This window comes from Rhinolophus sinicus, chromosome 15, assembly GCF_057876585.1.
Source record: "Rhinolophus sinicus isolate RSI-liver-muscle chromosome 15, RSI-T2T, whole genome shotgun sequence".
Classification (NCBI taxonomy): domain Eukaryota; kingdom Metazoa; phylum Chordata; class Mammalia; order Chiroptera; family Rhinolophidae; genus Rhinolophus; species Rhinolophus sinicus.
In genome coordinates, this window is record NC_142515.1 from 11,202,825 (window position 1) to 11,273,827 (window position 71,003).

General features: G+C 48.1%; 1 protein-coding gene and 1 long non-coding RNA gene across 10 annotated transcripts; one reads left to right on the plus strand and one right to left on the minus strand.

The window, feature by feature from the left end:
• Positions 1–9,593: 9,593 nt before the first annotated feature.
• On the minus strand, positions 9,594–16,438 carry EMX2 (empty spiracles homeobox 2). Of its 2 annotated transcripts, XM_019725254.3 has the most exons (3): positions 15,377–16,438; positions 13,265–13,449; positions 9,594–11,085 (listed from the first exon to the last, which is right to left on the minus strand). In XM_019725254.3, exons 1-3 carry the CDS (start codon positions 15,783–15,785, stop codon positions 10,918–10,920), a joined length of 762 nt encoding a protein of 253 aa, XP_019580813.1. In that variant the 5' UTR covers positions 15,786–16,438; the 3' UTR covers positions 9,594–10,917. The 2 variants fall into 2 exon arrangements, with proteins under 2 accessions (XP_019580813.1, XP_019580814.1); XM_019725255.3 differs by lacking the exon at positions 13,265–13,449.
• Positions 16,438–50,048, plus strand: LOC109444111 (uncharacterized). 8 transcript variants are annotated; one of them, XR_016018870.1, is made up of 4 exons: positions 16,438–16,894; positions 36,430–46,287; positions 47,789–47,946; positions 48,949–50,048. It is a non-coding gene; the product is annotated as an uncharacterized LOC109444111 (long non-coding RNA). The 8 variants fall into 8 exon arrangements; XR_016018869.1 differs by having other exon boundaries at positions 16,438–16,881; XR_016018874.1 differs by having other exon boundaries at positions 16,438–16,881; positions 44,452–46,287; positions 48,949–50,043.
• The last annotated feature ends 20,955 nt before the right edge of the window (positions 50,049–71,003 follow it).

Below are 71,003 nucleotides of genomic sequence, written 5' to 3' on the forward strand. Positions count from 1 at the left end.
CGACATTCAAGAAAGACTGTGGGACCCACTGTTACCAGTGTCGTTTGCATCCTCCTAGAGTTTCTAACAAATATACACACCTTTTATGTATTTCTGTTACACTCATGATATTCCTCGCACACACTCTTTGCTTTTATCAATGAACATTTACATATCCTAGAGATCCTCCCATTTTAGAACAGAAATTATGCATCATTCTTTTTAACTGCTGTGTAACATCCTACTTTAGGGTATTTATTTATTTTACCAGTCTCCTACTGATGGACATTTAGATTGCTTCAAATATTTCCCTACAGCAAACAATTCTTAATGTTTAACCTCATGCATATGTCACTTCACATGAATGAGTAAATCTGTGGATAAATTCCCACAAGTGAGAGAAAGAAGGGAAGGAAAGAAGGAAGGGAGGGAAGGAGGGAAGGAAGGAGGGGGGGAGGGAGAGAGAGAGAGAGAGAGAGAGAGAGAGAGAGAGAGAGAGAGAGAAGGTGTTTGGAGCAGAAGTAATGGCTACTCCCCCGCTGCCTACAGGTTGGCCCACAATCTAGTGCAGGGATAGAGGAAGGGAGGGGAAGAAAGGGGAGAGGAGGGGAGCATGCTTCAGAGATGAGCATCAGGCGGGATACAGACTCCTAGAAGCTCCTGGCCCTCCCTGTGCCCTTTTCCAGGGCCAGGAATCAAGTGACCCATCTAGACTGTTCTTCCTGGGGTCTACACTGCACTTGCCCAGACAAAACCTGTTCGGAGAGCTGATGCACCTTGAGGACCTGTGTCATCAGTCCACATGTGCACGTTGCACATGTGCACACTGGTCCAACCATCTCTCTTTTTCTACCCTCCTGAGGGTTGTAGTATTTTCTAAATACAATCTCCTTTTCAGCTGGAAAAACTGAAGATTTGTGTGGGTGGCAGGGGACATGGGCAGAGAAGAGGAGCCTTGAGAGTGCTCTGGCTTTCCATAATCTTCAGTCGTGACCCCCACACGCAGCAGGATCCCTGTAGCTGAATAAGTCCCTCTGTGCTGGCCCTAGACGACAAGTAGGGAAAGTGACATCTGAATCAACATGGCATCATTTACTTAACGAAGCAGCAGCCTTCCACTTGAAGTGATCTACAGTATTAGACACCACTTCTGTTTTTCATGGAAGACATAATTGCAGTCATTTAAAGTGAGGGACAGGGCAACAGGGAAGAAGAGGGTGGGGTGAGCCCTTCAGGAGGCAGCCAGCTTGGGCAAACGGGGCGCTGTGAGACTGGGGGAGCCAGGACAAAGAAGCTAGCTGTGCAACTCCCTAGCGCTTACACAGCCCCCACCAACACAGCTCAGCCATGCCTCCCGGCTGTGGTCACACTTATGGTCACCCAGGCACTTACAGGCTGTCACCCACAAACACAAACACATGTTCACAGCCATTCTCTGGCAAACATGGGTACATACACACAGACTCCCGACAACTCAGCCTCACTCACAAGCGCACGTGTATCTGGAGTTACCACCCTTTCACACAACATTCAGGATCTTTGTGGTGGCAGATAGTGGTGGCTGTTGCATCTAAAACCTCCAGGCTGGAAGGGGACAGGGAGCAGTCCCCAGCTAGGTGCATGCCAGTGAAGGGGGACTGGGCAGAACAATAATAAAGTCACCTTCAGTGATATCACACCCAACACACAGAATCCCCACCAGAGCACAGGAATGCAGAACAGAGGTTGTGCACTGCCTAAGAGGTCTGGGGGGGAGGGGTCCCTGAAATTCAGTGCACATTTTACTCTCCTGGTAACCAGCCACCAGGAAGAAAAGATGCCTTTTCCTAAGCTTTGCAGGCACAGTATGGGCCACAGAGTCCCGACACCAGGGCCATGTGCACACTTACACATCCACGTGTGTGATGCACATGCTAGAAGTTACATTCTGTGCAGGCACATTCAGGTGTCACCACTTGTGCACTTGCAACCCCAGCATGCAAAGTACATGGCCACACTCAGGCACAAAACTCTTCCTTAGCATGTCCACTCCCAGGGACGCAGGCACAGATTCTTCAGCTTGTCCTTGGTCTGGGCTGACGGTGACACCCTGAACCCCCAGGAAACCAGCCTCAAGACTAGGATCCAGGGGGCAGCCGATGGCTCAGTTGGTTAGAAGGCAAGCTCTGAACAACAAGGTTGCCAGTTGACTCCCACATGGACCAGTGCACTGTGCCCTCTATAACTAGATTGGAAACAACAGCTTGAGCTTGGAGCTGAGCCGCCAGTGGGCGACCTGTTGGCTCAGTGGCGGGAACGCGGTGCTCATAACACCATAACACCAAGGTCGCTGGTTCGAGTTCCACATGGGCCAGTGAGCTGCACACACCCCCACAACGAGATTGAAAAAACAACGATTTGACATCCTGTAAAAACACACTGTTGCCCAACATTCTCCAATAATAAAAAAAAAAAAAAGAAGAAGAAATAGGATCCAGTGATCAGGCATGTCCCCCTCATGTTTCCCCCACCCACCCTAAAAGTGACACCTATCCTCTCTTGCCCGCACAGTCCCAGCTGCCGGGAAAGGCGGAAAAGGCCAGGCACTGTGGGGGCCACTAGTAGCCATGAAAGGAGCTTAACCACCTCTTTGGTCTACAGTGGGTATGTGGGTGACTGGCGGGTGGGGAGGGGCGAGGGGGCGGGAAGCTCTGACTCCAGGAAGTCCTGGGTCTTACCTCTCCGGACCTTGCAGCCTCTTGGAGCCAAATAGAGGAGAGGCCGTGTTCAGAGCCATGGTTTCTAAATAAACCAGACCCTCTGACAAGGCTGCAGGGTCCAACCACCCAGCCCCCAGGGGCAATTTTACTTGCCCAGAGAGCACAGGGAAACGACCACCAGGCAGGCCTTAGGACACCCAACTTTAATGACCTCACTGTCTGATGACTCCTGAAACTTTTTTACCTTCCATGAGCCTGCCCACAAGAAAGAGGCTCAACAGCATAAAGAGTCCTGGATTGGGGCCAAGGAGCACCCACCTCTGCTCAAGCAAAGTGCCCTAAAAAGGGGGGCTTGAAGGCAAAGAGCCAGCTCACACCCTCAGTCCAGCCTCCTAGGACAGAGCAGGGTCCAGTCCCAGGGGCACCCACTGCCCAGAGGTGGGGGGATGGGCAGTCCCTTCTATCCCCACCCCCAGCTCTGCCAGCTCCTCTGGTTTAAGGCAGAGGGGGGAGGGGCATCCACATTCTCTGGGGAGCAGAGCGAAGCCCCACTAAGTGACCCCGTTTCTGAGTGAAATTGAGCTGCCATTTTCATCTTCTACCCAAATGTCAGCAGCGTTAGATCAGATTAGAAGCTAATCTCTTGCCAAAATTCATTTCCGAACAAGAGAGGTGGCTGCGGGTGGAACGGAGCGTAGGTTTGTTGTTTGTTTCAGTATCCCCCCTCCCACCCTGACAAACACACACGCACGGTTTCTCTCCCCATTACTGGGGTGAAAGTGGGGGTAAAAATCAGAATAGACCGCACTGAGGCCGGGAGAAGGCCTATGGGAGGGCCGGCACCGCCCGCTGAGGGCAGGCGGCAGGTGCCCTGCCCGGAGCTCCGCAGTAGTAGCACTGAGCTGGTGCGGTTGTTCTCTAAATGTTCTAACGGCTCCCAGGCCCTGGGATACACCCAGAGAGTCCTTCTGGTCCCAGAGAGGAAGGGAACCCTTGGCCAGAGCTGGCAGGACCCGAGGTACAAGCGCTGGGAGGGAGGGCCTCAGGTACACACTGCACCCTCCCTTTAGAGACTGAGGTCCCCTCCCAAACCCCGCCTACACCCCCTATACCTCCCCCCCAGCCTCCGACCTCGCGGGCCAGGGTGGTAAAAAGGGAAAAGAAAGGCAATTGCGACCTAAAGAGAGAGGAAGAAACGGGAAAAATAAACGCCCAAATGAACTGGTCAGTACCTTGCAGGAGGCCGCATTTGACAAGTGACCAGAACACAGCCGCTGGCCTGAATGCATAATTACCCCCAAGTGAAAATTCCCCATCTAATTTGATATTTGGTTCTTTGCAGAAGCTATAGCCTTCGTAAATAATATACAAAGTAAGAAACCTAATCCCGCCTGCTAGAATGTTTAATTCATCATTATGCGAGCTAATTGGAAGGTGATTATATGGTAATTGCTCATTAGTGGTGTATATTTATCGCTGTACCTTATGTCAAGGCCATGGGAATTGTGTAGAGTCTGTTCTCTCATTTCAAGGATCAGTTTCAGAAGCAGGAGCGAAGCAGGCAAGATCAAGTTTTCCTGACGTCAGGGTCCAGCAGAGGGCCATGGAGACCTATGCTATATATAGGGCCCGCGCAGGCTGGGGACAGGGGCAGCCTGGGGCCCCGTTGAGCAGAGAGTCTGGAGATACCTGGCAGCCAGGCCACTGCCAGGCAAAGCCGGTCCTCCCGGGTACAGAGAGAGTCGTGGGGCTGGGGGCCTCCTGGACCATTTTCCAAATGACCTCATCCCCATCCCAGGCACCTCCCAGGCCCTTCAGGTGCGTCTTTGCCTCTGGGCTATTCTGGGAGAGGAAACCTTACCCCTGGGCTTTCTCTCAAGCTCCTCCAACGGTTTGCAGAGGGTTAATAGGTGTGCGGTAGAGAGGGGGACCGGGAGGCTTGATTTGGACAGTGGGTGGGAGACTGGGAGCAGGAAAGTGAGGTTTGACTGGGACGAGGAGGTCGAATTTAGAGTGATGGAGGGCTGGGCTCCTTCCTCCATCCCATCCCTAAAAAGAGCAACTCCCACCTCCCTGCAGGATCAAAAAATTCTCTCAATTCCCGCCCCCCCCCAGCGAGGCAGCGTGCTGGCCCCACGAGCGTGCCTCATTGATGCCTAGAGAGGGGACACCCAGAGTCTCTGTAGGGTAGGCAGCGAGACCAGGGAGAATGAACACGAAGCACGAAGAAAGGCAGGACGTGAGCCCAACCCCGCGCCAAGGCCAGCGCCTGGGCCCGAAACTTGGGAGGGGAAGGCAGGCAGGTCCGAAATCCCGAAGGTGTGGAGAAAAGAGGTGGCTCAGTACACAGATGGAGGCGAGGCAGGGACGACGCCTTGAGTCTCCGCAGCTCGGAAGATCCTGCCCGGACACTTGGAGACCAGCCTCCTGCCGAGCATCCTCACACGTGGGCGCGATATTTCGAGCGCTCTGTCGCCCCCTCGGAGGAGTGAGACGTGCCTTTGCCCTCCCCAGACCCCAGCTCAAGGCGCCTGGCACCCCTACTTGCAGCCCTGGGGCCCTCCCAAGTCCCGCCACCCCAAGTCGGGAAACAGGCAGTAATGAACAAAAGGCCAATTAGACGCTGGGGCGCGGCTGATGAATGGACCTTTCGTTTGCAAGCGTGGCACCGCCTCGGGTTTTCAGGAGTACAGGATCGCGCCGGGAGAAGTCGCCTCCCTGAGCGAGGTCACGGCTGAGGTCAGCGGGTTCTCAAAACTCCCACTTCCCTCTTGCTACGAGGCTGGTTTGGGGAGGTAAACTGGTGGTCGAGCTGTGGGACAGGGAGCAGAGCTGCGGACCAAGCGCGCGTGCGGACCCGCAACTCTGCTTCCGGGACCCGCGGCCCAACGCTGTGGGCCGGTTTCCTCTCCTGCCCAGCCCGCGGCTGCTCTGAGGCGGCACCAAGTAAATCCGACGCTGATTGCTGGAATAATAAAGACCAGCCTAGAAAAATGCAGTTACAAAAAAAATGGCTGTTGTTTGCCAAACTCTGGAGTGAGTGGTGCGCTGCGGGAACAATACTCGAACCCAGGCCTCCTCACTAGACACACACACACACACACACACACACACACACGCCTAGATCCGAAACACACAAATGGTGCGCGGGTGCCGGGCAGGGGCGCCGTCCCACGGGGACCCCCACCCAAACACGGAGAAATGTTCCCGGAGTCACACACTGGCTGAAGCTATTCCCATCGTCTGAGATCTACTACAGCCGGACTCACAGATACGCACTGCGCGACCGGACACCAGCACCCAAATTCTATACACAAGTGCACTTCTACACCTTTGTAGGCACTCTAGTTACAGCCACACAACTGCACACTTTTGTCTTCACTCAGTACAATCTAGATGCACAAGGAAAACTGGACACCTTGACACATTCTCACAATCCACATAAGTAGCACTGGCCTCTCCAGCCTCTACCTCTTGCATTTAGCACAATTAGCACCTATACTTCCTGATTTACGTCCTGGCCCAGACACACAATTACATCTCCACACAAACAACTGTTTCACAGGCCTAACTCATACACTCAACCTATGCAGGCACCCAAGCAGTCTCACCCTAACTCACATCCACACCCTTATTCCGACTTGCAACTGCGCCCAAGAGGGCAGCCCAGCCCAGATGCCCCCACCGTGGGGCAGGGCCCTGGGCAAGGCCTCCGAGACGCCGAGTCCCTCCCCAATCGGCCCGCGCGTTGGAGACTTTGTTTCCTGAGACTCGAGGCGGGGATGGGGAGGAGCCGATGTTCTCAAGGCCGCGCGCAGGCCCGAGCCCCCTTTCTGTCTGGCCCGCTTGGCGCGTCTCTCTGCCTGCCACAATCCGCCCCTAGCACAAAAGTGGCCTGGCAGGTTCCGGGACGCCGCCAACGCTCCCGCTCCGGCTCGGCTTGGCTGCCAGGAGCAGAGTCGGAGGGAGCTGGGGGCACCCGACACCCAGAACGAGAGGGAGAAAGGGGAAACTGACCGGGGGTCCAAGGTTTCGCCTACCGGAGTAGTTTCTGGTGCCTTGAGTCCCCGCCCCCGCCTCCCGGGGCCCTGGCGGCGCGGAGGAACAGGATCCCAAATGCGAAACGCACGCTGAACCCACGTGTACGTCGCAGGAAGGAGAACGTAGCCAGGGCACACAGGCATTAGACACTCGGTTTGACCCTCTCAGGGAAATGCAAACTGAGAACCCACGCCTCTCGTCTCTCCACATCCATTTGGCACAGGGCAACGCACAGGGAAGGCCCACAAGTAATCAACAAGGGAGCTGGAGGTGGCTGAAAAGTGTAACCTACATCTCCATTGGGGTAACCGGTAGGACACAAAGTAACATGCGTGCGGTTCGCCATGTTCACACAGGAGCGCAGATGCCCACAGAGCCCTGCCAGGGGCATCCAGGCCTGGCACCCATGTACCATGAGAGAGGACCCAGGCCTGGGGCACACAGCTTTTACACACCCCTTACCCAAAAGGCTCCGGCCCTGCACGCTCGTACTGTGAAGGGGACGCAGTCGCAAGGCACAGGCACCCCGCACCTTGCCCTATGCCCCGCGCCCAGATAGTCATCATGGGATGGCATCTCGCAAATATTTATATTCCTCAGTGCCGCGGCAACCCGCGTCCACATTAGACACTCTAATCCTGCCACTTTAAATAGATGAATTAATAAAGCAAACGAGCGGCTAATAAGCTGACTGTCCTGCCTTTTTGAGGCGGGGGAAGGACTCGAAAGTGCGCCAAATTTGTTTGCAGTGGATCAAGGCGAGCCGCCTCTGCTTCACTTTCTTTATCTTAATTCCGACTTGAAAAGATATAATTATCTAGTTTGAACAGAGCCGCTATCAAATCCTTCTTTGGGCCGGGAAGGGGGGCGTTGGAGTGGATTGCGGCCCTCTGAGCCGCTTGGTGCAGCCGGAGATAGCGCGTAATGAAGATGTGGAGGCCTGAGATACAAAGGGCATTAACCTCATTAGCATGAAACCTTTTCTTCCTACCATTGTGGGACCCTTTCAGCCGCCTAATCCCCCCTATTTTCAAAGCTTGGTTTGTAATAAAGCTTTTAGGTTTTTTTTTTCAAAGCTAATAGTATTCTCTGATGATTTTATTGCTGTTACACTACATAGGACGGTAACAAAAAAAATCTTTGTCATCGTCCCCCTTTTCTCGTACTTAAGAAAAAAAGGTATATGGTTCCTGCAGAAATAAGCCTTTCATCAAGATGGGAAATTTTCTTCTGGAAAGGTCAGTCTGAATTTTAACAGGTCTGTGCTCCGTGTTTGAGGCATTCGGGGTTTGGGGACGTGGGTAGAAGGAAAGGTAACTTGTTTGGAGAAAGGAATGCGGTCCTGTGGTAGTGCCGGCAAAGCACTGGACAGCCACTGGTCACGGAGGTCTTACTGTCAAAGCAGCTGGAAACCCCACTGGAGTTTCCAGAATACCCAGGGAAGCACCTGTCTCTTCGCGAGACAAGCCTGGGTCCCCCGAGGCGGCCCCCTCTCACCCCAGCATCCTCCTGCACCGGAGTCTCCCCACAACATACACACCTTCCCAGAGGACTCTGCGTGGAAATGCACCTCGAATAGCCAAGGTTCTCAGGAGAAACAGAGACAGAGATAAAAGGAGAGACAGGCAGAGATAAAGAAAAAAAAGAGGGAGCGAGTCCAAGAATGAATTGCACTTTAGAAGAGAGGAAGGGAGGAAAAAAAGAAAAATTTCCATAGTGCCCTATAGTCCCCACACGTGCACAGAATGTCTAATCTTAACTTTTCAAGGCAGGATGTTAACAAAGCTTGTATTTTTGCCCTGCATTGTAACTTGGCCTTATCACGGTGTAAAGGGTGGGGAGATTGTCCTAAATTATGTCCAGGCAGCCCCCCTGGATCCGTGGATTAAGAGATTAAAGGAGACCACTGGGCAAGGCCTTCTCTTTCCCCTTCATATTCCTGGTATGATAATTGCTTAAACTGATTTGCACTTTCACAAAAGCTCGCAGGACGCTTTGTAGCTCGAACAGAACAGACGAGGTTTCTCTATCAATGGAAATAAAACTGATTAATGCAGCCTATCAGGATAAGAAGCAAATGAAGCATGCAAAAACAACCTCGTACCCCCAGAAGGGGGAAGGCGAGGGGGGAGCTAAGTTTCCTCCAACACTAGTTACAACTTTTTCTTTAATGTTAAAATTAAGAATCAGAGGTTTCTCAGAATGCTTGCCTTATAAGGCTGCTGAGGTGCTTGGGTTTGCTTCATCACCTTTGGCAGATTGGGGACAGAGGGAGAGGAAGGAAAGAAGGAAAGAAAGAAGGAAGGAAGGAAGGAAGGAAGGAAGGAAGGAAGGAAGGGAGGAAGGAAGGAAGGAAGGAAGGAAGGAAGGAAGGAAAAAAGAAAGGAAGGAAAGAAGGAAGGAAGAGGAAAGAGAGATACAGAGACACTTGTACTTTGAGGTTTAAAGTTAGACACACAGTTTAAAAGTCCCAGGATTCTGATTCTGCTAGATGTTTTCCCCAATCCTGGAGGAATATTCTTCAATGCATAACTATATGTCTAGATTTTTTTTAAATAACTAGAGGTTAAGAGAAGTAGTCATTTTTAACCTACAGTTCAAACTAAACTCCCTCAGTAGGCCTAGCAATGGGCAAAGGTCTAGTTGGAAAAACTTTTCTTCCATCCCTTTTCTGAAGGACTTAAGTTTTCCTAATCCTCTCCCTTTTCCTCCCTCATCTCTCTTTAAAATGCCCAAGATTCCATCAGTCTGGCCCTTTTGTGGGTGGGGAGGCTGGATTTCTTGAGCCTAGTTGGGGAAAGACCACACTCAAATTATGGAGATACATTTTTTTTTTTTTAGAAAAAATTCACTTCAATTTCCCAAGACGACTACTCTGAGGGCATATTGATAAATCTTTATTGACAAAATATTGACATTGACATACTTCTTGGAAGTATATAGTGTGTTAGAATTCTAACAAATTAACACAAAACACAAAAATATTTACATTCTGGTATAGAAGACATTAAGGAAGCATTTGTCACTCTCTTTAGTAAGTCTATGATCTTGGAATAGAAACTCAGTGCTTGAAAACTTGCCGCTGTGTCCTTGGCCACACTTATCATCCCCGCTAACTACAGTCCTTCGGATTTTGCAATAGATAGATTTAAAGTTTGGAATGGCCTTTACGGTGAATGGTTGAACTTGCCAATATCTCCAACCACTAAAAGGAGTTTACTTCGTGGTTTTAAGCCTTGGGATGTTAGGAAAGGGAATGTCCAAGAAATAGAATTAATTTAGGTAGGTTTTGTTTTGTTTTTTCCAGCACAAGTCCTGACTCCTCTTGTGGACACCCTCCCCCACCCCCGTCACCCCCAGCCCCTCATCCAGCTCCCTATTTCTCTGTAAGAGGACCACTATTGCTGAGCCTACTTAATTTAGCTTTCACAATCACTTTGACATCAGAAGGTATCAAAAAGTGTTTACAAACTGCACATTTCTCGAAAAAAAGATCAAAATAAAAAGCACACAGAACCTGTCTTTTAAAAGAAAAGAAAATTACAATTCATTTTCTGTCTTTAGACACCATTCGCCCAACAACTGCTACATGCAATTCAAGTTTTTGAACAGGTGTGGGATGGGGCTGGATACGGAATTTCGATCGTTATTATTATTAATTAGTTTTAAAGATGGGGGGGACACTGCGAAGTGCAAAATAAAAAAGTCCTGTGCCTGGTTGGGTTTTTTCCTTTTTTTCATTATCTTTAAAAAAAAAAAAATCGGACTGTGATAAACGGAATACCTGCCAATCATCTTGTGTCGCTGGTTTGGTGTTTGACTGACAGCTCCCCTTGTCAGAGCGCTTCGGCTTTGCCACAATTGGATCTCTCTCTCTCTCTCTCTCTCTCTCTCTCTCTCTCTCTCTCTCTCTCTCTCTCTCTCTCTCATACAACTGCCTCTTTAGACAAGGGTTGCATGTTGATCAAGGAGCCTCGGTCCTCTGCCATCTCGGCGCAGGCTGGGATCAGGACCCTGCGCCCTCGCTGCCCAAGGTCTGCGGATGTGCCGCTGCTCTCTCTGACTCCCTCTCCCCTTCTCGGTGAATGTGTGTGTGCGGTTTGTTTTTGTTTTGTAGTTTTTTTCTTCTTCTTCCCCTTCTCTCTCTGTCTCTGTTTTGCTCCGTGTTGTCCGTTTCTGTGGGATTCGGTTTGTGTTTTTAATCGTCTGAGGTCACATCTATTTCCTCGGGACTCGCCTGCTTAGTGGCGATTCTCCACCGGTTAATATGGTGCGTCCCTTTTTTCTTTTGTTGCGAATCTGAGCCTTCTTCCTCCAGCTTCTGTCTTTTGAACTTTGTCCTTCGGTTCTGAAACCATACTTTTACCTGTGGGCCAGAGGCAGAGGGCGCATTAGTTCCTCCACAGCGCCCTCCTACCTCTTCTGCCTTACGGGGCTCAAACCCGGTCTGAGACCGCGCAAGTCCAGCACCCCAGCCCCGTCTCCTAAGGACCAGCCTCACCATGGCCTCCCTCAGCGAGCAGAGCTCCTAGACCAGGGCGGATGGGAAGCCTGGCTCCCTACCCTGGGCCCTCCTGTGGCCCTCTCCCCAGGCCAGGGAGCCCAGAGCGCACAGCACCCCTTCTCACCTTGCCCTGCACCGGATACCCACATTCTGCTGAGAGCAAAAGCATTGCAAACCATAGGAAACCCCAATAAAAACAATAAGTAAGGAAAAATAGAGATATGTGCCTAACTCCCTCTACCTAGCCAGTGCAGGAAAGACCTCACTCCAGCTGCTGCAGTTTCCTGCAGGGCCCAATGTGCTTTCTATTTTCTGCCGGTTTCCCAAGCGTTGCCTAAATATAGTGCCTCCTCAGCAAGGCCTGGGCCCTGGTTAGGCAGTCAGGCTCTGCCTGAGTTTCCTCCTCCTTGCCCAGAACTCTTGCAGGTGAGCAGCAGTGGGTGGTAGGAAGGTGTGGAAAGAAGGCAGGAGGGGCAGTGGGCCTGCGGACCAACCCAGCTATCCCTTTACAGTTAGTAACAGAGGCTCAAAAGTGAAAGCTTCCGAAAGACCTCGGGCTACAGGGGAAGAAAGAGGAACTGAGAAAGGAGAGAAGAGAGGGAGAGCCGGCCCCCTTTTGCCTCTCCGGATGAGCCCCAGGACAGGACAGGGCCAACCCCCAACCCTGGTCGCATCACTTCCTACCAGGGCGGCCTGGCCCTCCCAGAGCGGCTGCTGGAAGTCTAGGGAGCAATGAGACAGGAGTGGGCTGCAATCGCCCTGGAGAAGCTGGGTGGTGAGGCCCCATTCAGCAACCAGCCCAGACAGTAACACTGCCCAAGCTTTCCACTAGTGAGGTACAGGTGAGGGAAATGGTGGTGACTGCAACTACCGTGTCCCCCATCGCCCCCTCCGCTTGTCCTATCCTGACAGCAGCACCCCAGGCCTCTGAGGTCTGCTCCTCTCCCTCCTTTGAGACGTCGGGCCCAGGTCCCAGCCTGCTCTCCCCAAATGCCCCAGTCCCCCAAAGCGCCCCATGAAAAAGCCGAGCGGCAACAAGGCTGAGTTTAATTTCCTTTGAGTTTGCTAATTGAGGGGGAGGACGGTTCATTTCTCCCCGGCGCTCGCCCAAGGCGCGCGTCCGTGCGCTCGGAGCTTGACACGCACACAAAGACTGCAGGCAGCGTGGGCAGCGAGGCGGACAAAGACCACCGCCGCCTTGACTCTCCAGGAGAAATCAGCCCGGCCGCTCCTTGTGCAGGCCCCGCATCAACCCGCGAGGCCCTCCTAGGTTTTGTCCGGGGGGGGGGACGTTTTAAAACAAAAGCCTCGACCTCTTTGCGCCTCCCAGAAAAAGTGTTACAACTTAATCTGCCCGAAAACGTTACTGTTTGCAAAGAACTCTGACCCCGCCCTGCAGCTCCGCGTACAGTAGCGCCTACTGTAGCCTTCAGCCCCCTCTGCGCCCTGGGGCAGGCCAGAACCGGGCCCGCCACGGGACCCTGTTGCGCTGGGAGGGTCTGTCCCCAGAGGCAGCCTTTCTCTGCAGCCTTCCAGCTCTGTTGCTCTGACTTAGGGACGCACCCAGGATGCCTGGCCTCCACAGTCTGACTCTCCCGATCCCTTCAAGGGGAGTAACTGGAGCTGTCGGTGTGGGCCTGGGCCCGCAGTAGCACAGAATTCTCCCTTTACCCATTTCCAGCCTTCTCTAGCCTCGACTTCCACACCCCGCTGTTTTCTCTCTCTTCCTGGACCCCAGCGGGGTCCTCAGACTCTCACCAAAAGTGCAGAGGTGTCTTAGCTAGGAGCTGCAAGCAAGGCATGCCCAGAAGACAGAAGTGGCCCATGCCATCCCCCCCAGAGCCTGGGGCGGGGAGGCTCTTACAGTCCCTTCTTGAAGATCAAGGAAGCCTGGCACCTGGAAACATACATCCTGAGTGGGGGGCGTGGAACCAGCTCTCAGGCTTTTTGCCGGAGTCCCTCTCCTGAGCTCCGCACTTGTGTGCCAGCTGTCAGGGTCCAGAGATTTGGGGTGGGGTCGCTGCGCCTGGGCCCGGCTCACCTGAGTTTCCGTGAGGCTGAGGCTATGCGCCAGTTGCTTCCTCTCGGCGCCCACCACGTAGTGGTTCTTCTCGAAGGCGTGTTCCAGCCTCAGAAGCTGGGAAGGGGAAAAGGCGGTTCTGATCCGCTTCGGCTTTCGGGCCAGCGCGTTGTGCAAAAGGAAGCTCTCGGGGCTTGTGTCATTCCCTGTGGGGGACACAGCAGAAGTCCGTTTGAAGGGGCCACCCTGACCAAGGCCGCACGCTTCTCCCGAGCCGGGGCACCGCGCTCGGGGCCTTCGTGTACCACGACCATGCGGCTCTGCCCATTGGGGCCCAGGCCCTCTGGAGTCGCGCGAAGAGGACACTAGTCCAGCTGCCCGGCCCGGGCAGTCCGGGCTGTACTGTGACATCCACCCCGCAGCTGCCCAGGTGGGGCCAGTCTCCAGGCTCCGGACCTCCGCCGGCTTCGCAGCCGCCCTGGCGCGGCGGGCCTCACTACCTCCGCTCCCGGAGCCTGGAGCACAGGAAGGGGCAGCAGGGACCCGCCCAGGGATTGTCGCCCACGACCCAAAGAAACGGCTTTCTTTTCTTTCTAACCTGTCGAGGAACTTTGACAAGGGGTGGAGAGGTGGCGGGACGCTATCCAGAGTTTTCTCAAGGACTTATTTTTAAATTATGTATTTAAGTCTTTCCCCTCCGGGAAAGTGTAGAGGCCGGATGTGTAGTTGCTGCCCGGCTGGGACCGAAATCTCGCGGGCGGGTGCTCCTGGCTTCTGCCGCAGCTGCCTCGTGAGGACCCCGATCCCCCGCTGCCCGGCTCCGGAGAACTAGGAGACGCGAGTGAGGGGATCGAAACCCGGGGTTTCGCGAGCTGCCGGCACCCGAGGGGACTGTCCGCGGCCGCGGTAGAGCCCTGCTACTCCGGGCCTGCTACTCTTGGTGTGGAGACCAAGAGCGTGGCTGGCAGAGAATGAGGAAAGGGAGCCCTAAACTTTGCGAGCAAAGATAGAGAGTTTCGGGTTCACTCAATAGGGTGGGAAATTGATTCACTAAAAGCCCAAACAAAGAAAAACTAACCACGGTACAGGCGGGAATGGAGTCAAATCTGGTCCGGGAATAAGGGTGAACATTTGTTTTGTTTGTTAAATTAGGGGGTGGCACCTACTTGATTCTAGGTTCAGGCGGGAACGCAAAGGGTTAATGAATGGACAAGCCGCTGAGTATTGATCGGCGGCCGCGAGAGGTAGGTCTTTTCCCGGTTCCGATCACTAAACTAATTACTCTCCTTTTTTCCTGGAGTTTTAACTTTCCTCCCACCCCCACCCAGAGGAAAAACAAACAAACGTAAAATAATAGCAGGAGAGGGAAACATCCAAACAGATCTTCCCCTCCAGCCCGTCTCCTGATTCGGTTCATTTCTTTTAAGAGGGAAAAAAAAAAAGCAAAAAACAAAAACCAGATCGAACCTGCCTTCCCGCCGCGGCCGCTCGGCGCCCGAGTTGAGTCGGTCCCGGCGAGAGTGTCGAGCTCCGGAGGTTTCAACCCGCGCGGTTCCCGCCCCTCCCCGGGCCTCCAAAAAAACAGGAAGAAAAAAAAAAACAAAAAAACAAAAATCCCTGACTTTGCTCCGGGAGCGCCGCTCGAAGAATGTCGGAGACCGAAAAGTCACGGGTGTAGGTTGAAGGGGCGCGGAGTGGGTGGCGAACAGTGTCGAACGCAATCGAAGGCGAACCTGGCGGCCGGGCCTCGTCCGCGCCCCTCGGAGCCAGGGCGGCGAGGGCATCGCCGAGGAGGCGCAGAGCCTGGAACCCCGCGGCTCCGGGACTCCGTGGCGGCTGGCAACCAGGGCAGGCTGTCCCAGCCTACCTCCCTCCGAAAGCACTCGAGGACAACTTCTCTGTCTCGCCCTTTTTAAAGGGTCAAGCGGCCGGAGGCCAGCCGCCCAAACCGGCCGCAGCTTTGGAGACTGGGGACCAACACCGTGCCCGGCTCCTCGCCTCCGGGCTTGCGAACAGGGCGCGCGGGCGGGCCAGCGGGAGGAACCTCCGCCCAGGCCTTGTCAAGTGCCCACCCGAACAGGCCCAGGGCAGTGCGGGATGCAGCGCGCTGCAGCCCCGCGACGTGGCACATACCTTGGAAGCGGTGGCCCAGATATCGGTAGCGGTGGATGAGCCAGGGGTAGAAGGTGGACGGGTCCCGCTGCTGCGAGGCGAAGAGGGGGTGTGGCGAGTGCGAGGAGGGCAGGGGGTGGGCGGCCAGGGCGTGCGGCGGCGGTACCGGGTGCACCGGCACGGCGGGGTTGGGCGGGTGCGAGACCGCCTCGGCGAACACCAAGTCCGGGTTGGAATAGACGCCTCGGCCGGCGGCGGCGGCGGCGGCGGCCGAGTGGAAGCCGTTGAGGAACGGGTTTATGGGGCTGGAGTTGGCGTAGCTGAGCGCCGCGGGACGGATGGGGTCCTCCGAGCGCGAGGCGGGCAGGGGACTGTCCTTGGCCACCAGCGACTCGATGGTGAAGCAGCGCTTGGGCGCCGGCTGGAACATGCTGCGCCGAGGAGCGGGCGCCCGCGGCTCCCGGCTCCTGGCGACCGCGGCGCGTTGCCTCCGCTGACCGCTGCCCGCGGCGAGGACCGACGAGAATTGGGGACTTGTTTGTTTGGGGTGGGGGTGGGGGTGGGGGGAGGAAAGGAAGAAAGAAAGGAAAGGAAAAAGGAAAGGAGGGGGGAAGGGGAGGGAGAGGCAACGCCGAGGATCCCGAGAATCTTGCACCAAACGCGCCCAACCTGGAGAGAGGGGGGAAAAATCCTTCCAGAAGAATTTGCAGGCGTGGATTGGGGTAATTTTTTTTTTTTTTTTTTTTTTTTTTTTTTTTTTGCGAGGTGGCGTGGGGGGATCGGAGTTAGAGACAGGGAGGAGGGGGGAGTTTCTTGGGGGAGGCAAAAAAAAGTTTTCTCTCCTCAGCAAAAGGCGGGCAGGGCGCCCTAAGTCCAAGGACAATCCATGGAAGTGTTCGCTTCTTCACAAGTTGTGCAAACGATTTGTTAGTTCATGAGCCTAATTAGTGCGGGGATCACATAAACAGCTTCCTCCGAAGCCTGGTAAATGGCTTGATGATTGGTCGCTATTACTCGCCCTGAGGTGGAAGGGGGGAGACTCTTTAAAGTGCGTCAGAGGGAGGCGAGCGCCTGGGAACCCGGAGGCCTGGATCCCGGCCGAGAGTGGAACGGAGTCGGCGCCGCGGCCTCGGCCGAGCCTCCTGCGCCCGCCCGACCCACCGGCTTCACCGCGCCCTCGCCCCGCGCTCCCAGCTCACTCGCTCCCGCCGCGCCTGCTGCGGCTTCGCCTCCTCCTCTTTCGCCTCCTCCTCTTCCTTGGCTTCGTCTCTTCCTCCTTCTCCTCCTCCTCTTCCTCCTCCTCTTTCCCCACCTCCTGCGGCTCAGCCACCGCCTCCTCCACCACTACCACTCCCTCTGGGGCACCCCGGTCCCTGCAGAGTCCCGGGCCGGCGCCGCCTCCGCTGCGGCCCCCTGGATCCCGAGCCTATTGAGTCCGAGCTGGTAGGACAGACAGACGGACAGACAGTCGTGCAGATTCCTCGCACCGAGCGCTCCGCCGCTGCTGCCCCCGGAGCACCGCGAGGGTAAGCGGCACAGGTTGGTTCCGCACGAGGGCTAACGGAGCCCTTGGCTTATACGAATCCCCACCCACGGCGAAACTCCGGGCAGTTTCCTAGGTGAGGAGGGAGCCTGGCCGTGAGGGTCCTCCAACCACGCGTAGTCTCTAGGTCCCAGGGTCGCAGCCTCTGCGATCCGTGACCCGCCTTGTTCATTTGTAAGTTGAGAAGGGAGTCGACGACCCAGCCGGGGCGGTGGGCTTCCGACTCGCGCCAGGCTCTCTCTTTATCTCTCTGGGAGAGTGCTCACTCACCTCCTGTCCAAAAACAGTTCCTTCTGTAATATCTGGGACCAGGAGTCCAAGGTCAGGGGAGAGGCTGATGCGGTGCTACTATTATCGTTCCGTTGTTGTTATTATGTTGTTACTGTTGTTGTCATTGTTATTAATTATTATTATTGTTGTTGTTATTATTTCTCTTATTATTCTGCCATCTGTCGTCCCACGGACGGGTTGCTGTGCAAACCCGGGGCTCGCAACTAGGGATTGCAGATCGCATCTCCGGTTCCAGGCCGTGTCCGCATTTTCGAGCTCGCCTTCAGTTTTGGGATGATTTTAGGACCGGGTTCCCTCGTCCCCATTGGCTCTCGCAGCGGCATAATTATGATCACATCCCCCAGGCTGCTGGCGCTGCTCTCTGTTTATTGGTGGTTAAAGATCTATTATCTATTCATCGGCCGCCTCTTTTTTCTTCGTTTTTCCTTTTTGCCAATTACATTCTTCTAAAGTGAAGTATCAGCAGGTATTTTGCACGTTTACAATTAATGATAAAAAGAAATCTGGCGTCCTTTACATCTATTACTTGGAAGCCCGTGTCATTTCTCTTAAGGACGAAGAAATGCCTGTGTTTGGTGACTAGGTCACTGTGAGACCTGGAAAAAAATCAGTTGGGGTGGGGGGAAGAAGAGCAAAGACTTGAAAGCAAGGCTGACTTGCCACCAGATTCATCAGTGGAGTGTCCTGGGTCTTAGGAGAGACTCTCCGATTCCCCAGCTCCCTCCCTCCCTGCCCTGGGGTCTCCCCTGACCCTCTTTGGTTTTACCTGCTGTGTATTTGTGTTCATGCCAATTACTTGACTTCTTTATTCCAGGCATGGTTTGTGTGTGTTTTTTTTGGGGGGGGGGGAGTCTAAAATCCCCTTTCAGAAAACTCTCTAGGCAAGAAAGGAGTTAGTAGTGTGCTTTCTGGCGTTGTCTAGGCACCTGACCTTAATAAGGGGCAAACAGACCATGTGTGCTGCTGGCCATCCCCCACCCCAGCCGCCAACCTTTCCAGGTCAGACACACACATTCACACACGAGGCATATGTGGGCCTCAGCTTTGACCTCACGCAGAGAAACCAGCCCCTGCCTCAGGCTGCAGACCTCTGGGGAGGGGTCCTGACCAGGTTTTCATCCTTAGTGGATTCTCCTGGCCTTGTTTTGCAGCTCACCCCCCATCCATCCTTTTCCCCAGGCCCAAGGATACAGGGTAGGGTGTTCATCCAGCCTCTTGGGGTGGGGGTACATTTGAAGATGCACTTCTCTGGGGCCGGGATCACCAACCTCCAAAAATATTGTTTCCTGCTCAGAAATCCTTCCCTCCATTAGACTGTGGGGACATATGCCCTACCAGGTCCAGGCCGACTGGGATCCTAAAGCCACCAGCAAAGGTGGAAGTCATTTGGCTGTTCCAACCAGTGAGCCTGCGGTGGAGGTAGGGGTCAGCTCTCAATTTCCAAAGCCAGAAAGAAACACCCAATTTAGACAGGCCGTAGAGATCCAGGATCCTGGAGCGAGAGGGAGAAGGTCCCCTTGTCAGAGGAAGGTCTCTAGGTCTTGAAGGTCAGGCTCACCCTAAGGCCAGGCCCACAAAACTGGACCTTAGGCTCCAGGGGGAAACCTGGGGGTCACTAAAAGCCCCACCCTGGCTGCAGGGCAGGCAGTGACCATTTATTGCAGTTAGTGTTAGCGATCTTGGCTGAGGGTATGAGAGTAGATGACCTTGAGTGCAAAGGGGATCCAGTCAGTGTCTCTATGGTGTGTGATATATAAGGGTGTTTCCCCTCTTTTAAAACTCTCAGGCTGAGCGCTAAGGTATTGTCAGCACCCCTTTACACTCTTTCTCCTCTTTGGCTAGAATGTGTCTGGAGAGTGTCCCAAGGAATTGAGCGACCAGTTGGAGCCCAGACCCCTCAGCCTCCCTCCAGGGGCAGGGACCTCTGGCTAGGGCAGAGGGCCCAGGCCGCTCCCAGCTGGGTTTCTTAGTGCAACATCCTCTGCAGGCCACCTGCCTCATGAAAACTGCCCTGAGAGGGTCAGGTTTGTCCCAGGGGCTCTAGACTGGCAGGTGGGCAAGAGTGAAGGAGCTGGTGGGCTCCTGTGCGTGCCCTCCTGGTGGGAGCAGGACAGCCAGTTCCTCTGCCTCCTGCAACGCTGGCCTCAAGCTTCACTTGGGTCCCCAAGAAGGAGAAATGAGTTTCCAGTGAGTCAGCGGCCCCTCGGAAGCCCCAGAAGCCCTGTAATCTATGCTAATTCATGCACCCAGACCTGAGGAGCTCGGGAAGGTTCGTGCCACCAGGCTACTATAAGCTGGGAGAATTAACTAGGAGTGTAACTCATTAACCAGACTGACGGGTGGAGGCGTGCCAGGGCGCTAGGCGCTCTGGTCTGGACTCAGACCCTGAGCCACCTCTAGCTCCCGGTCCCTGGACTGGGCAGCTTCATTCACTTCTCTAGTGGCTTCAGCCTTGCAGAATCTGGTCCCTCTTTGTTCCTTAGCTGCACTAGAAGGGTGGGTGTTTGTAGAGGCGGCGCATTCAGTGAGAGTGGGGGATTTCTGAGGCTCCATCTTAGAGCCAGGGGTCCCTTTCCATACGCCCCATGCTGCTGCAGGTCCGGCTGTGCAGATTCCAGAATCTACACTCTGCAGGCAGCCAGACTAGCAGACACATGATGAAGGTTCTAATCTCGGATCTGACACTGGCTGAGTGATCTGAGGCAACACGGCAACCTCCATTTTGTTATCAGTAAAAATATGGCCCATGCCGCCTGCGAGGCAGTGGAAGGTAGGTGTAGGGCCGCTTTGGGGGAGTGATAGGACGCCTTTACTTTCTGATTGTAGTAGTAATTACATGTCTGTACGTGTTTTTCAAAACTCATAGATCTGTACAGTACAAAGGGTGAATTTTACTGTAAGTTATACCTTATTAACCTGTCCCCCGCCCCCCTACACACACACCAAAAAAAAAAAAAAAAAAATCAAGCCTGGGTGACCTTAGGCAAGTTACTTAACCTCTCTGTGCCTGTTATCTCTTCTATGAAATGGAATAAAGAATAGTATCTTAGCCATTGGGGCTGTCCAATGAGATAAGGCAAGCAAAATGGTTAGGCAGTGTCTAAGTACACATAATGAGCCGCAATAAAAGTTAGCTCATGTTGTTAATGTTGCTGGTATTATTATTACCTACCCACCTCCGGGGCTTGTTGCTGGGCTTCAAGACTGAACAATAAAGTTGTACAAACATAGGCTATTGCTGGTCTCAAACTCCTGCCATGAGCTTCTTCAGGCTCCCCAAAAGGCCAGGATTTCTCTAGGGAAGTGTTGGGGTGAGAGAGGCCTGGGTTTCTGGTTAGTGGGAGGTATCAAAGGGCAGAGATTTCTGGGGATCCCCCAAAACCTTCTGTTCTGTTCCCGCCCCCCCCCCCCAAACCCCTGGTCTTTGGAGGAACAAACAGCAGTGTTACTCCCTCACCCCCCTCCTGGCTCCTGCTCAGCCTGTGTGATAACGGATGGGTGTGTGCCCAGGTGCTTGCAGCCTGAGGTCACTACCTGGGTGACCTTCACCTTCTTGAGCCTTGATTTTTTTCATCTGTGAAAAGGAAATATCAATCAATATTTTAACAGTTGTTGAGAGGAGTAAGGAAGGCAGCTAATGCTTGGCATAGTTACCATTCCTCAGGTATTGTCATTAGGCCATCGCCTGGTGCGGTCCAGCCTATCCAGCGCACTCCACCACATCCAGCCTCTCCCCCACCACAGTTAAGACCCTCCGGGTGAGCCTGCCAGGCAACGGGAAGCGCCGACATCAGTGCAGGGTGAGCCCTTTCTCCTGCCCAAGGCATGTGAAAGCTGTCCCAGGATGGGGAGGCCTCGGGGCGGTTAAGAATTCCTTTAACCCACTGTGATTCCCAGTCACCCGTCCACTCCGAAAACGTAGGGCGGCGGTGGGAAAACGAAACGAAGAATTAATACCTTAAAAAAACATTTAAAACATTATTATGGAAAATCCCTTTTTGGCCTCTTCCCTAGAGGCCTCTCGCTGAGCTGGCGCTGGGGCCAGGGGCCCGGATCCGCGTGCGCGCAGCGGCGCCTAGTGGCGAGGGTGGAGCTCCGGCGGGATACCGCCGCCAACTCCTGAGACGGGTGCGCCCGAGGAGTGCTGGGGTTGTGTGCCCCACTGCCAAGGTCTTGGCGCGACCTCAGTCTGAGCCAGGATAGGAAGTCTAAGGAGGCTTACTGACCACAGACGAGAAAGGACGACTTGGAAATGCGTCCTTCATCCGTCCATCAGCTTCAGCTCTCTGCTGCAGAGTTCACCGTACACGCTAGAATTCCAGCTCCACTAGGAGTCGGGCTTCCTTCCGAAGGGTGCGAGGAAGTGGGGACGGGTTCTACTCTAAAAAGGACGAGGTGGCCGTGATTAACTGTGTCAGGGCGCTGGCCAGCTACCGCGCAAATGAGGCCACAACTCCATGCCTGAGGTCCCAGATCCCGCGGCCTGAACACGGGGGCTCAGAAAATGGCATGATGGCATCCCCTGGCCCCACCTGGAATAGAGTTGGAAGAGCTGGGGTCGTGGGGCGGGCTCTGCCAGCTTCGCGCCCCCTCGTGGCTGGCCGAGGACACCCCGACACAAGGGTCCTGGTGGTTATTAGGGGAAGTGGTGATTGATCACCAGCCCGATTGGGCAGCCGCGACGCCACCCGGGTGACCCGCCCCTTCCTCGTGGAGCGCGCAGATCCAGTCGGTCCCCGGGCAGCATGGCTCCTTCGGTGAGGTGAGGCCGTGGAATTCACGCGGGGTTCGCTGGAAACCAGTGCGACATCCACTGCATAACTTTTTAATGCTCAGTCCTTCTGACGTTAGCAGGCGCCTCTGAGCGTCTGGGTCTCCCGAGATCTCTCCGTTTTGAGATCCAGCGTTTGAGCCAGCAGCTCCACACTGACGCGTGGAGGCAGACGCAGGACTCGACCATTGAACTTTACCTCCTTCATCACGTTGAAATTCGTCAATCCCTCAACACTTGCTGTCCCGATTCACTACCGAAAGATAGGAAACAGAATCAAAGGAGGTCCAGGTCTCTTTCTTTCCTCCGCTGAAAGTCTAAGGCCAAGCAAGGATAGATGAGGCCAGGGACGCAGAAATTAGGGAACATGGGTGCTCTTGCTCAGGCGACTGCCCCAAAGGGGTGGAGACAGCTCTGCTGTCTCCCCTGTACTCTCCTCCCTCCCGTGGGTGGGTGGGGTTGTCACATTCTCTTCCAACAGCCCCCAAACCTGCGGTTCCATTGGGCCACAAGGGCACCCACTGTTGCCAGACACTCCTGGTGGCCGGGCAAAGGGGCCTCCAGCGGGCCACAGGACCAGCACGGGATGCACCTTGCGCTCCTCTGCTGCCTTTTCCTGTACCTTTTCATTTTAAACTGCTCTTGCTACCAGTCGCAGGCTTTGTAACTTGGGGTCCAGTCCTTTAAGGAGCTTCTTGGGGTTGTAAATTGTAATCCACCTTGGAATCTAGAGGTGGCTTCTGAAACGCTGGCGACCCACCAGCCCCTCTGTCAGGAAATTGTCACTTCTTTTAGTACCTCCCCATTTTCTGGACTCTGGGGGCTGGGCTGGGACTCAGAAAGGGGACCGTGGCCAAGTGAGGAAAGAAGGAAACTGGAGGCTTTTTCTCCTGAACCCCCGCATCTCTGCATTAAACGTGGGGAGGATGTGGGGAAGACTAAGAAGAACAATTAATCTCTTCTATATCGAGTTTTAGCATTTAGAAGCATGTTTGCTCATACCCATGATCACAGTGAACCTCATAATCTTGGTATGGAAGGGGTCACAATACCCATTTTCCAGATGAGAAAACTGAGGCTCAGAGAGGTTACACAAAGCACTCTCACCTCCTGGACCTTTGTGCAGTGAGTGGTCACTGCACTAGGAGCCCAGGGACAGCCCTGCCACGCCTCTGCCCTCATCCTACCCCAGTGTTGCCAGACTCCAGCATTAAAGGCAATAAGAAAAAACTGCAAAGAGCTCGGGCAGGAGGACGGGCGCGCCCAAACCGTCCCACGTGGCGAGGCTCGTGCAGGTGGCCCTACTGCATAACTCCAGCTCTTGCTTGGAGCCCACTTGCTCACCATTGTCCTCTAGGCCACTTTTTCCGGCCTCAAGCCTCACCCCACGCCCTTTCTTCTTCTTCTGTCGCCTCTTGCGGACTCAAGCCCTGGCAGTAGGACTGGAGGACTGGAGGAGGACTCTCTGAGGCCAGTGAACTCGAGAGTAGACCGGGGGCAGCGCTGGGTGGCCCGGCGCCCGCAGGCAGAGGCCGAGACTCCGTGCGCTCCGCACCTTCGCATTGCTCTTCTGGGCGACTCAAACCGGCCCTGAAACCTCCGGTGGTGCTCAGAGAGCAGTGCTTACACGGGCAGACAGAAAAACCCGAGCACTGCCTGAGTTCCCCTCGCAGACAGCACGGCGACCCGAAAGCCCGTCGTCCAGCGACTTCTGCCTCCCTAGCTCTGCCCAGCCTGCGCGGCGCTAGGGGGACAGAAAAGTAGACAGGGACTGAGAGTGTCCGAAGAGGTCCGCAGACCGCCCCCGCCCCCCGTCCCGCAGAGACCCTCGCTCTGAGCAGCCGCACGCCGGCAGCGGCCCTGGAGGCCTTTAATTACAGGGAACCGCAAGGCGGCCACGCTGCCCCCCCAGGGCAAGCAGGAACGAGTCCTATAGTTCCGGGCCTGCAGCTGTGCCCTCTCCCCTGCCACACTCACATTCCGGGCCCTAGCGCCTCGAGGCTGGACACCCCAGGCCCCGCTTCTTTACTTGCATCTGGTCACGGCGATACACCGTGCGCCCCGCTTCCCGTACGGCCCCGCGGAACTCTCAGCTTTGTGGCCAGCGCCTGGTGGGTGGAGGAGAGGCCAAGAGTGGGGTCCAAGGGGACCTCCAGGAGCCTGCGGGTGATCGAAGCCTGGTTGGGCCTCCCAAGCCTCTGCGCTGGGTCCGGCCTCTCTCCCCCCGGGCCCTGGCAGGGACCCGGAGAGGCCCTACCTCAGACGCCCTCCGCTTAGCCGGCCGCCAGCGGCTCGCTGGAGCTGTGCAACAAAGGGTGGCACCGCGGCGGCGCGGGCAGGGACCTCATTGGTTCAATATTAGCTTTTCATTCCAGTCTATTGTGCCCATCTGAGATAATATTGACTCTGAGGTGAGAGCCCACAGACGACAGGGCTTGCTTAACACTCCGTGGCAGGGCGCTCGAAGGAAAGAGAACCAGAAATGGATAGTTGAAGAGACTGCAAATAAAAGCAGCTCACGCCCCGGCGCGCCTTAGGGCCGCGGACAGCCGGGCCCGTCAGCCAGGCGCTCCCCGCAGCGTGCGCCAGGCCTCTCGCGCGGGAACTAGGACTCGGAGTGGGTCTGGGGCCCGGGGGCCGCTCTGAGGAGGGGCACTGCGCGTTCCCACAGAAAACAGCCCTCATTTATCACGTATTCCCGTCTTCCAATAACTGATTTGAGGTTCCCCTTCTAGGTAACTCTGGAGAAAAAACGAATCCTGACGTACACAGTTTTAGTTTGCCAGTAAGCCAACGACGGCCACTGAGATATTTTCCCCTTTTAAACGATGTAAACTCGTTAGGATAACTTATCTGTCAAAGTGTTTCTCCTGTTTCCCAGCATGAGAACAGTGAAGCACGCAGCAATTATCATTAAGCTGCATTACTTGCGAGTGCGCGGTTAATATCAAATTTCTAACTGTGCATTTTGTTTTGCTTTGAATCGTGTCCTTGCAGCCCATCCGTGGGTTTCTTAACTGCCTTTCTAACCGCAGCTTTAACGGCCCTCTGCAACCTTCAAGTCTTGCATATAAAGATTCGTTTCAATTTCCAAATTGCCTCTAAATGCTTAAGTTGGAAAATGGCACTTTAAGTTGTCTTACGTGTCTGAGACGGAACACTTGGGCTTACACTCCCGGGACCAAACGTCAAACGCTGGGGGCTTGCAGGGAACGTGGGGAAGGATGCCCTCGGGTCTCATTTACCAAATTTGTACCCCTCTTCTCCTTGGAGACTGACCTCTATAAGAGATCATTTGTTAACTCCGTTACTCCAATAAGAAGCTGGTCGTTTGCAATTTTACATCCAGCCCAAGACACATGGGCGTGTGGGGACCTGGGAGGGGTCAAGGACTGGGCTGGCCGCCCCAATATCGGGGAATCGTTGTGCTGTACTGAGCTGGGGCTCAGTGATACCCGGCTCCAGCCCTTGGATATTTCAAAGGAGGACATTCTGTTCAATATGTGTAATCTACACTACATAATCTATGTATATATTATGATCCGTTTGTACTGTATGTTATTTAACATATAATATGTATTATACGGTTTCATCATGTTATATACTTTTTAACATATTTAACGTCTAGTTCTTATGTCACGTTATTATTCTATTACTTAACGTACAATATATGTTATTACACGTTATATATTATATTGTGTGTTGTATATAGTTCCGGATATATATGTACATGTTCGTATATTTCTTTTTTATATATGTGTAAAAATATTTTGGGGCGCCTTTAATCTCCCTGCAAGTACATATTTGATCGTTTCAATGCAACGTTATAAAGCCCTAATCGAAACCACTTTGACATTGGGCGATGTCTTTATAACAAATACCCTGGGGTCCAATTTCGGCATCAGAGAAAAAGGAGGGGCGGCAGTAACTCCGTCGTAAGGGACAGCAGGTCCCCTCTGGAAAGTGGTTTTCCAAATGCCCGTTCCCTGGGGGCAGGGGAGACAACGTTCTGGACCCGGCGGCCTCCTCCTCTCCTGGCTTGTGTCGTGCTGGTTGTTTTGGTTTCGAGAGAAGCTGTTTAGAGCCTCCGACGGTCCCTAAACTGATGTCATGAATTAAAAATGAATTTGGGGAGTGCAGCATATGCTCAGCTGAGGCGTCTGGGAGAGCAGCGGAGGCCTTTCACCCCGGGTTCTGGGCTCCAGACGCCTCACCGACAAGCCTGGGCCGCCGCGGTAGCGCTCCTGACCGACTCACGTTCCGGCCCCGATTTGCCGCCGCCCTCCCGACCCCGCGCTGGGAAAAGCTGCGCGGGGCTCGGAGGGCTTGCGATCAGGAGATCCCAGGAACAGTCGGCTTCTAATATCGATTAAGAGCTAAAATACGGATGCAGTCAGGAGCTCCCGCGGGAGGGCAGGGGCAAAGTGGGCTGAGGAAAATAAAGTCGGGTTTTCATATCCGCACGTTATTGCCGCTTTAAAAGGCAAGAACCGCGCCGGAGATCCAGCTTATGGAGGGAAAAAAGGGAAGGGAAAAAAAAATCCAAGTCAGGTATGGGCGACTAAAGCATTAGAAAAGAGAAATGACCTAAATTTACAGCCAGATCAACGGGAGGTGGCCACTTCCGAGGCGTGGGAGTCAGGAAGGGAAATTGGGTTGGGGGCATGAAGACCTAGCCAAGGGGGAAGAGGGAGCAGAAACTGCCAGGGTGGGGTGGCCTGTTTGTTTCTTTAAAGCATCCTCCCCCCAATGGCTACCCAGGGACCGTCTGTGGAACAAAACATTGAAACTTGCCTAAAACCTGACCAAGAGCCTTGCGCTCCCCACTTCTGGCAAAACCCCGGGTTCAGGGAGACCTCGAGCCAGCCTCTGCTCTCATCTAATCCTCAGGCGTGGGGAAGGGTTTTTGTGGACTTTGAAGAAGAGCGCAGGCTGTGCCCTCCCTGCTCTGTCCCCTGGTATGGGCTCCCAGGCTATCTGCTAAGATCAGCGGGGGTTGAGGACAGGGAGACCGTCCTCATGTAGCTAAATATAAACCAACCTAGTCCTCCTGCTCGGTGGCTGCAGTTTCCTGGCCTGACTGCATCTGAGGCGTCTGAACACACCCAGGATGCCAAGCTCTCAAGATCAAGAGTGGATCACAGTGCCAACCATGTGGACGTGCATCTCCCACAAATGGGCTTTGGCACATCTGGCCTGTCTGTAGAATTTTCTCCATCCAGGTGATCCATCTTGCCCATGCCCAGTGTGGTGGAAAGCTATATTCTAATTGTACAAGCATCAGAGTTCCATATTTCTGCCCCTGCTCAGAGCCCCCTCCATCCTGGTTTATGGGGCAGCTGCTCAGGTGTCCTGGGAACAAGATAGGCTCTATTTCACTGCTCATTTGCTGCCAGGGCATCTTTCATGAGAGATGCACTGATGGCACCTGTCCCAGGTACTGTGCGAAGCGCCTATTCAAGGATCTGTCTCACCAGTCCTCCCAGCAATCCATTGAAGTACGTCTATTTCCACTTTCCAGATGAGAAAACTGAGGCTCTGAAATGTTAAGGGGTTCACCCAAGGTCACACACAGCTAGTAAATCTGAAAGTCTGAATTCCAAATCCGGTCTGTCTGACTCCAACAACCGCCCCCACCCCCCATCTCTTATTTCCTATCAAAATACCCGCTTTGCCCCAATGAGGAAGTTGAGGTCCAGAGGGTGAGGAAAGAGATAATACTTTACTGTTAAGCCCCCAAAAAAGTCAACGACCCCAGGATACAGAGCCTGGATCTCATTCTTTCCAGAGCATTTATTCCAGGTCCAGAAGCGATAATAAACAGTTGGTATACAGGTAGCATATATGGTTTACAAAGATCTTGCTCACACTTTACTGTAATAACATGTCCCACCAACTCACTGAGGTGGATACTGTCATTATTACCCCAGTTGAGAGAGGCAGGAATGGGCTCAGTAAGGTTGAACAACTTGTGCACTGGCCAGCCAGCTCACCCAGAGCCCTGGCACCAGCCCCGGGCAGGCGCATTCTAAGCCTCCGGGCTCTGCAGACACCACATATGGGACCATTTAACCAACGGAGTTAGGCCTTACATTCTGTTGTGAAATTGCTAGGTTGTTTTCTCTTTGTTTTAAGTGTTCCTGCAAGTATTATTCCAGGATTCAAAACTTTCTCTTCATTTATGCCTCCCTTATAACTCATTCTTTCTCCATGTGTGCACCCATTGGTGTTGTAGGGCCATCAAGGAAACAGGACACAGAGTTGCCCCTTATCTGTGTTCAAATGATATTCAGAGAGCACCGTGTATAGATTTTATCTGCAATTGTATATTTTGCTCTATAACCATTTGCCTTATGCACCTCACTAAAATGGGTGATCAAGAGCTTAAAATTATATATGTGCATATATATTTTTTTCATTATTTTAATAGAATTTTCACCCTTCCTTTAGACAATGTTTCCTCTTTGCTAAGATCCAAGAGAAACAGTTTGAGTTTGGAGGAATCCTTTGGTCAAATGGTTCCATATCTAAAGGGATAATCAATAATCCAGACAGGAAATGGCTTGAGGGGTCTTTGACTTTGAGATGATGTACCAAGTCCCTTGCCACTAGCAAGAGCCTTGCCAGGGAAGGGTAGTCTCAGCCTTCAGATAGCTAACGCTCCATCCCACATTCATTCTGAACCTCACTTGTTCACTCTCCACAAGCACCGTGTTCCCTCATCCCATGAGAAAGCTTTATTTTTTTCTCATTCGTATAAAATGATATGTATATTTTATAATAGATCAGAATGTATAAAGAACAAAGTAACAATCATTTAAACTTCCACTAGCAGACATCACCACTGTCAAACATTTGAGGATGTTAACTGTTGACACCTTGGAAAAGGAAAGAAACTAGATTATGTCTACACGTTTTTGTTATTGTTGTTCCAGTAAATAAAGAAAGGAAAGAAACACGCTATGTGATTCTGTTTATGTGAAGTTTGTAACTGAATACAGAGTTCAGAACCATGGTTGCCTCTGGGAAGGGGCTGACAGGAACGAGGCACACAGGGAAATGTGGGATGCTAGAATTATTCTGCATCTTGATTTGGGTGATGGGTACACAAATGTATACAATCGCCAAAACTCAATCGCACTGAAACCCTATGTATTTCACTATCAATTTTTATACCTCAGTAAAGAAAAAGAAAGAATCTTGGACAAATATTATAGCAAAAGACCAAACTGGGGAGGTGGAGCTTGAGAATGAGGAAGAGAAGGAGAAGGAAAAACAGAAGGAGGAGGAGGAGGAAGAGGAGGAGGAGGAGGAGGAGGAGGAGGAGGAGGAGGAGGAGGAGGAGAAGAGACAAGCCACACACGATGCCTAGAACTTTACAGAGAGGGATACCAGGCTTGTTCCCACCCCCACTCTGCCCACCCCGTACCCCACCTCATACACCAGCCTCTCCCAGCATCCCCCCTTTGCAGGTCTGCAGTTAAATTTAAGAGAGCTGGATCCTTAAAAAGTTAATGCAACCTTCAGATCCCGCTGGGGCCCACCATCTACCGTTCTCTCTTCTTCACCTCCTCATTCATAGTGAGGCATTGCATCCGATGGGGGTGGGAGGTCCCTTAGAGCCTAACAAGCATCTGTGCTTGAATCAGGAAGGAAGACCGAAGGCCTTAACTTCCAAAAGTTCCTTCCTTAATCACCAGAATGTTGTACCCCACAGAAACAATGTTATAAATGGTGGTTAAGGTTCCAGATTTCCCCTCCCAAATATCTATTAAATCCATACTCATAAGAGGCACAATTTTAAGTTTGGCAGGAACATACATGTATTATAATGGTTGTCTGCCATGGAAAACATGGGAGGAAAGCTAAACCTTCCCCTCTACCCCCCATAAAATATACCAGTTTTCTGCCAGGCAGAATGTTGCCGTTTGGGATTCGAAATGGAAAAAAAACATAAAATCTCATAATATCTTCCCTCAAGCAGCTCACTGTCTGGTAAGGAAGACTATCTTGAAAATGAGTGAGTGCAATAAAAATCGTATCAGTGTTGTGAGAGAGGTTGTCACAATTACACAAAACACAAAATTAGAATGCACATTCGTTAACAAGGGAAAACACATTCTGGAGCAAGGAGAGTTGATGGGATAAGGAATGAAATGAAGACGTGTAGAGAGACCCTACGAGCTGTGGGGCACTTTGAAGTGTAATGGACGTGGATCTGAATCTACCTCAAAACGTCCATCTTCCCTTTTCACTGCTATCAGAGCACTACAATTTGACTTCTCAGTCATGATTGGGGTTGGTTGGTTGTTTTTGACTTTCAAATTATTTGAAGGGAGTAGAGCTGGGCCAGACTTGCAATTCCAAAGAGAAAAAGAAAGAACAGTTAGGAGGAATATAAACCCAGAAGAAAGATTGTCAGAGGTGGCTTTGATCCAGTAGCAAGAGAGGAAGAAGCATAACCCCCAACACTGGGGAAGAAAGAAAAGGCCATTCCCACACTAGTCACCAGATGGTGAAGTTGGCTCACAACAGTTTCGTTGCTGTCTCAAAAGTGGGTTAGGAAGCCCCGTGCCCTCCCCCCTGTGCCTGTAGGACCACTTAAAGTCACATATTGATAGTATTTAGGGATCATCCATTCATGCAACCAATACTGTGCATTTACCATCCATAAGGAAATTTGCAATTGACCTGCAATTACTGGGGTTAAAGATTTAGTGAATTACGGTTCTGCCTTTCAAGGACTAGTTGGAAAACTCGATAACTATTATTTAATGTGCCCAGACATAAAATCTCCTGTTATTTCCTCTTGATGCTATTCTCATCACTAAATCGGAGGTAATAACAACACAGGATCTAATGACGTCACATGATTGTTCTGAGGACAGAATGCGATTAGGGTATTAAAATGCCTTCGTAAAGTGCAGGCATTAGATAAGCATTAATCATTAAATAACTTTCAGCTATGTTCTCCCCGTGCTGGTCAGTTAGTCATTCAACAAATAATTACTGTGCACTTATGCTGAGCAGGCACTGTTCTGGCACAAAGCAGTGAAGAAAACAGACAAAAGTCTCTGCCCTCGTGGAGCTGACATTCCCCAGTAGAGCTGGTCTGCTGACGTGAAAGAAAGACTCATCAGCCATATGTTTGGACTATTGAAAAATTAGAAACAATCTAGGTGTTCCTTAATGGGAGACCAGTAAAAAATATTATGATGCTTCCATACTATACAAAACTGTGTAGCTACTAAAAAATGGAAGTAGCCATCTGAAAGTAGCATCTTTAAGACCTGTTAAAAGGGGGAAAAAAGCAAGTTCCAGAACAACACATAATACGATCCCATTAATGTTTAAAATAAACAACTACACATTTGTATGTTTTATTCACACACTAATATATAATTACATGGGAATACTTAGATATAAATGCAGAGAAAAGTTCTGGAAAGATACACAACTGACAATTGGGCCTCTTCAGAGGAGAGGAGAACTGACAGGGATGGTGTAAACTTCACACCTTTACTGACTACAATGTTAATTCCTGACACTAAGGGTGCATTTATGTATTGCTTGTGTAATTAAACAAGGAGACACATGCATATGGGTACAATTGAATTATAGCAATGTGAGTATGGATGACAATTGTTTCTCTTTTAATCTTCTTTAATGTTGTTTTAATGTCTAGAGAGAGGCATATACATATACATGAGCTGATGCCAAAACATAAAAGGTGGAATTAAAACACAGTGTCCTGGTTCAGAAATCTTGCCTCTCCCCACCCACCTGCAGTTTATAGTGAAACCTTTTTTAAGAGCATCATGGGATGTTGGAAAGAAATTCTTGATCTCCCGGTTCTGAGGCACATGTAATTATTTCACAGTTAAGTAGCCTCAGGATCTGTGAGATAGATATGAATGACTTCATTATGAGTGTATCATGCCTCTCCCAGCAGTAATTGAGCTTTGGCTGGAGCCAATGTGGGGGTTCTTGTATGTGATGGGTGCCTCCAAGTAGGGTCCCCCTGGTTACCAAACCAAGGCAAGTGAGCTGGCCTTAGCTTTGGCTCTCTGAAAACCAGCTCATCTTGGCCAAATCTCTTCCTTTGTCTCTCTCTGTGACCTTAGGCAAGTCTTTGCTGCTTCTGGGTTTCCAGTGGAGGGACTGTATGGCCTATTCCATCATTACCAGTCCTAAACTGATTTCCACTTTGGGTCACGGCAGAGTCAAAGCCTTGGGGATGTTGAAGCTGGTGAAACTGCTAGAACGGTGGACTGAGAACAGAAGTATAGATAGAGATCCCCTTCCACTTCTCTGCAACCTCTGGCTCTCAATCATCTCTTGGATAAAGCTGGCCTCTGTTCCTCCAGCCCCTTTGTTCTGAAAAGACTAGTAGAGCCCCTAGCCAGGCTGGGTGGCTTCAGGTCAGGCTGGGGACAGGGACAGCCTGAAGTCACAGTGAGCTCCAGGACGGGAGATCAGACCTCGGTCCTCACAGCTAATCCCCTGATTCAGCAAAGTTTTATTGAGCACCTGCTGTATGCCAGGCACTTAACTAGATTGTGGGAACACAAGTGTGACTCAATCAAATGTAGGGCTTACGGACCAAAGCTTTAGTGGTTATAAGCCTTTCTTGAGCAAGACCATACCCTTCAAGAATGATCAGATCTGCGCCCTTCCCTGGAACCCACCCCCAGCCCCTGAGAATCGGCCCCCAGAAGTCATCCTAGATTATGCAAAAACATTCCACAGTGCCCTCTGTCAAGGCCAATCTCCAGCGAGGGGAACTGGCTTCCCTGGACTGAGGCTGGGTGGGAGTTTTCCCAGAAGAGAAGGGGCCGTGTAGCAGAAGCAGAGAATTTGTGCCAGCCTGACCCGACCTTTCATTCTTTCTCCACACCTCCTAGCTGTGTGACCAGGTGAATGGCTCCACGTCCTGAGCCTGTTATTTCTTCTGTAAAATGGGAATAATAATCGCACTGGTTCCTCTCCCTTCAGAGGACGACTCTGGAGAGCAAAATGAGGTAATGGGTGGACAAGTAAAGTATAAAGCGCTTTAAAATACAAGCTGATACGGTACATTTAGAAGCACTGCATCTTCCTGCTTTCCTCCCTCTACATCCCCCACCCCACCAGAAATACCCTTTGCCGCGCAGCTGCTGGGGGCAGTCATGGGGCGCAGGAAGGAAGCCTGGCTCACTTCCCACTCGTGGGCTGCAGCGGTCCTTCCAGAGCCCACAGATGCCCTCCTAAAATGTCCCTTAGGGGGCAAGTGGACAAGCCGGCACTGGCACTGGCGAGCAGCCCCTGGAGATGGGGCTGGGGAAGCCCCATCACTACTGCGGGTTCAGGGCCCGCCCTGAAACCTATTAAACCAGTGCCTTGTATATGGGCCCCTCCCAGCCAAGAGTGCCCCGGGATAGGGTGGTCACCACCGGACAGGTGGCGGGAAGTTGCCTTTTCAGGGTGCTTATGGGTTCCTTCGGGGAAGGGGCTCTGCCTGGGTACCTGGGCTCCTCTGCAGGAAGCAGGGACTCTTTGGGGGCAGTGGGAGCCTGCGCATCAGAAGACCTAGAGCGTCTGGGGCTCACATGCTGTCAACCTTGGGCAAGCCACTTTACTTCTGTGGGCATATCTATCACCTATGCATTGTTTCATTATGAAAGTCACACATGATCATAAAAAATGTAAATGTAACAGAAGAGGAAAAAGTCAGAGAGGGTGCCTCCACCATCATACCACCACTGACAGTCCGCTGTAAAATTTCTCTTCAATCTACAAATAGTTATGCATGCTTCTTACACAGAAATTGAGGTCATAAACATACATTGTTTCTAGGACTTTCCCTCTGTCGGTGTATAGGTCTACCTCCTCTTGCAACCAACTGCATAATATTTCAGCAGTTATTGGGCCATTTTGCAACTATTTCCACATAGAAAATTCCCTGAAATGAAATTACTGGATCAAAAGTATGTCTCCACCATGTAATGGCTGTATGCGATGTGAGAGGGGTAGTAGATTGGGGGAGGGGGGTAATCACTTTGTGAGGGGTATAAATGGTAAATGGCTAACTATTACATTGCTTTGTACACCTGAAACTAATAAAAAAATTTTTTTCTCCACATCCTCAATGCATTGAATATTATGATTTTTTTTTCTAATTTTAAACTAATTATTAGTGAAGCTGATCTTTTTAATCTAGTGGCTATTTGTAGTTCTTCTCTGTATAAAGCTTGCTTGTATCTTTCCAAGTTTTCTATTGGAATGATGGCCTCTTATCTTAAAACAGTACTTTTAAAATAGTAAAGCTCTTCATTGATTGCAAGTTGCATCCCCCCCCCCCCCCCCCCCCCCCCAGTTTGACCTCTGTGTATAGTGTGTGTTTCCCACACCAAAGATTTAAATTCTTAGGCAGGTAAAATTGGTAGGGTTTTTTTTTGTTTGTTTGTCTTGTTTTTTTTATGGATTCTGAAATTTATCTCTTTTCAAGAAAGGTCTTTCTCTTTCTCAAGATTATAGAATTATTATTCTTTAGGTTCTTTTGCAACTTTTATAATTCTTAAAAATGTGTGCATCTTCAATACATTTGAAATTTTGTTCTGTGAATATAGCAAGGGGTGGAAATCCACTTTTCCCCCTCCAAATGGATAACTAGTTATTCCAATACTGTTTATGTCACAGTCTAGTGTTTCTCCAATAATGAGAAGTATAATCTTTATCACATATTAGATCACCCTACACACATTTTATTCCCATTAACCTATTTTTCTATTTTACATTCTATTTTATTTATTAATCTATTTGCTATTCCTGCAACATTATCATATTTATTAGTTACTCTGACTTTGTAAAATCTTTTACAAGCCAATAGGGAAAGTCTTTTCTCATTTTTCTTGTTTTATAAAAATTGTCTATTCTCATGTATCTATTCTCCTAGATAATACTTAGAGTCAACTTGCCAGTTCTTCTAATCAGAAATTTTATTGGAATTGCATAAAACTTATAAACTAATTTGGGGGAGAATTGAAACCTTCATAATATTTAGTCATCCAAGCAGAAATGCTACAATTTATTTCATTTAGATTTTTCTTTGATGTACTTCAATATTTGCTTCTAAACAGGTCTGAGGTATCTTGCATGAATTAGTCATTGCATTTCAGTTTTGTGAGTGATTTATGATTTGTTTTGGTTTTGCTATAGTGAATGGAACAATTTTTCGTTTCATATTTTCAACTTATTATTACTATTAGATGAGAAAATTAGTTTGTGTCTGAGAATCTTTGTGAACTCTCTATTGTTTGTATTAAGTAATCAGTTGAGTCGCTCAGTTTTCCATTTAATAACTGCTTCATTTATTACCAAAGGTGTGTCTATTGTGGAAAAATGAAAACATACAAAACGGTACTTGTAAAATCTCTTCTTCAGACATAGTCATTCTTAACACTTTGAAAAAGAAAACTATATATTGTATATATACTTATATGTAACTTAAAAAGAATATCATTATTTATATAACATTATATCTACTGATGTAGACGTATGTATATGTCTAAGAACTAAGTAGAATGTCTAAGAATTTAGTACACATAGCTGTTCAAATAGCATCACAATATGGACGTTTTCTAACCCACTTTTCATACTTAATAAAATACTATAAACCTTTTTCTACATTATCATTCTAACAGCTGTATTAAATGTGTGATTTTATTTAAGCAATCCCTGACTTCAGACATTTAGGTTGAGTCCATTTTTTAATATTATAAATCTACAGTGAACATCTTATTACATAAATCTTTGTGAATATTCATGATTATTTCTTGAGAAGAAAGTTTCAGAAGTGGAATTTCTGGGCCCAAAGGCATGCAGAAATCTAAGCCTTTGAGGACGAATTGACAAATCGCCTTCTCCACTTGTGCCAATTTACCTTCCCATCTCCACTTTTTAATGCGTATTTCTTCCTCATATCCTACTTTCTTCTATAAACATTACACCATAGGCATTTCCTAAGTTCTTAAACTCACTGGCAACATCACTTGAATAGTAACAGTATTTCGTCAGCCACCAACCCTCGTTGGAGCCTCTGCAGTTCCTTCTGCTTTCTGGGATAAACCCAAGAGTTTCTGAGTTGCAGACCAAGCAGCTTTGTTTGATGGGGACCCTCAGCTTTGGGCTCCAACTTCTAAAGTAGAAATAAAGTGGTTAACTCAGCCTCCATGGTTTGCTGTCTGCAGTCAGAGGTGGTGGGGGTGGGGGCTCCATGAAATTGTTTATCCTTCTAGGAGATTGGTACCTGCAAGTAGCAGAAGATCCATTTGTACTTGAAAGAAAGAAAGAAGAAAAAAAAAGAAAAAGAAAGAAAGAAAGAAAGAAAGAAAGAAAGAAAGAAAGAAAGAAAGAAAGAAAGAAAAGAAAGAAAGCCCTTCCCAGTCATTTTCGTATCAGTGAAAAAGGTGTCATATTTCTCCCTGTCAGGTGTTTCCTTGGCAAGACACTCCTGATTCAGGAACCCTTCCAGCAAAGGGATACGTTTTTCTAAGCGGCAAATGACTACAAACACATCTGCATTGACAAGTCACAACTTATATCCTTCTATGGTGTTTCTGCTCTTTTGAAAATGTTAATAAAAACTTAATGTGGAAAAAAAACAACTTTTTCCAAATATGTGTACCAATGAGCCTGAGGCAACTCATACTTTCTTATAAAATAAAGTAGGTCACTCACATCAATCATGTTGTCTTAGCACATTTTTTCCAAATTAGGAATTCTCAATCCATCATACCACGTTATGGCATCCCTTTCCCAAACATTTCCTTTTAATATGCTCTTTAACATGATAAGCAAATCTAATAGAATACATTAGTGTCACTTTTCAGTGATGGAGTGTTTCCTCCTGTTGCAATTCACAATGAGTTCAGGAAAACATTTTTACTAGTTCACTCTCTAACAGCGATCACTTGTTGAAAATATGACAATGGCCCCAAAGCTGCCAAGGCCACACTTGGGTGTTAGCCTTAGAAAGATCACAGGGCTCCCACTTCACCTCTCCATGTGTTATATATGTAGAAAACTCAAAAAGATGTGTGTGTCCCAAAGCAAAATCATAAATCCACATTCTGTACGTGAGGAGAGTATTTAAATATAGCCTGTCGATTCAGTCGGGTTGCATATGCATACATACTACCCTGTATAGATCAAAAGCTTGTACTGGGCTTCATTTTAAAACCACATTGCTCCCAGAACATTTCCAAATCTCCTGGATCATGCAGCAAGGGAGGATCCCTGGCTTAATATGAGTGAGATTCTCCCAAACTGGTTGCCATCCTTTTGGAAGTGAATTTGGACCCTGTGTGAGAGGCAGGCTGTGTTTACAACCCGCTTGAGATAACTATATTTGCACGCTCATCTATTTGACAACATTTACCTGGCAAAAACAGGCTATTTGTTTCCACACAGACCTCTGGTTCTCAGACTCATGTGTTTGGTGTTAGCACTTGAGTCTCTTCAGGGATATTTTTATTTGGACAGAGTTTTGGAACAAAACATTTGGGAAAGTTGGGAATGGGAGAGGTTTGTAGAGCGCCCAGGAATTCAGCTGCTCCAGGTTTTTGGCCACCCAAAAGGAAAACATCTGAATGGAAAAGGGAAAGTTGAGTCTGTTTTCTGGCCCCTTTGTCTGGACATGTGGGGTCCTGTAGACACTAGCTGAGATTGCCCACTGCATAAGTCACGTCACTTCTCTCTCACGTCTTGGGAAAGGGGAGGGTTGGGTTACAGGCTCTGTTCAGCCATAGCTTCCTGACACCGCGCCATTTATGGCCCACAGCTAATGACTTGAGGCTGTGTGTGCCCAAGAAATGTCATTAACTCATTTATCACAAAAATGACTATGCTGGGGACAGTGGAGGACAGAAAATGAAGCACAGCTTCTGCCCTAAGAAGCTTGAAGTCAGGCTTGATATTGAGTAGAACATGATGAGGGGGGAAAAAACGCCCAGGGAGTTCAGAGAGGGAGAGGTCACTGCCAGGTAGCGGTGGATGTGATAAAAGATTGAGAAGAAGATGACCTTTGAACCAGGTCCTGAATGATGAGTAGGCTTTGGATCTACACAGATGGGGGAAGGGCATTCTCAGGGCATAGAGAGAGTAAAGGGGCAGGCATGGGAAAGCATGCAGGAAGTGGGGGCATAGGAAACAATTCAGGAATGCGTGGCGCATAAAGAGGAGCATGAGAAGAAATCGAGGAAGGAAGATTGAAGCAAGTGTGTGAGGAGGCTTGAAGGCCAAGCTAAGGAGCAAACCCTCCAGGAATTCCTCCCTCTCCCACAACCTCCCAAATGGTTCTGGCCACATCAACACGTTTGCCTGGAATAGGAAGATTATTAGGGTGACAATATTTATGTTGGTGCGTTGAAACCCTCTCAATCTTTTATCTCATTTACACTTCTTCTATACATAGGCAAATTCTATAGCAAATTAAAGTGTTTTCCATTGCTGAGGTTGCGGTCACCATCTTGCTGGCCTCAAAACCATTGCTCCCAGAGGTTTAGGATGTCCCCATGTTTCAGTGTTTTCCATGAGTTGATTAAAATGTGTAGAAGCTGCCACTTTCCTTCTGGCCTGTGGACCCAGAGGGGACCACACAATGCAAGCCTTCAGATGCTTTGGTAAATTCATTAGCTTAGTCACCAAACATTTATTGAGCAACTACTATGTGCTTTTATCATTGCTCTATGTGCTGGGGACAAAGTGTGGAAACAAAACACACCGGGTCCCTGTGTTCATGTGGTTTACTTTCTGGTGGGAAAGAAAAAGTTAACAAGATTATTTCAGAAAGTTACAAGGGAAATAAAGGAAAGAAGCCAAGCGACGTGATAAAGAGGAAATAGAGGCAGGAGGAAAACAACCACGTCAGAGAAGCTGGTCAGAGAAGGCCTAAAGGATGGAGGCTGAGAAGAAGCCAACCAGATAAAGAGCTAGGGGAGGACACAGCAAGCAGTGGATGCAGCAAGTGCCAGCGCATGGAGAGTTGAAGAAGCCAGTGAGCGAGCGGAAAGGGAGCAGATGGGGCTGGAACACGGCAGGAGTCGATTTGGGGTTTGAGGTGCAGTGGGAAGCACCTGCAGGGCTTTAAGCAGGGCAGCGAGTGAGCTCTGAATGTTGGGGTGCCCACTTTAGAGCAGCCATTAGCCACCATCTGCTCTGGCCTTACCGTTGCCGACTTTTTCCGCAAAGTCAAAACGAGTGTTCCGAGTGCATCAGCTTTTATTTTTACAGCAATCTTTGTACCCAAACCACCGTAGCATTTTTAATAATAAACTGGCAAGGAGTCAGACATCTGTACTTGAAAAAAACAGCCCAAGCCAAGTATTTCTAAATGTTTTATATTTACTTGTAACATTAGAATAACCATGAGGTTGCTTTTTGCATAATCGGAACCATTCTCATTAGGGTTCCACAGACCTCGTCCTTCATGGGCTTGGGTGGTGGTTTTCATTATGGCAGTGACATTGATCTGACGGAGTGAATCTCTCCTTGAACATTTGTGGAAAAAAGGGGAAGTTGAGAGAAGTCAGGGCAAGCCAGGAAAATAAGAACTCTGCAAAGGTAACCATTGGTTTGGGCTTGGGGTGCCATGAAAAGAATCCAGGCTGGGCTGTTTTGGGCAAGTCACTTAACCTGTCTGAGCTTCCCATTTACTCATAAGCAAAGTGGGGATGACAATTGAACCTACTTAATTTATATCTTTTTTCTAACGTAGGGTTGCAAGATTTATCAAATAAAAATATAGGATACCCAGTTACATTTGAACTTCAGATAAACAACAGATAATTATTTAGTATAAGTATGTTTCATGCAATCTTTGGGACATACTGAGGGTAAACAAGTCTTTGTTGTTTATCTAAAATTAAAATTTAACTAGGCATCCTGTGTTTTATCTGAAAACCCTATGCTAAAGGTTTAATGGTTCTAAGATCATGAAGAAAGTGTTTTTGAGACCCACTCCGTCTTGGTACACTAACTGGGCACGTGAGTCAGAGGCCATTTCGTGTCCTTGTAAAGACTGTGTCTTTCTTGTTCACTGAACCCCCAGTGCCCAGAACAGAATCTGACATACAGCAGGTGCTCAATAAAAATGTAGTGAAGAAGCAGCGAAAAGACTGTAAGACCTTCTTATAAGTCAATCAGATTTGATAAGTATATATATTTTACACATGCCTTATAGATCAACCATCTCTTTTACGTGAGGTAGGTGAGAAGACAGAGATCACTCCCCACCACCAGAATCAACCTGGAATGGAAAAGGTGTGTGGCCTTCGAGCGCTCACTTTCTCTCTCGGCCACATAGAGTCAGATCTGTACAGTTTACATTTTAGCCCCTGGCCTGAACTCTTCCCTACAGGAACTCTATCCCCCAAACAACATGGGCTGCAAGAATATTTCACACCAACTCATTTCATACTTCATTTATTTATTAAAAAAAGAAGATAAACCTTCCAGGTTCAGGGTCCACTCTTTCCTCCCCCCCTCCTTCTGGCAAACAGGAGACATCTGGGCTGGGTGGTGGGCCAGGGTGGGGTTTCAGCCTAGGAGAAGCTGCTAGTGGAAGGAAAAGTCAGGTGTGGCCACTCTAAGCTTCCCAGGCAGACAAATGTCTGCATTTCCTGGGAAGCTGTGAGCACAGCGGATTTCCCCAGGAATCCAGGCTAGGCTTGTAAAGAAATGATCCCAACATCAAGAAAAGAAACCGGCCAGTAAATTCCTAGTTAGTTCATTTTCTAAGACTTCTGAATGTGTTTTGAATTTTCTCTAAATTAAGATAATCATAAAAGGTTAAGATATTTAAACAGAGCTCCACCTGATCCCAGGGCTTGATTTGTATGCTTAATTAGTTCCCGAACATATGGTTCAGAGCTTCTTATAAAAACAGGGTAATGACTTGAGGTATATTTGGGTATTAGATTGAACGATGTTAAAGGGACATTCAGACCCATCTCAAAGGCCTTAACCTGCCCTTGATCTGTGCTGGAAGCTTTTGCTGACATCTGTTTCAAAGAGATATCAAAAAAACTTTCCAGTGGCCTCATGATAAAACAAAAATCCATACGGAGATAGATATCAGGCATTAAAATACTTAGGATTCAGCTTTGCCTGAGGAATGTGTGGCCCCAGAATATAACAGTGGCGGGGTGGGGGTGGGGGTTGAGGAGGGGCTCTGAGAACTGCTGAGAGTACATGCCTTGGCTCAATGTGGAGAGGGAGCAGCTGGGTCACAAATGTCCCCAGGGCCCTTTGTTCTTCCGTGTGTTTTAGTCCCTGATAATAAATCAGGTGCTCCTGTGTGGGGGACATAATTCAGGTCACCAGGAGTCACTTCTCCAGCTCCTATGCAACCCCACTCTGCCCCACCCCCTCCCAAGAAGACACTTTGGAGACGCCCTCCAGAAGGAGTGAGGGATGGCACTCATTCATCCACATTCCCGGCTCCAGTTGTGTGACTAGCCCCTCCCCTAACCCACATCCCCAGTGAGGGGGATCTGTACATAACACAGCTTCCAGACAAGCCCCCTCCCCAACCTCCAATCAGATTTCTGCCTCTAAGCCCTTCCCATATCAGGACTCTGGGTCCATTAAGTTTGTAAAAATTTGGGCCACATGTGGGAAAAGGCAAAGTCATCAAGGGCCATAAAACAGGCCTCCGAGTGGATGAGGCTCATGTCTTTGGCTTCAGTGCACCATCACTCTACCCAGGTTCATTCATTCATCCACTCAGTCATCCTTCCTTTTGACAAGTACTCATCAAGCACCTATTGTTGGGGGGGATGAGGTGCTATGGGAAAACCAGAGCTGAGGTAAGTACCGTCCTGTGCTCCAGTAGCTCACAGTCTAAGGAGATCAGGCAGGTAGAGGAAGACAGGTATGAAGTGAGGCCACCACAGGTGTTTGAGAGAGGTGTGAGCAGAATGATATAGGACACAGAGAGAGACAGAGATGTTTCAAGCAGGGTAACAAGGGCAGCTTCACAGAGGACATGGCGTTTGGCCTGGGCTTTGAATGATATACCCATTTAGACAATGGTAGCTGAGGGTGACAAGGCACCCCAAGTGGAGGGAATGATGAGAACAAAGGTCCAGAGAAAGGAAACCACTGTGTGGTCCAAAAACAGTGAGTCACTCTCCAGGTACAAACAGCATGTACATTCCTGCTCATCTGATCCTCAAACATCCTTGTGAAGTTGATAAGGCAGGTATAATTATTTCCATTTTACAGATAAGAAAACCAAGGTACATAGAGGTTAGGTATATTTCCCAAGATTTCACAGCTCAGAGGCTATGGAGCCCAGCTTCAAACTCAGGCTTAAACGTCCCAGATTCACCTAAGGCTGAAAAGTTAAGAAAAGGTCAAATTGCCAAAGGTCTTAAATTAAAAGCCGAGGAGGTTACTATTTCCTCTGCAGTCACAGGGAGGCACTGAGAACCTCAGTCACACTGAGGGCTGGAAGATCCACTGGGCAGTTGTGAGCAGGAGAAACCAGAGCAGAAAGGGGCAAGGTGCTGGAGGAAGAAGGAAGAATCTGTGGCAGTCCCTCAGATGTCCTTAGATCCACCTGGGCCAGGAAACCAGAGGAGAAAAGAGACCAGGATGCAGGAAAGGAGGAGTTAGACTGCTACATGCAGAACGCAGGAAAGAGGCTCCAAGACCCATTGTAGCTGTGCTTCTAAAGGGCTGGCTGATCCCTCCCAAAGTCAGCTGAGACCAGCGTCAGTGTACAGTTCAGTGATTACAATGAGCTGGGCACTTCCACATACAGTTCCTCACTTAATTCTCGTAATGACCCTATGAAGTGGCTAACCTGATTATCTCCATTTTATGATGAGCAAACTGAGGCACACAGTGACTAAGGAACACGGCTATGGTTGCCCAGGGAGGACGTGGCTTAGACTGGCCTGTGAACAGGTCTTCCCATGAGAGCCTAAACTCCTGCCCACTGCCTACAACGGCCCCTCTTAGGTCTTTCATGCCACTCAGGAGGCCAAGATGAGGTGATTCCCATCAGCCATCAAAACGCATCTGCTTCCCTGCCCTTGGCCTGCACAATCCTCCCCAATCTGGGCCAACGTTACCTTTTGCCTTCGTTACCTCCCACTGGGTCCTGAGGGACCCTGCTGCCACAGCCCAGCAATCAGGAGGCCAGATCCAGGCTGTGATAGAGAGAGAGAGAGAGTCCTTGTGAGCTGGAGACCCAGCCTGGGGCGCCACAGCAGGAGACCTCAAACCAGGCCAAGCTCAGTGGGACTGAGATCAAAGGCAGCAGGCGTGGGGGGTGGGGGGGTTGGCAGAGCAATAAGGAACAGAAATGAGCAGGGGTGAGGCTGGTCCCATATCATTCCTGTGGCTGCATCGATGGGTTGGGGCTTCTTTGAAGGTCTGGGCCACCCTAACCTGGGGTGCAAGGCAGAAGACCTCTTCCCTTCTCTGGGTTCCTATGCCAGGAGCTGGGGGGTGATGAAATGGGGGTTGAGAAGTTGTTTGTCAGTAAATGAGATTTCAATCTCCCAGCCCAGCCTCAATGACCTCTCCTCCTGGGAATCCCTTCAGTTCCTATTGGGAGCATTCATGCTCTCTGGCATTGCTGCTTACATGTTCCTGGGGGCATGTGGATAACTCGTTGCTTGGTTTGTTACACTCTTCGTGACTCTGGGCTTAGCGCCATGTCCCTTGTAGAATTTCCAGAACTCCTTGAGATCTGCCTGATAGAGAGACACATTTTTTGTATGGCCCTAGGTTCCTGAAAGCTCTCAGAGGGGATGCTTACCGAGAGCCAGAGCAGTACAGCCATGCGAAGAGCACTGTCCAGGGAGCCCAGGCCCAAGGTTCGATCCTGGCTTTGCCACTGACTTCCAAAACAAGCCACATCACCTCAGTTTCCCCATCTGTGGAACTAAAGAAAGCCTAGCTGGTCCTCAAGTTTCCACAATGCTTCCTCATCTTCACCTACTGGCTACCTCTTGGTTAGTTTGTAGTTCAGGGTCATCTCCTCTGAGAGGCCCTCCCTGACCACTCAGGCGACAGCAGCCCCCTTCCCTCTCCCAGGCAGGCTCTGTGTCACCCTGTTTATTATCTCCATCTGTCCTTTTCCTGTTTGGGTATTTTTCCACTTGCTTATTTACTGTCTCCCCGAGTACGACAGAACTTCCAGAATTGCAGGGAGTCTGGCTGAGCTTGCCTCTGCTGCTCCCTGCTCTGTTTTCAGAGCCCAAGATAGAGCCTGGCACAGAGTAGGTGCTTAATTAGGGTTTGATGAATGAACCGTGTGCACTTTCCTGGGTTATTAGATATTTTTTCAAACGGTGTTTTTATTGGTTACAAAATAATCCAAGTGTAGGTGTATTAAAATATATTAAACCAATCCCCTATTGTAGACATTTAAATTAATGACTACCATTTATTAAGCACCTAAGGAAGGTCACTTTTGTTTCCCTATTTACTGTCTAGTAAGCACAGCAGCTCCGTGGGAGCGAGGACCTTCTCTTCCGGTGTATCCTGTTCCCACCCCAACGCACTGTCTGGCACACAGGTGCCACTCGGAGGTATTTATTAAATGGAGTAAGGGCTTTCCTCTCCCCAAGAATACTTGCAATTACTTTGCTCCTCCCTATGGTTTGACATCTTAAAAGGTGTCTGTCTACCTAAGCAAATGCACTTATTATGGACTAATTTGCTTTCCTATTTTCAAAAGCCAGTTCTGCCATCTGGGCAGCTTCTGACCACCACGAGAGAATTAACGTCACCATGTCCAGCTGATGTCATTCCAGATCACCGCAAAGGAATGCGGAGTGTCACTCAGCCCGAGTGACCTTGTTGGGAGTCACTATATCATTCCATGAGACTCTTAGAAATTGCAAAAATGCTCAGGAATCCACAGAACAATCTCGGCTAACCCTGGAGCCCTGGGGTCCCTGAACTGTATATGCTCACTCTTTCCAGGGGTTCTGCTGCCAGAGAGACTGTCAAGTCTTGTCTCTATCCCTTCTCACCACTGCAGGCCACTGCAGAGACCTACAGACCAGGCTCAACGCTGAGGCCACATAGGGATGTGCAATAGGACAACTTCTGGGGTGTCCACTGGGTATCTGGCCCTCAAACACATAGAGTACAGAAACTTGATTGGGCATAGAAGACTCTCTGTGACTTTTATGCAAAATAAGTTCAGATGACAGAAGCTATACCATCACTGACACCAAGAAATCCTGAATGTGCCCCTTGAGGTGCCCCCTCCAAGCGCGGCCACAGCCCAGGCGTGGGGCACCCCTGACAGCTGGCTGAAGGAGCACAGGACCACCAGCTTGTAAAGGACATCTGGTGAGTGCCATTAGATCATGACAACTTTACTGTGTTTCCATAGTATGAATAACACCTCTGCAAGGTACCTTTTGACTCTTCAAAGGCTCCCCACAAGCAATATCTCCTTTAAGACTGATTTACGAGAAAGACAGAGCAAATATCCCGGAGGCCGAGAAAGCTATTGTGAAAAGTCTGAGGTCAACCAGCAAGATGAGGGTGGAGCGGCCAGTACTGGAGCCTAGTTACACCAGTTTCAGCCAGAACCCGCCTCATATGGGGACTGTGTACCAGGAAGAGCTTGTTCAGAAGTTAGGAACAGGGAGACCCCATAAAGTTGGGCAGGTTGGGTACCACTGGATCAGGGTACCCCCACCAAAGGAATACCAATCACATCTTGGACATTGTAGATTTATATATTTATTCAATTTCTCTGGATTGCAATAAAGTACCTATTCTAATAAAATCCATAAATTATAACACTTTTCCAACAGAAAGAAGGAACATGTCTTGAAGGGGCCCCTTTTTCTAATGTTCACAGAGGTACTGTACGACTGGCAACAACCCTGACAGAAGGCACTCGTACTTGGGAAGACTGTACTTTTCTGGGCAAAATAGAAAGGAAACGTGGTGGTCTCACTACGCCCCCAGAAATTCAGCTGCTCTGACGGCAAAGGCGTCTGGGCAAAGGAGCATGCCGGGTAAAGGTATCTATAAATCAGTAAGACAAAAGACAACCTAAGAGGAAAATGGGCAGAGGGCATGCGTTATTATCACAGATGAAGAAAAAGGCAGTGACCGTCTGACAGCTGGCTGTGGACGTTTGTCATGGTCCGTCCTACATAGTGTCCCAGTGCCCACGGCTGCCCCCTGAGTCTGTAGGATGTGCCAGGCTCTAGGCTAAGTACTGTACATGAATGATCTCATTTTTCCTCCTACAGCCCTTTGAGGGAGGAGCTTCTATCTCTCCTAGCAGATGGGGAAACTGAGGTGAGTCTGACACCCAGGCATGTCTCTTTTTTATTAATCTGAATGTCTCTAGGTGGGACAAGCACTCTCCCGTTGTCACAGTTTCCTCATCATCCTCTGTTATAACAACACTCACTTAAAAACATAAGTTTTCTTTTTTTAGCAGCTCTATTGAGAGTAACTCACGCACACTACAATTCATCCATTTAAAGCAGAGGTGTCCAAACTGCAGCCCGCGGGCCAACTGCGGCTCGCAATCCATTGTTAATTGGCCCACAGAAAATCCCAAAAATATATTTAGTTTACTTAAATGAACCAGGTGAGGCAATACGTACTTCACCTCGAGTGAGTGGCCCGGCTGCTTGTGTATTTTACCGCATATGGCCCTTGGCGAAAAACGTTGAAAAAAGTTTGGACACCCCGATTTAAAGCACACAATTCAGTGGTTTGCAATATAATCGCAGTCATCATATTGGTTTTAGAACATTTTCGTCAGCTCAGAAAGCAACCTTGTACCCTTTCAACTCTCACCTCTCTAACCCTCCATTCCCCCGCCAGCCCGAAGCAATTAGTAATTTATTTTCTATCTCCATAGATGTGCTTATGCCGGACATTTCATATAAATGAACAAGACAATGTGTGGCCTCTTGTGTCTGGCTTCTTTTGCTTAGCATCGTGCTTCCCAGGTTCACCCACATGATAACCTGGATCAGAACTGCGTTTATTTTTAGGAGTAGATAATATTCCGTTGTATGGATATGCCACATGTTCTTTATCCATTCATCAGTTTGGGAGATAATGTTTTCTTAATACTACATGCTAGTCGCTGTTCTAAGCGCTTTATCTCATGCAATGCTCAAAACAACCCTAGGAGGTAGGTGTTATTATTGCCTCTACTTCACAGAGAAGAAAACTGAAGCACACAGAGATTATCTAACTTGCCCAAGGTCATGCAGTTAGTGAATACCTGCTGGGCCACTGAGTTTGTTCGTAATTCCCAGTGGCACAGCACCCTTCCTTTGATTAGATTTCCAGGGGCAAGTCAAATATACCTCAGCCCCCTCATTTATCCCTAAGTGGAATCCAAAATGGCGCACTGAGAGCTTCCTGTCTCGTTATCCACCCCACACCCACCCAAACTTGGCTCCTCCACCCTGTTCAATCACCTCCCCAGTCAAAAATTTCCGGAAAATCATTTTCGCAATATAAGTACCTTATTTAACAAACGGTGTTTGGTCAATAAACCCCTTCAAGGGGTGTCATTTGGGCCTGTAAAATCCTCATTATTTGGGACCTCACTAATTCAACGTTTGTGATCTTTTCAAGAGGCTGTGCTGGGCTAGAGTATGATTCGGTTAGCAAACTTTTCTTCACTATGAATTACAAATTCATAGTGTAAACAAAATTGTAGACGGCATGTTTAAATAAAGTATTTTTGAGCCTTCTCAAAAATCACAGAAACACACAGGAGTCTCCCAAGAGCTGAGATGCAAGTGACACCTAACTCTTATCGATTTCTTAGGCAGGCCCCCTAAAGACCCAACAGCAGCCTTACTACATGGGATTGTGACAGGACTCTCAAGACTCAACGTGCCATGACCTCCTCCCTTCACAATATGTGGTGTTTCAGACTCGCTCTCCGATTCTCCAAACCAGCCCTGGTCCTCAGTTTCATTTCTTGTAAGGAAAAGCTCGTTTCTGCCAATCAGACATTCTTCAGAACTAGACAGTGAGCCTCCAAATCCCTTTTGGGCCACACCAGGCTAAGAAACATTTAAGATCAGGTCCTGGGAAGGACCAACAGGAAAAGGGTTCTGGGGGGGCTTCTGAACTTAGGTGAGGACAGGGTGACAGCGGGCAGCCACCCGAGACAAGCACTCAGTATCTTCAGCCTATTGCGTCCGGTTGCCTTTGATCTACTCACTTCCTGTAGTCTAGCAAGTGAGACAGAGGAGGGAAAGCCTGGAGTGGGGGGTGTCTGCTGAGCCTAGCGTTTCCAAAGGGAAATCTTCCACTTCTGTCTAGAATCTTAGGACCTGGGTTGTCAAATGTTAAGGGTTCAGTCTGCCCCACTTTGTCGCAGTTTAGGAGTTAATTCTTTTAAAGTAACAAAGAGATTTCAATCTTCTGCAGCTTTCCAGGGGATGCTTTTACCCTGTCCACAGAGCAGCTTCAGTGGCATTCTGTGGGAACAGGGTGTGGGGTGAGAGCCGAGATCCAGAAAAAGGCAGAGGTTTATGACCCACGGAACTTTGGCTTCCACCAGTCCCCCCTGGTGTGGAGACAAAAAAAAATACCAGAGAGGGAGGCCAGAGAGCTGCTGCTTAGCTCTGCTTCCTAACGGGCTTTGCAGCTGATCTCTCTCTGGGCCTGTTTCCTCTGCCACAAAATGGGGCATTCTGAGGGAAGGGACTGCAGACAGCTTTCACCTCATGCCCTAACTCTGGGCTCTTGGTAGAGGCTTCGTGGAGAGCTGTGTTGAGAAGGATTTTGAGGGTTAGCAGGAGAGAGTGAGCTGGGACCCATGAGTAATGTCTGCTATGAGCACAGGAAGGAAGGTTGGTGGCACATTTCCTTGACATATTTTTGACACACCTGACATGGATATCCAATGTCCTCTTGGGGGTCAGATCTTGTATGACTATCGTTCCTCTTGACTGCTGTTTTCTTTGCCTCCCCAAGGACCTATTTCAAGGGCTGTCCTCACCCACCAGAAATTGACAGTGGTCTGTAGACAATTGCCGCAGGATTGAGCCGTACAAGTTAGAGACAACCAAGGCCAGAGGAGGCCAGCTCTCCTTGAGACTTAGAAATAAGCCCAAAAGAGAGTTTCTCGGTCAACACTGAACTGAAACCTATAGGGCACGAAGCACGGCCAGGATGGATGACCCCTTTGAGACAACCCACGACGAGACAAACGCAAGATGTGGCCTCTGTCCGCTTGGCTTAGGCATGGAGGACCGAGAAAGCCAAATACCATGTGAAAAAAGTGGAAAGAATTTTGAGCGGAGGGCTGCGGGGAACGGGGAACAGGGCAGTCTCCCTGCCTCCAGAGCAGGCATGATCATTGTGCTTCCTCCGAGGGGGTCATTGTGATGGTACAATGAGATAATGCATGCAAAGTGCTCAGCACAGCGCCTGGCACCAGGGCTCAATGCCTAATCAAAGCAATGCCGTGCCATGGAATTATTCTCTAGGGTCGCTCTTTGGTGACATTGGGCCTACGGATATTAAATCTGTTCTGAAACTTGCCCTCCCATCATCAGGGCAGGAGCCAGCTAGCTCACCACCGGGGCCCCACGTTGGCCAGTTCCAATAACACGATTAGTCATTTTTCATTCCTGAGATGTCTACCCATGGGTGGGTGCATGTGTGAGTATGTGCCTTTCAGAGCAGGGGAAAATCCATATTCTCTCTCTTCTGACCGAATTAATCAAATAAATCTTCTGTAAGGAGCTGCTAAATGAATCACAGATGTCTCTGCCCTTTTACAGGTTGCAGAAAGCACCCGTTACAGTTCTTTTAATTTATCAGAGGAAAAAAGATGCCCTCGTGTGCCCCTTCCCGCTTGCAATAATAATCAGAACCAGTCTATTTTCCAAGGGTCCGAGACTCATTTTCAAAAAATGTGTATCAATAGATGTAACAGCGGGAAGATTATTTTGCCAAGTTCCAGCCTCCAGCACAGCAAAGGTGCCCTGGCTGGGGAGAGCGTTTATAAAACCACATTTAATAAAAGAGTGTTATATTAAGTATGTTTGTGAGTGTATTTAAGCATATGGTTTCCATATCAGGCATAAAGATGGCAAACACATGGTTTACCTTCTTTCTAACCTTTCCTGGAGACGTCCTTTCTGGGGGGCGGTGGGATGGGAGGATTTGGGGTGGGTGTGAGTGAGTGTGTGTTGTTTTGTTTTGCTTTTGACAACTCGGGCTCCCATGGAAAAGCACCGAGGAAGGTTCAGAAAACACGTGAAGACTCTCTGCCTTTTCTATTGCTGTCATTAGCCCAAGAAACTTGCTTTGCTTGCTTTCTTCAACTGGCCCAACGTTCTCCCAGCGCTCCCTCGTCTCCTCCAAGGCACTGGGGGCTGGCTGACTTTAAAGTGTGAATCAGTTTCAGCTGCAAAGAACTTGAACTCCTGGAATTTAAACTTGAACTCTTTGGTAAAGCAAGAGCTCCAGGGAAGGCTGCCCAACTTGGTGTCCATGCGTCCCTGTTTACTGGTGAGCCATCCAACTCCGGGACTCGTCAGCCCAGAGATCCCCTTCCGATAGGTTGGGAATTGAGGATTTCTCTTTTCCCTTTAGGTCAGAGGCAATGGGCGGTAGCACTGTAGGCCTGGGATCCCTGGAAATACAGCAAGGAAAGGCTTCCATCGCCCACCACCGTAAAACAATCTGCACAATCCCCTGATTCTGAGACAATCCAGGAAACCCAAATGCCAAACGAGGAAGGGGATGGAGTAAGGGTAACTGCAGTGAGGCTGCCCTGCCCACCCCCACCAGCCCAAACAGATTTGCCTGAGCGAGTTATAAATCTACTGGTACCATTTCTTTTTCGTCACTTGCCTAATCCTGTGCCCTTCGTTTCATGTGCTGTAATTATTAACATCTGCTTTCTGAGCCCGGACCGCGTGGAGTTTGCAAAGGCAGTTTTCAGTCCAGAACAATGGTGACAGCTGTTTCATTTAGCCTAGGGCCAGCACTTCCTGTTCAGTCTACATCTGCCCTCCTGTGTCCAATTTCTGTTTCGGGGTTTTGTGTTTTGTTTTCTGTTTTTTTCCCCCCTTCATCTGACCTTACTATATAAGAAGAATTTCTAACTTAGCACTCCAGCTAGTATTTCTAGCACATATGCTTATTAGATTGGCAATGGCCAGAGATAGGAAAAAGGCCAGGACTGCCTCCAGTAGCCAACATGGTGGAAGACAGAGGCAGAAAGAAGGGCTGACCACGGACCCGGGGAACCAGGCTCTAAGGAAATCCCTTGGCCATGAGCTTGGGGAATAGGAGGACCTCCCTGGAACTTAGACACAGGAAAATGGGCTTAGCTCAGCTGTCACCTGGCTGGTGTCATCTCCAGGGTTTATTTGGTAAGGGGTCACACAAACACCCCACTGAGGGGACCATGTTTCTGAGTGCCCATCAACATTCAGGGGCCCTTCTTTGGGAACCAAGAAGGTTTGTGTGTGGGGGGGGCAAGATTCAGGGGCTCCATGCCCACTTTTCCCCACTGTCTCCAGCAGTGCAATAAAACCCTTTCCCATTTGTGTAGGGAGGTCCACAGGACAGGCAAAGGAGGTGCTGTGGATAAGAGAATAAATAAAATAGGAGAGCTTTGGACAATCTCCCTGGACCCCTTGAGCATATATGGCTGTGTGTGACTAAAGAGAATGGAGAATAAGCCCCACTCGTGCCCTTCCACCCACCCCACCTACCCAATTCCATCTGATCCAAGCCTGGGGTCCCCAGCTCGGCTGGCATGCAGATGTCCAGTTATTATCTGAGACCCCACCATAGACACTGGATTAGGAACATCGAGATTTGTGAAGGCTGCCCTCAGACATTGCTGGACATTTATTGCCAAATAAGGTAAAAACTAGTCTCCACATGGGTAAGAACTTGTAGGGGTGTGTAAGTGTCCTGTGGGTGCACAAAGCAGAGCATGGGAGTCAGGGGATGGGGACATCCGGCGTCTGTGTTGGAGCCTTTTGCCAGATTTCAGGGCATCAGGATTGGCAGAGACCCTGGAGATCCAATGCCTACTGCCCCCTTTATTTTTCTTAACTGATGAAGAAATTGAGAACCAGAGAGAGGAAGTGACTGTTCTACAGCTGTAGCTTGGTCAAGATTGCGCCTATTGATAGAGAAGCTAAGGAAGGTAAATCTACGTATGTTGCTTCTAGAAACTTGAGGCCTTTTGACCATTTCAATATGAAACGTCTCTTTCAATTGCAGACCCTCCCCCGCTTCTAAGTGGCTCACATGAAAATAACCTGGGACCCCACTCACAGATGGGAATAGTGAGGCGAGTTAGGGAGACCCCAGCTGGCTGAACCCAGGAGTGCGGAGAAAGGAGTGAGCGCTGACATGACACCTGGGGGTCAACGAGGTTCCTGGCGTTTGGTCAGGGGCCCCATGTCCTGGCAGCAGGAAGAGCTCAGTGTGAAAGAGATGCAGCGGAGAGGGTCTTTCTCCCCTACCATCTACCATCCCCACGAGCTGTCAGGTGTGCAGAGTGGGGAAGTCCCCAGACCCAAGGAGACCCACCACTGTCAACCCTTCACGTGAGCCTGGAGTGGCTGGAGGCCTGACCCACACAAACAGGAGTCATAGGGACTTTCCCTACACTCCCAGGAGCAGTGACCAGTGTCAGTGTCCGATGCCACTTTGCCCTGCAGGAGAGCCTCTGGGCGTGCACCCAGCTCCCCTGGCCACCAACCCCTTTCCCCGCCCCCACTGTCTCCTGTTCCACCCCTCCAACCTTCTTTTTCTTTCACTCACTTTTTCTTCTTAAAGTTCATTGCAACTTTTTTCTCAGCACTCTGATCGGGATAAGTCACATCTCCTTAGAAAAAGATGTAGCTGGCACCAGAGCAGGCCGGAGAACTTGTCAACAGAGAGGAGACTTGGGTGTAACTGCTCTCCCGCCATTGCCACACCCTCATGCCCTCCAGTCTTTCTCTGCTCCTTGGTACGGAGGCAAACGAGCCAAAGTGCTCTGAGGTTTTCTTTTGTGGGGGTTGGTGTCCATGTGGAGAGCTTTGGTTGTTCGGGTCTACGGGGGTGTGTAGGGAGCACCGAGGTTAGGGGAATAAAGCTGGGCTGTGGGGGTGTGAGTGTGTGTGTGTGTGTGTGTGTGTGTGTGTGCGCACGCGCGAAGTGCTTTGGTTGTTGGGTGCATGTGTGTTATTGGGAGACATGTGTTTGTGGGTATGAAATGCTTTGGGGGTTGGGATATGGGCGGGAGGTGTCGGGTGGGAACTGTTCAGTTGTTGGTGTGTGGGTGTGAAGTGGTTTGGTTGTCTAGGGGTGCATGTGTAGCTCTTCATTTGTGTGTGGTGCTTTGTTTATTGGGTACATGTGTGTTTACATGCATTAGTAGCTCCTTTGGTCTTTTCCTCTCACCCAATGAAATCTCAACAGATGCTTCAGTGGTGATACATGGAAAATTAATTTAAGAGCAGATCATCTCCCCAGGTAGGGACCCCATGTCCTCAAACATCCAGCAATGAAGTCATAGCATTTTCATGCTCTTTCTTCAAGGTTCGGAAATGTTCTACTAGGAGCATGCACCCTTTTGTAATTACCGGGGGTGGGGAAAGGATATTTTGATTAGTTTATTTTGTAATTGAAAAAGTACTGCATGCTCAAAAAAGACGAAAAGCAGTAATATGCATCCCTGGCACAATGTGAATATTATAAGGGGCTAGATCATGAAAAGTCAACCTCTCTCACAACCCGTCCCCAGTTCCCCTCCTGAATCACCCCCTACCAGTAATTTTTGTACCATTCCAAACACAGGCCATGCATATATGTTCCACATTGGTTTGTGTTCTGCACTTTGCTTCTTTCACTTCACAAAATATCTCAGAGTCTGTTCTCTAGCAACATAGGTTTACATTAATGTGTTTTGAATCCATAAAATTAGTTAACTGGAAACCAGGAACAGCAGCGTCCAAGTGTCACAGTGACCAGAGCCCTGGGCCCCAGGATCCCACAGGGCAGGGAGGACACAGTTCCTCCAGCTCTCCTGTCACCTCACCCCTCTCTCCACTCTTCACCCTATTTGGATTTCTGTTGAACAGTTGTAGCACACGCTCCCGCTGCACCAAAGACAAAATGGACACAAATAATTGCAGAGGATGCAAAAGTCCTATTTGTGATGCTGGAGGACATGGATCCGGGGAGGGAAGGTTTCCAAAGGTACCCAGTGACCTGCTCAGAGCAGGAGGGGCCAAGGATGTATCACTGCTGGCTGCTGAGCCCACACACAGACCCTCCAGAACTGTCAGGTCCCAGCAGGTATCTCCAGGCCTGCCCCACACCAGGCCCTCCCCACACAAGGCGGAAACACACACGCTTCGACCACAGAGCCCCATGCTCAGTGTTCACCAAGGCCTCCGACACGCCGTCCAACACAGTAGTCACTTGTCATGTGGCTACTGAGCATTTGAAACCTGTCTAGTCCAAACCGAGATGTGCTATCAATACAAAGGACACACGAGATTTTGAAGACTCGCTATGAAAAGCAAACGGGAGGAATCTCATTAACAATTGTATATTAATTAGATATTAAAATGATAAGTATTTTGAATATATTGGGTTACATGAAACAAAACGAAAAGTAATAAGGGTGAGTACATGTCAAGCGTTTTGGCTCACCAGTTTCCCTTACCTTCTTTTAATGTGACCACTAGAAAATTTTAATTATACTTGTGGCTTTCATTTGCGGCTCCCATTATATTTGTGTTGGACAGCACGGACCTAGAATATAATACACCCTCTCATAAATACTGTTCTCCCCATTTTACTGATGAACAAACCAGCTGAGCTGTTGACTGGCTTGACCAAGGCCACCAGCTAAGGAGCCCAAATTCACACCGTGATCACGGCTGGGAAGTCTCCTCTGTAATGAAAGTTCTAAAACAAGAGATGTATTGTTGTGTTGACAAGATCTTAGGGAGAAGTGTTCAGTGCCAGCAAGGACTGAAGCAAATATGAAATCTGGGAAGGCAAAAATAAAAGGACCCATCAGGACCGGTGGTGCATCTCAGCTGATTCCTTTCTCCCAGTAGTTGAAAGGGAGCTTGCGAGCAACTTGCTGGCTCCTTGGGTGAGTGACACCGCTGTGTCATCTGTGAGATGGGGACGAGAATAGCACGGACTTCAGAGAGTTGCTCTGCAGATTAACGAGACAATGCCGGTGATGCACTCAGCACATGCCTAGCACACAGGACGTGCCCAATAAAAGCTTGCTCTTGTTGTCGCTGTAGCAGTACCAGGTTGACCAGCTGGCTTGGATAGTATAGTTCTGGGTCAGTAGACTCAGATTCGCAAGCAGTTATCTGTCTGCTTTGGAGCCTCCCCCTAACCTGACACACTCAAATGCCGAATTTGATCTAAGGCAGGTTCCCCTGGTCTTGGCTTTGAAGGGTTTGTTACAGCTGCAACTCAATATCCTGATTGCACAGGTAACAGAAGCACCTGGGAAGAGGGCAGCTTGGCGGGAGCCCAGAGGACGGTACCGCAGGGGGAGGAGGCTCAAGGTGCTTCAGGAGAGCATCTTCTGGTTTGTTCAGAGGAAGACAGAAAACGTCCACCCTACTCGCCAGGGGACGTGTTAGTTCTAGTGGCACTTCTTTCCCTCCGTGTAGTTGTCAAAATGTCACTTCTCCATCCTTTGGAGGAGTGAAGCAGACTCACAGGTCTTCTTTACCCCTTTTTTCCCCCACGGTGGGAAGACTCTGACCTCAGTTCTCAACAGTTGTTTTCATTGTTTTACCCCTGAATTGTGGGTAAAGAGCCTCCTGTATAAGATAAAGGCTTTATCAGCCCAGCAGCTCACCTCCTACATACCACCTCTTTCTCACGAATACAGGTCTGCGTTAAGAGGAAGCTGAACTTGATGTTGTCTCCTGGGTTATTCTTCGAGTTTAACTGGGAGGAACCTGGAGTTCAGTGTCTGCTCCCAGCCGTCTCTGACGTTCATTGGCTGCCATCTGCTGGGCAATCCTGGTATGACACGGTTTCTTGGCGGGCAGGTTACTGCACCAAGGGTGAAGAGGTTCATTCATTCAATCAAAAAATACTGAGCAGGCGCTGTGTGCCAGGCATGGTTCTAGGCACGTGGGATTCATCAGTGAACAAAACAGACACATATCTCTGTTCTTGTGGAGCTTACATTCTCGCAGGGGGTAACAGTCAATAGACAATAAACTTAATAAAGTGTACCATATGTTAGAAAGTGCTAAGTGCATGGGAAGAAAATGAAAAAGTGCAACATATGAGGGGACTGGCAAACGCTAGGTGGGGGGAAGTGAGTTTCAATTTTAAGTAGTTTTCATGGTCGGCGTCATTGAGAACGGGACTTTTACGAGTAAATAAAGGCTTGAAGGAAATGAAAGACTTTGCCCGGGAGGAAGAGTCTACCTGGCAGAATGGATGGGAGTGCAAAGGCCCCGGGGTAGGAATGTGCTCTGTGAGTTCAGAGAACACCAAGGAGCCAGGGTGGCTGGAGACAGTGAGCCAGGAAGAAGAGGCAGAGAGGTGATCAGAAACAGGGAGAGGTGTTGCCAGTGCAGGGTCTTATGGGCCATTCCACAGACTGTGTGTCTTACACAGCTGGCATTTATTTCCCACAGTTCTGGAGGGTGGGAAGTCCAAGATCAAGGTACCAGCCAATTTCGTTTCTGGTGAGGGCACGCTTCCTGGCTTGTAAAGGGCCGACTTCCCCTCTGTGCTCACATGGCCTTTCCTCAGTTTCTTCCTGTCTTCCTCTAATAAGGCCATTAATCTCATCCTCATGACCTAATTTAACCCTAATTACCTCCCAAAGGCTTCACCTCCAAATGCCATCACAGTGGGGATGAGGGTCACAACACAGAGAAAACATTTTAAAGGGGACACAGGCATGCCGTCCGTACTACTGGCTTTTAGTTCTGAGATGCAATTGTGGGGGTTGTGGGGGGAGCAGCCAAGGATGCAGCACCCCAGTGCCAAGACATCTGGAAAATCCTCTCAAAACACAAGCCATTTTGGTAATTCTCTTCATTCATTCAGTGAATACATACATAAAATGGGAAAAATAAAGTCAAACCATGTGTATCAAAGGTGATGAGAGATTGAGACAGAGAGAGAGAGAGAGAGAGAGAGAGAGAGAGAGAGAGAGAGAGAGAGAGGAGCCTGTGAGTGTGCACGTGGGAGTGAGTGTGTTTGGTGTGTGTGGGTGTGAGTATGTGTGTGCAATACTGAGCAAACACTCACTGAGTAATTGAACACTTCATTCTTTAACGCTAGTGATCCCTCCAAAAACACCCAACTGGTACCATAAGCCTGCTTTCTAAGCACTTGTTTGCTGAGACAAGTGACTCTCCAGCCAGAGCCCCTCACTTTCCTTTCCCAGGCCCCGTGAATGGGAAGGCTCCTGTCCTCTTGGCATATTTACATACAGCAGACTGTATTCCGTCTCCCCTCAGTCCTGCAAATTCACCTGGGTGTCTTTCCTTCTGCAATTTCTGCCGCACACCCTCCTTCTCGGGAGTGGAGCTTGCCTTCACCTCGCCTCCTACAGAGGTGCAGAGTGGGGTAAGACCTGCCTGAACCACAAAGTCATGACGAGACTCAATTGCCCCGTAGAGAGAGGTAAGAGGCTTTTGAGCTTTGGAGGTTGCTTGCGTGGCTTTAAATCCTGTATTTGCCACATCCCAACTCCCAACTCGAGGATTGGAGGCGAGTTATTATAACATCTCTCAGCTTCTGCTCCAATGAGGTGAAACCCCATCTCATGGAGTAGCTGAGGGGACTAAAGGGATTTGTAATTCACAGCCCTGCTATTTACTGAGCACTTACTATGTGCATGTGCTCGGCGAGGTGCTGGGGGTATAACGTAATGCACTCTCGTGGAGCGTATATTCTAGTAAGATGCAATGTTAACTGGCAGAAGATATCACACTTTCCAAAGCAGATGTTCAAGTTTCTAAAAGCCCATATTCACTATGCTCCCAGTTGTTAAAATTATGTGTGTGTATGTGTCTGTGTGTGTATATACATACATATACATGCGTATGTTTAAAGAATGGAGGATAGAACAGGTAGTTACTATCTGTGTAATGCCCTTCATGTTTATTTTTAAAAATAAAATTGTTATATATTTCTAAACACATATCTGAATAGCAATACTATTAAAACATTTACCAGAAATATACATACTAACGACTTCAGGATAATGTTCCTTGGTGAGACAGAGAGAGAGAATGGGATATGGAACTAGATAAGGAACTACATCTATAACATTTTATTTCTCTATAAGAAAAAAACTGAAGCAAAGATGGCAAAATAATAACTTCCGAAGAATATTTTTCGATATAGTATTTCATTTACTAAGTACTAATCCTAACTTATGTGGATTATTTCTGTATTACAGATCAGTAAACTGAGGCTCAGTGAACTATTGCCCCAAACAGGACGCTCATCATTCAAACTAAGTACTGTATGTCTAAGTTTGAAGTCTTAGCTCATTTCACTACATCATCCAACCTCCTGAATGTATATTAATATGTAACTGGGTTCTATTTGCTAACATGTTGTTGAGTATTTATGCATCTAAGTTCATGAAAGATGTTGGACTGTAGTTTTACCTTTTTTATTGTTAAACTTTATTTTTTTAGAGCAGTTTTGGGTTCACAGCAACATTGAGTGGAAGGTACAGAGATTTCCCATCTAGCTCTTGCCCCACCTCTACCCCGTCGTCAACATCCCACACCAAACTGGTACATTTGTTACAATCAGTGAACCTACATCGACTCATCACAGTCCATAATTTACCTCAGGGTTCACTCTGGGTGTTTACATTCTATGGCTTAGGACAAGTGTGTAATGACGTGTATCCACCATTACGGTCACATACAGAGTAGTTTCGCTGTCCTAAAAATCCTCTGTGCTTCGCTTAGTCATCCCTCTTTCCCTACCCCATCCTCTGGCAACCACTTACGTTTTCACTGTCCCCATCATTTCGCCTTTTCAAGAATGTCATATTGTTGGAATCACACAGTATGTAGCCTTTTCAGCTTGGCTTCTTTCACTAAATAATATGTATTTAAGTTTCCTCCATATCTTTTCACGACTTGATAGCTCATTTCTTTTTAGAGCTGAATAATATTCCATTGTCTGGATGCAACACTGTTTATTTATCCACTCACCCACCGAAGCACACTTTGGTTGCTCCCAAGTTTTGGCAGCTATGAATAAAGCTGTTATAAACATCTGTGTGTAAGTTTTTGTGTGGACATAAGTTTTCAATTTATTTGGGTAAATAGCAAGGAATGCGATTGCTGGATCGTATGGTTAAGAGTATGTTTAGTTTTGTAAGAAACCGCCAAACTGTCTTCCAAAGTGGCTGTGCCATTTTGCATTCCCACCAGCAGACGAATCCCACATCCTCAATCCTCAACAACATTTGGTGTTTTTCATATTTTGGATTGTGGCCATTCCAATAGGTGTGTAGTGGTATCTCACTGTTGTTTTAATTTGCATTTCTGTGATGACATCTGATCTGACGCATAGTTTCATAAGCTTTTTTGCCATCCATATATCATACCTTCTTTGGTGAAGGCTGTTTAGATCTTTTGCCAATTTTTAAATCAGGTTGTTTGTTTTTTATTGTTGAGTGTTAAGAATTCTTTGTATATTTTGGAGAACAATCCTTTATCAAATGTGTCTTTTGCATATATTTTTCTGCCATACTTTAGCTCATTTTCTCATTCTCTTGACATTGTCTTTCACAGGGCAGAGGTTTTAAATTTTAATGAAGTTTGGCTTATCAATTACTTCTTTCATGGATGGGGCCATTCGTGTTGTATCTAACAGTCATTGGCATATTCAACATTATCTAGGTTTTCTCCCATGTTAATTTGCTCTTATTTTTCTAGTTGTGGAAGCTTAGATTATTGATTGAGGACATTTCTTCTTTTCTAATATATGCATTCAGTGTTATAAATTTCCCTCTAAGCACTGCTTTCATTTTATCCCACAAATTTTGATAAATTGCATTTTCGTTTTCCTTTAGTTCAAAATAGTTTTTAATTTCTCTTGAGATTTCTGACTTGACCCATGTGTTATTTACAAGTGTGTTGTTTAATCTGTCAGTGTTTGGGGATTTTCCAGCTATCTGTCTGTTATTGATTTCTAGTTTAATTCCACCGTGGTCTGAAAACAGACATTGTATGATTTCTACTTTTTAAAATTTGTTCAAGTGTGTTTTATGGCCCAGAATATGGTCTGTCTTGGTGAGTGTTCCATGCGAGCTTGAGAAGAATGTGCACTCTGCTGTTGTTGGATGAGCTAGTCTATAAATGTCAATTAGATCCAGTTGATTGATGGTTCAACTCCAAGTTCAACTATGTCCTTACTGATTTTTCTGCCTGCTGGATCTGTCCATTTCTGATAGAGGGGTGTTAGAGTCTCTGACTATAACATTGGATTCTTTTATTTCTCCTTACGGTTCTATGCTTTTTTGCCTCATGTGTATATATTGCTACTCTGCTGTTAGACATTTACATATTAAGAATTTTTATGTCTTCTTGGAGTATTGACCCCTTTATTGTTATGTAATGCTTCCCTTTATCCCTAATAACTTTCCTTGTTCTGAAGTCTGCTCTGTCTGAAATTGGTATAGCTAGTCCAGCTTTCGTGTGATCAGTATTAGCATGGTATATCCTGCTCCATCTCTATTTTTTTTACATTTTTTTTTATTGGGGAACAGTGTGTTTTTCTAGGATGTCAAGTCGTTGTTTTTCAATCTAATTGTGGGGGGCGCAGCTCAGCTCCAAGTCAAGTGGTTGTTTTCAATCTAGTTGCAGAGGGCGCAGCTCACTGGCCCATGTGGGAATTGAACCAGCAACCTTGTTAAGCACTCAAGCTCTAACCAACTAAGCCATCCGGCCATGCCCCCCTTTACTTTTAATCTATATGTGTCTTTATATTTAAAGTGGGTTTCTTTGTAGACAACATGTAGATGAATGTTATTTTATGATCCATTCTGACAATGGATATTTAGACCATTGATTTTTTTTCAAAAAGATTTGTAATATAATTGGATTAATATCTACTATAGATGTTACTGTTTTCTATTTGTTGTCTTTGCTCCTGTTCCCGTCTTCCATAATTTTTTTGCTGTGTGTGTGTGTGTGTGTGTGTGTGTGTGTGTTTTAATTAGGAAAGTTGTTTTAATCATGAATAAGCTATGTATCTGTCCACGAGTTAGAAAGAATAGAGGATCTTACATCTGGTGTTTTTTGTTTTTTTTCTGTAAAGAACCTGATTATCTATAGTGCTAATTGCCTTTTATGGTTCTAATTGAGCATTTTATAGAATTCCATTTTCTCCTTTGTTAGCTTATCAATTACACTTCTTGTTATAAACTCTTTTTAATGGTCGCCCTAGAGTTTGCAATATACATTTACAACTACTCCAAGTCCTTTACTTTCAAATAACACTATGCCACTTCACAGGTAGTGCAAGTACCTTATAATTAAAAAAATAAAATCCTAATTCCTCCCTCCCATCCCTTATATCATTGCTTCACTCATTTCACCATTTCACTTATACATAAGCGTATATATATGTACACATACACACACGAGCACACATAATCTAATACCCTGTTGTGATCTGGGGAAAAACTATGGCTATTAGATCAATTAAGAATAATAAAATTAAAAGTCTTTTATTTTACTTTCCCTTATTCCTGCTCCAACGTTCTTCCTTTCTCTAAGTAGATTTGAGTTTCTGACCTGTAACATTTCTCTTCTCTCTAAAAGAACTTCTTTTAACATTTCTTGCAGGGTAGGTCTGCTGGTAACAAATTACCTCAGTTTTTGTTTGTCTGAGAAGTTTTAATTTCTCCTTCAGTTTTGAAGGATGACATGTAGAGTACAGAATTCTAGATTGGGCAGGGGGTTCTCTCAATACTTTACAATATTTTACCCTATTCTCTTCTTGCTTGTATGGTTTCTGAGGAAATATTGGATATAGTTCTTATTTTTGCTTCTATATAGGTAGGGTGTATTTTCCCCTCTGGCTTCTTTGAGATTTTTTTCCCTTTATCTTTGATTTTTCTAGATTTTAAATATAATACGGTGTAACATAGCTATAGTGTTTTTTGTTTGTTTGCTTTGGCATTTATCCTGCTGAATGTTCTCTGAGCTTCCTGGACCTGAGTTTTGGTGCCTGACATTAATCTGGAGAAATTCCTAGTCATTATTACTTCATATATTGTTTCTGGTTTTTTCTTTCTTCTTCTGGTATTCCCATTACATGTATGTTATGTTACACCTTTTCTAGCTGTTCCACAGTTCTTGGATATTCTGTTTCGTGTGTTTTTTTCCCAGTCTTTTCTCTTTGCTTTTCAGTTTTAGAACTTTCTACTGAGATAGTCTCGAGTTCAAAAATTGTTTCCTCAACCTTGCCCAGTCTACTGCTATTGAGCCCATGGAAGCATTCCTCATTTCTGTTACAGTGTTTTTGATCTCCACCATTTCTTTTTGATTCTTTCTTAGAATTCTCATCTCTGCTTACATTGCCCATCTGTTCTTGCATGGTGCCTACTTTTTCTATTAAAGCCTTTAGCATATTAATCATAGTTTTTAAAAATTCCTGGTCTGATTGTTCAAACCTTCCGGCCATATCTGACCATGGTGTTTTTGCTTGTTCAGTCTCTTCAAACTGTGTTGTTTGCCTCTTAGTATGCCTTGTCATTTTTTGTTGAAAGCCAGACATGATGTACTGTACTGGGTGGGCCGTTAGGGATGCAGTGAAAAAGTGCAGGAGGAGGGGAAGCGTTCTATTGTCCTATGATTAGGTCTCAGTCTTTTTTTTGGTGAACCCACGCGCCTGGACTGTGAACTTAGCCAGTGCCTCTGTTTTCCCCCCACTTTAGGTGGTACACAATGGGTAGAGGGGCTGGAGTTGTGTATTTCCCTTCCTTCACATGGAAGGCGGAAGCAGGGTGGAGCTGAGTATTTCTCTTCACCCAGGTCGATGAGGCTCTGATAAAACCCCAATAGGTTAGTCTCTAGTAAATAGTCTCTCTTGAGGGCAGGCCTTGTTAAGAACTCTCTTGGGTTCCCTGGAGGGTTTTTTTTTGTTGTTGTTTTTTGTTTGTTTGTTTGTTTGTTTGTTTGTTTTAATTGTATTGGGGAATATTGGGGAACCGTGTGTTTCTCCAGGGCCCATCAGCTCCAAGTCGTGGTCCTTCAATCCACCTGTGGAGGGCGCAGCTCAGCTCCAAGTCCAGTTGCCGTCTTCAATCTTTAGTTGCAGGGGGCACAGCCCACCATCCCATGCAGGAATTGAACCGGCAACCTTGTTTTTGAGAGTTTGCGCTGTAACCAACTGAGTCATCAGCCGCCCAGAAGCTCAGCGGCAGCTTGTTGTCTTCAATCTAGTTGTGGAGGGCGCAGCTTTCTGGCCCATGTGGCAATGGAACCGGCAACCCTGTTGTTCAGAGCTCGTGCTCTAACCAACTGAGCCATCCGGCTGCCCCACCCTGGAGTTTTTAATGCACAGACTTGTCCACACTGAACTCCAATGATTGGTCAATTACAGTTCAGGTTTCCCTACCTCTCCCCTCACCCTGCACTGATTTCTGCAGGGATTTCTGTTCAGTGAGTTTCTGCCCTGGTAAGTTGTGATTCTCTGTGTCCTCCTGTCTGTTTCTCCCTGTCTGTTTTTGGAGCAGCAGTTTGCCATGATCTCACTTCTCTGATGGATTAGAGTTTTTGGTTTTTCAGTTTGTTCGGCTTTTTATTTGTTAGGATGGATTGGTGACATCTAATCCCCTTACAAGTTTAGACTGGAAACTGAAAGTCTCCTCATTTTCTTTACTTGTACTGTCTTTGTCTTTTTTGGTATATCAGGGTAGCTCTAGTTTCATAAAATGAGTCAGTTAAGTGTTTCCTCTTCTATTTTGTGGAAAAGATGATGTAAATTTTATGTTAACTCTTTAATGTTTGGAAGAGTTCTCCAGTGAAATCATCTGGGACTGCAGATTTCTTTTTTTCAGAAGCTTTTTAAGTTACCAAGTCAGTTTTGTTAGTGGTTATAGGGTTATTCTGATTGTCTGTTTCATCTTGGTTGAGTTTTGGTAGTTTGTGGTATTTGAGGAATTGGTTCATTTCTTTTTAGTTGTCAAACTTAAAAACATAAAGTTATTCAATGTATCTGCTTAATCCTTTTAAATGGCTGCATGATCTGTAGTGATAATCCCACCTCATTTCTGATATTGATAATCTGCCTCTTTATATCTTTGTCAGTCTTGCTAGAAGTTTATCAACTTTATTGATACTTTTTGAAGAACCAACTTTTTATTCCATTGATTTTTCTTTATGGTTTTTCTACTTTCAATTTCAATGATTTCTGCTCCTACCTTTATTATTTCTGCCTTTCTGCTTACACCGGGTTTAATTTTGTTCTTTTTTTTAGTGTTTTGAAGAACTTACACGATTGATTTGAGACCTTTCCTTTTTTTCTAATGTAAGCATTTAGTGTTATAAATTTCCTTCTCAGTTCTGCCTTGGCTGCACCCCACATATTTTTATATATTTTAATTTTCACTTATAAGTGGTATGTATTTTTAAATTTTCTTTGAGATTTCCTTTTTGACTTATGAATTATTTAGACGTATGCTGCTTAGTTTTCAAGTGTTTTGGGACTTTCCTGTTTCTTTCTACTCATTGAGTTTTAATAACTACCTCTGATATTATTTTATCTCCATGAGAACAGACTTTGTCCATTTATTCTACCACTGTATCATTAATGCCAAGGACAGGACAATAGTTTGTGCTTACTACACAAGGATGAATGAATGACTGAAATATTTAACTTAAATCAATACAGAGAAAACTGAAGATTAAAAGTGGGAAGGGAGGTGTCAGAACATTGATGGTGATTATTAGTGAGGGGGGTGCGAAATGTGGTTGCCTTTTATTTTTCTTCATTTATCTTTCACATTTTCCAAATGCTCTGTAATGAGTATGTACTGCTTTTATAATCAGGAAAAGGAATTATAAAAGTCGGAGCTACCATTTTTGATAATTTTTACTTCCTCCCTCATAAGTCATATCAGAATTTGAACTGCTGAAAAAGCTGAAGATGAGAGGCCGGGACACAAAAAAGACCCTCAGGAAGGTCCCAGAGCTGAACTGACCAGACACACTCAGAGCGACAGATAAGGACCCTGCTAGACACCCACTTCTGTAAGCTTCTAAGATTGCTGCTACAATAACTTCAATAGCAAGACTATATGCATTTTGAGTTATAGGGGTCAATTTTCTCTTCTTACTGCCCAGAGGCCCCTAGCGATCTCATGAATTAATATTCACACCAGCAGATCTGGTTTGCCATTAGAAATAAAACATCCATCTGCTGAAGTCCAGCCATCAAAATTCCTTTGACAACATACTTTGAGGAAGCAGCATTGCTGTTTGCTTTCAGGGTTCATGGTGTACAAAAGAGTACAAAAGGGGGGGGGGACAGAGAAGGGACACTATAGGGTTTTTGTTTGTTTTTGAATATAATTGTCTTTGACACCTTCAGTCACAGTCTCTTCATGTTTTTTCAAAGCAATTTCTTTGGGAAGCAGAGCAAATGAGACAAGTTGATGGGAACCCCAAACCCCAGCTGGCCAGGGGCACTGCCCAAATAGTTCTTAGGTGTGGACAATTTATGAAGATGAGTGAATATGCCTTTCTACATTTGAAAATAGTGCTGAGAACTTGGTTTACATTTTAAAAATATTGTTATTCAACAGAGAGATTCCCTCGATCTGGAAATTTTTTTTTCACCCTTTCCTATTTTTGAGGTGAAGTGACTTGCTGTAAGGTCCAGGGATTTCCAGGGGACCCAGGATTGGGTAAGTATGTAACCTGATGCCCAGGAAGGGCACAGGGTACCATTCCTGTGGATGCCCCACAAACAATGGGAAGGGAATGTGGCAGCAGCTACATTTTCCTTGAGGCTGAGACAAAGAAAGCATCAAACTCAGCAAGCATATCGGTATCAATTTGCCAGAGTCTTAATGAATAGCCAAGGACATGAGAAAATGGGAAATATTAACATAACCTGATGGGGTGGGGGGAATCAAGAATCTATATCCCAGTAACTACTAATATCAAACAAAACAGGCTCCACTGAAACCAGCCAGAAATAGAATATTGTAACATAAACCAGTCTGTCCATTTAAAACATCATTTGATTTCTATAATTCCTGGGCACCTTGATGGGCTGACATTTTGTTGCAGTTGCTGACTTGACTGATTTAGACTGAATATGTCAAAAGGCATAGATTCAGTTATTTGTTTGATTTTTATTGACACTGTTCAATTAAATATGAAAACATCCATCGCTTCTCCAGGGCTCCCCGGTGGAGACCACCTTTGCCTACAGTGGGGACTGTTCACGAAATATTTCTGACTCTCTGCTAAGCACGTAGGGAGTCTGCTTCCCTGCTTGTAAAAGTCAGGAGCAGCCATGGTCTCACTTTGGCCAATGAAATGTGTGCAGAAGTGACACTTTGGGCAGAAACTTCAGGCAAGCATGTAATTCACTCTATCTACTTCCCTCTTCTGTTGTGATTATGGATATGTGTATTTAGACAAAGCCATGCTGGGTCCCAAAGTAACTGTGACGTGCAGAGCACCCCTTGCTGACTTGTAATGGGCAGGTCATATGAATAAGAGAAAGCATTTACTGTGTAAAGGTGCTAAGATCGGGTGGTGGTTATTGCAGTATAACCTGGCCTGGCCTCACTGATGTGGACACACACACACACACACACACACACACACGCACTATGTGTGCAAGGAAGGGACCCAGGGCCAAGGGAGAAATGCAAGGTAAGATACAATCTCTTTCCCTGAAAAGCTGACAAGCTGGTTTGGCAAATAAGAGATCTAGACAGTGCATAGTGATAACGACACAAGAGTGGATCATTTGAGAGCAAAATGACAAGACGTTTGTGTAGCTGCAGGCCTAAGAAGGAATTAATCACACAGGGTCGCTGCCGAATGTGAGAAGGGCTCATGTGCCAGGTCCCTCCTGCTGGCCCCTCCAGATTCTCTTTAGCCTTTTTCTCCCCAACTCTCTGGCCCCTGAGGCTGACCTGTCTATACTACATTGACAGGAACCTTTCCCTCTGGCTCCTGGTCAGATTGGGTCAATGGTAGTGGGTGGGTGGGGGGAGGCTCGGCAGAAGATTGGAGGGAAGGAGGAGACTGAAGCTGGAATGTTTACCGTCTGGCTCCCCATCTCACAGGGTCACTCAGGCTGGCTGCACTCCTCAGCTGAAGGTCCCAGCTCCTCGCAAAATGACCCTCTCCACTTGACTGTCTCCTTCCAGGTTCCCATAATGCTCTCTTCTTTAACCCCTTCAGGCCTACGGGCGGTAAGAGCCTCACAGTCAGTTATTAGCCCCATATCCGGCCTGTCCCTTTTGGTTTCCCTATATCATGCCCACATCATTCTTTTTTAAGGACTCCTTAAATTATCCTATTTGAGTGTGCCATCTGTTTCCTGATAGACCCTGACTAATAGAGCCAGCGGTGGAAAGGAAATGATCCTGCTTTGTCTAATTTTAGGGTCAGCTGGTAAAAGAGGCAGGAGGCTTTAAAATATGATTAATCCTACATGTAGAAATGAATTATTAAATGGCTTCGTGTTTCCCATCCAAACTGGAAGGTTCTGTTCTAAAGTAGAAATGAGTTGGAGGCAAAGCATTGGCCTCTTTGCACCTCAGATGAGAGAGTGAGCCACGGCAAACCCATTGGCTCACAAAGCCCTTTGCACATATTGGGGCCACAGGAGCCAACCAGGATGTCATATCACTTCCAAGGAGCTTCCCCAACCCCCTTTCTCTGGCAAAGTTGACACCAAAACTCCAAACAATGTTTTCAACATGAACCTGAAGGCAGAAGCCTAATTTGCAGGTGATGAAGGAAAATTCTAGACTTTTGAGTTCCCATATAGAGCATAGAGCTGCTTGGGACAGAGACACCGTCTCCTTGCCACCATCCCTCCAACTAGGATTTCTTCTTTATGCTACCCTGGGATTGCTGTTGCAAATTTACTGGATTTATTCATTGGTTGGTTGGTTGGTTTTCCATGTGAAAAGCCAACGGAGCCCTTAAAAGAATTCAATTTAGGAGAGTTCCGAGCTCAGTTCTCTATTCCCCATCCCCGGGGACCCCACTCCTTAACTGGACCCCACTCTGGGAAGAAGCTGGAAGAGGATGGTACCTGGAGCCCCAGCATTTTCCAAAGCAGCTGGAATAAACAGACACTTGACTGCAGCTGCTGGGGCTGGATCTGGCGGGGGGGGGGGGGGGGGGCACACAGGCATGCCAGAATATAAAGTTAGAGGAAATGCAGATGGCAATTTGAAAGATTTAGGAGTTCTTGGGCTGTCATTGGATTTGGCTGTGTTGTCACTGACATATCTGTATTCTCTCCAGAGCAGGTAAGAGATATGAGGGGGCGATCGGCGTGCCAGTTCTGCACCACTGGACAGATGAGAGCAGATGCAAAGGAGTGAGCACAGGGCTTGTCCGGAATCCAAGGATTGTATTTACTCTTTGAGTGCCAGAGGGTGCATGCCAGGGCCTGGGGTGGCACCCACCAGGAAGCCACGGAGGGTGATGCAACTCCCAGCAGTGTAGATGCGTTAACAGCTCCCTTGAATTAAAAACGTGCTTTTCAAGGAAACAAATACCGATTCAATCAGCAAACAGCAGAGGTGTCTCATAATGGTGAGGAAAGGCAGGGTTGTAGAGCAGTGTGAGAGCTTCAGAAAAGGAGACGGGCGATAAGGAAGAAAGGAACATGCACATGGTGAATGCAACCTCCACCCTGTGGTCAGATGCTGGGATGCACATTCCGGAGTGGACAAGTGGCGACCCCTCAATGCTGGATGTTCCTCCCCAAGCGCCCAGACTGAAGGTTCTCTGTGGCAGTTGCACCAGAGCAGCGCTCTCACACTTGAAGATGCACATGGCCTCTGGGGATCTTGTTGAAATGCATGTTCTGACTCCATAGGTCAGACCTGAGAGTTTGCATTTCTCACAAGCTCCTAGCGGAGGTCAATTTTGCTGGTCCATGGACCACTCAGGATCAGTGACAAGGCACGGGAGGATGCAGCCTTAGCTCAGTGACATCTCTGCTTCCCTCCAAACTGCTATCAAACGAAAGCAGGTGTAAATGACCCAATTTGGCAGCCTGGAAGGTTTGGAGAAACAGCGTAAGCCTTGGCCTGGTCACCAAATGGCTGCCCCAGGAGCCCCTTCTCCAAACTCCCCTGTGATCTGCCCCAAGAGCGAGTAATGTGCCAGGCTTAGTTGGGGTTAGTTGTTCCCAGAGAAAGATGGGCTGGTCAGTGTATAGGGCAGCTTGCCTTTGCAGATTTATCACAGTCCTGGACCTGGGGGCCCAGAAACTTGACTTGCCGCTCACTAACTCATTCATTCATTCATTCATTTCTTCAACAAACAGTGAGCACCTACTACACCAGCCTCTGCTCAGCACTGAGGATACAGAGAAGAAGAAGCAGACTGTATCCCCATGAAACTCACTGCACATCAGCCCCCTGGGAGTGGATCCATTTCTCAAGGGCATGTTTTTGATGTATAAAAAACAATACCGATGTGTTTATTTATTATAATTTTTACAATTATGAGGATTGTAGCTTACACTTCTTGCAGGCCTACTATGTACTAGCTATAGAGCTAAGCACTCACATGGATCGTCTGATTAATCCTCACAACAGTTTGTGTGGCAGGTACTACGATCAAATCTGCTTCAGAGATGGGGAAACTGAAGTTCGGAGAGGTTGGGTAACTTTCCAAAGGACACCGGCCAGTACGAGGAGAAGCTAGGATTCATGCCCGCACAGGCTGGCCCCAGCCCAAGCTCTTAGCCTTCATCCCCATGGGCTGGATATCTGTTTCCGCTCATAAGCACATTCCTGTGGGTAGAGCTCCTAGGAAGCCAAATGAAGCCAAATGACAGCCAGTGGCTGAGTGAGTTTGGAATCTCCTGGTGAGGGCGGGACATTGGATGATGCGGGAGATGCTCATCACAGAGCTATCACACTAGAAAAACCTGACGTACCTGTGATGTACCCGTCTTCCCTAAACGGACAGACCTACAGCACAGGCCAGGCACTCGAGTTCCTGGCCCACAATCCCCCACTTTCCCTTGGACAAAGCCAAAGACACACTGCTCGGCTTTGCTAAGTCTCCCTAAGCGAAGGCAGTATCCTCTCTCTTCCCTGGGCCTCCCCGGCTGTACACACACGCTATCATCTACAACCATACCAGCTCACACTCCCACAAACATGCTCACACACTCACATACGTACTCATACAACCATGCCCAATCTCACACACACACACACACACACACACACACACACACACACACACACACAGAGCTTCTGGTGCCCACATTCTCTTTTGGATATGTTAATACTGTGAATCAGGTGAAATAAAGTCCACTGTTCTCTGCTCTGACCTATTATGTTGGTTTTACAATGTAACTCTAAGAAGACCGCCTTATTTCTCTGAATCCAGGTGCTGTTGGGACCCCTCAAATGTGGCCCAGAATCCCTTGTCACTTCTAAAGCCCCCAGCGGTTCTGTATGGTCACTTTTCTTGACATCCAAAACAGACAGGAGTCTTACATGGTCTGGGGTGTTGATAGCTTCTTTCAAAAAACAAAAATTCACTCTCAATGAGAAGTTGGATAACTTTACATCCAGTTTTCATTCATCTTGGGGTTTCGGGGCCACTGTTGGCATTTTTGTGTGCAGGAGCCAACCTCCATTTAACCAACACAATGGTTAACCTTCACTCTCTATTCCTCTGTAAATTTGCTGCCCACCGCATGCTGGGCCCATGCTGCTAGCAAGCCTTCGTGGGCATTCCGTTCAGATTTTCAATTTGCCACCTAACTACCAGTCCTAATAG

Bases quoted from the DNA above. Each gene is read 5' to 3' on its own strand.
- EMX2 (XM_019725254.3), bottom strand. From the start codon at position 15,785: ATGTTCCAGCCGGCGCCCAAGCGCTGCTTCACCATCGAGTCGCTGGTG. The intron at 13,450-15,376 runs GTATGTGCCACG...TGTCCCCCACAG, and splicing joins TCTGGGCCACCGCTTCCAAG to GGAATGACACAAGCCCCGAG. The intron at 11,086-13,264 runs GTGAGCCGGGCC...TCTGGCCCACAG, and splicing joins TCAGCCTCACGGAAACTCAG to GTAAAAGTATGGTTTCAGAA.